The 64,459-nt window shown below is 32.6% G+C and overlaps 1 protein-coding gene and 1 long non-coding RNA gene across 3 annotated transcripts; both read right to left on the reverse strand.

The window, feature by feature from the left end:
* Positions 1 to 1,580: 1,580 nt before the first annotated feature.
* LOC127709990 (uncharacterized) lies at positions 1,581 to 28,012 on the reverse strand. The gene is made up of 4 exons (XR_007985888.1): positions 27,932 to 28,012; positions 19,281 to 19,425; positions 3,523 to 3,689; positions 1,581 to 1,714 (listed from the first exon to the last, which is right to left on the reverse strand). It is a non-coding gene; the product is annotated as an uncharacterized LOC127709990 (long non-coding RNA).
* Positions 28,013 to 30,429: 2,417 nt separating this feature from the next.
* Positions 30,430 to 44,163, reverse strand: LOC127709986 (uncharacterized). Of its 2 annotated transcripts, XM_052215689.1 has the most exons (9): positions 43,984 to 44,163; positions 39,956 to 40,065; positions 38,440 to 38,575; positions 38,181 to 38,306; positions 37,207 to 37,359; positions 36,580 to 36,687; positions 35,048 to 35,119; positions 33,998 to 34,073; positions 30,430 to 31,928 (listed from the first exon to the last, which is right to left on the reverse strand). In XM_052215689.1, exons 1-9 carry the CDS (start codon positions 44,111 to 44,113, stop codon positions 31,634 to 31,636), a joined length of 1,206 nt encoding a protein of 401 aa, XP_052071649.1. In that variant the 5' UTR covers positions 44,114 to 44,163; the 3' UTR covers positions 30,430 to 31,633. The 2 variants fall into 2 exon arrangements, with proteins under 2 accessions (XP_052071649.1, XP_052071650.1); XM_052215690.1 differs by lacking the exon at positions 43,984 to 44,163 and having other exon boundaries at positions 39,956 to 40,095.
* Between the last annotated feature and the right edge of the window lie 20,296 nt (positions 44,164 to 64,459).

The following is a 64,459-nucleotide window of genomic DNA, read 5'->3' on the forward strand; positions in this document are numbered from 1 at the left end:
ATGATCAAAAATAAATTGATGACGCCATGGCAAACATAGAATGTCATCGCCACGGAAACCACATATCGTTATTTTTATCAAATGAAATTCTGAATAAATGATAAAAATGGTATAACATAAATACCGAATTCCAAGGCAAATTCAAAAAGGGGAAGTCCATAAAAAATTACGAAATCAAATACTATCAAGCAACGGAATAAGTGAAAACAACTAACATCAGGCTAATTGAACTTGCAAGATGTAGTAATGCAGCGACACGTCCGGTCTTGTGGGGATTATTGATTATAATATACATGTAGAATGTTTTGGGCTCTTAGTACGTTACTAAACCCGCATAACAATTACTTCCTAAGTGTGTTCTTTTGTTAATTAGGAAGTATAAAAATTCGGTCACAAAGCCCGAACAGCAAAATGTCCCAAAGGGTTCATTCCAATTAAATTTGACTTTTTTGTCGGTACACTAAATATCATTTAAAATGGTTTTGGTTAGGCCTAAAATACATAGAAAAGTAACAAAAAAGGGGGTTCGGCACACTATTTATAACCAACAATAGTAAAGAAGGAATATGTTGTACTTATTCCATATACAAAAACTCTACACATACTTGTTTTAAACCAAGGAAAAGGAAAAGCGCCCTCATGGTTATTTTTTTTTTAAATCTTAAAGTCACAATGATGCCTAATAGTAGCATAATTTGTTTTGGCGAATATCGTGTCCGATTCATAGGAATAAGAGGTCTTGAAATTGCAAGATACTCATGGGCTAATTCCACTTTGTTGATTTTGAATGCGCTTCTGAATACACGACAAAAAGTTTGATCAATTCAGAAAAGGTTTGGTTCTGATGGCTAGCGCTTTACCCATTTTCTGACAAGGTCCTTAGCTTCATCAAACAGTAACCAGAAGCTTTTCCAGTTTATTGGTTTAGAGAATTCGATATTGCCTAACAACTCTCTCAGTAGTTTGTTGTTTATGCCAGGTCTCCAGCTATAAAGATGACTAGCGTGACTTTATATGGGGAATTTGCACAATAACAATCTTGAGGTTTAGATTTGACATCACTGAGGGTATGTGTTTCTTATTCAATCTTGTGGTTAAAAGTCTTAACGCAATAGGTTTCGATGTAGGAATGGGAAATGATATAGTAGGTATGTTTTGTTTTGTTTTATAGAAATCAATAAATACGAAGCTCATGATCCAGCCTGAGGTATCCTTTATTTACATGGAATGAAAAAAAATCCCATTTCTTTGGATGCATCAGATTATCATTAAAGGATTCATTAAAAAGATTTCCAGTCAAAACAAGTATACTCCCATTGAAGAGCTAACCAGAAGACAACTTTGCAGTTTATACAATGGAAATGATAACAAGTAAATTCATCAGGCAAAACTGAATTTTCTTGGAACAAACATCCTAAAAGTGCATATCTATTTATCACAGTAAACCAAAATATAGCTAGCGTCGCAAACAATTTGACACTTGTATTTACAAAACTTGGTATCTCGAAACAACAAAATCAAATTTTTACAAATAGATATTGTTAGAGAAATCATTGGTTAAAAAAGTGAACTCACGATAGAAATCCAAGCTGTCTACAAACTACCATGGCAGCATTTACATCAAACTTATCAGCACAAACTGTTCTCCATCGTCTATTTATCAAAATTTCTAAACGACCATGATAATAGTAAGACAGTCGAATCTGTATACCTCCTGTAGAAATAGTCAAATCAATATCCAAACAATGTTAATATTATATGTCAACACTAATGCGCCGATATAAACAACGTTTTAAAAATATGCAACGATTTAGTTAATAAAAAAAGTTTGAATTTCGAAAGTAAAGGTTTTACCATCAAAAACTTTAAAATTCAAACTTTCAAAATATTTCTTTGTTTCGAATTATTTACACTATTTGGGTTTCTTGAATAACCTATATTACGTAGGTTATATTTGATAATGTTTTTACGTCAAATACAGCTAATGTTTTGAGTCATAGATTTAAAGATTAAGAATGAGCCTAGGCAAAACACCCTAAATCATGCAGAGTACTGAGGCGACTGTGTAAAATATTGAAAACAACACGTTTAATAATTACATGCGTTCGAAGCGCTTTTCTGGATTTACCTTCATCAGTAACGCACAAAGCCAAACATAACAGGGGACACGTAAAACCGGGACAGCTTATGAGGCTCAAAATTACAAAGAACTATTCTCATTTACTAGCACAGGGACGATCCCGCAGCAGATGGACTTCGAGAGTAGCCTGATGAAACCTCCGGGAATGTCAACTCCAACAGCAGTGGCATCGACCTTATGCTTGTAAATAAATAGATACCAGGATTAAAATTTTGTATGCTAAACACCAGTTTCGTCTACAAAAGACTTATCAGTGACGCTCGAAAGAATGAAGTTAAAAAGGCCAAATGAAGTAAGAAGTTGAAAAGCATTGAGGACCTTAAATTTCCAAAAGGTTTTACTAACTACAGCTAAAGTAATCATTCCTGGAGTAAAAATCCTCAGTATTTTCTAAAATTTAGTTTTGTAAACAGTTACTTTATAATTTTGACCATATCAATGACAATTCATGTCATCACAGAAGCAAGTCATGTTATCTTGATCATGTTTTGCTCCTGGTTGTTATATTTTTAATAATATGACAATGTTTTCGGAAATTTTTGCTGTTTATTTTGTGTGTTACGTTTACTGTCTAATATTTTTGGTCATTGCTGTAATCTTTTCTAAGTATTCTTTGAAATAACAACAATGAAAAACAACAATTTTGTATCATGTATCCAGCAATATCGTTATCTAATTCGTTAAAATTAAAACCGTAAAACAGTTTACTGATGATATAGCGAGATGTTTGTGTCGTCTGATCTATAATTTTGCCAATTGTGTCCTATTCCGGATTATGACACTTTGACTGAGTGTGGATTCGAATTACGGCTGATGCTTGTATAGCAGAAGAATCTTATCCTGTCGACAAACCCAATCTCGCTCCTTTTGGAGTTTATGCCATTCGCTTAGTTTTTGTTAGGTTCCCTGATTTGTCTCTTCTTTATTGATTTACGTGATAGGAAAATTGGTAAACTATTGTTGCCTCAATACATGTCAGTTTAGAAGATACCTCAAAATATTTGTTTAGGTTTTTTTATTATTATTTTATCGTTATATAGTATTGCTCTTCTCTTTGTTTTTGTTATTTTTTTTTTTTCGATAGTTTATTATTGTTAAGCATGGGTGACATTAATGAAGACAACAATAAATTGCCTTATTGTTGTACTATATATATCATGTGCGAGTGTGTCAACAACACTTTAGATAATTGTGCATGAGATAAACACGTCTGATATAATACTGGTAACCAGGAAATGCAATTTTGTGTTATGTTCATTCATGTCACCGATGCGTAACAATAAACTTTTAATAGAATGAATTAATTAATATTATCACATGATGTTGGAAATGCCTATGGTGTAAATACAATGAATATAAATATTCCTATATAGAATACATACTATCATCACAAATAACTCCTGCTCCGTTGTGATTTGCAAAACCTCGAACGGTGCTGTATTTACAATCATCAATCGATTTTTCGTGACCTGTACACTGCAATTTATCGATGTATATTTGACTCTTTCTGGGACCAAAAACGTATTTGTTTACTGGAAGGGCTATATTGCTAAAAGAATGAAAAATAGTTCCGTTCTGATTTAGCACTACATTGGAAAGCTGAAGACTTTTATGTTACTGTGGATTCATTATTATTCGTTGGATACCAATTTTCGTGGATTTCGTGGTTATAGGTTAACCACGAAATTAAATGCTCAACGAATGGCAAATTTACTATAGGCTTGTATGCAAACATTGTCAAAAACCACGAAATTAGATATCCACGAACATGTAAGTTTTCCTTAATCCACGAAAATTGGTACCCACGAAAATAAATGAATCCACAGTATTTAATAAATATTAAGAGGTTCATGTGTTCAAACTATTAAAGGTGTCTGTAAAGTCAATACTTTTTTATGGTATTACTGTGGACCATAGTTGTGCAGACATACGTTCATAAACTCTTAAAAATACCAGGATTGAAATTGTGAACGCCAGACGCGTTTTTCGTCTACAAAAGACTCACCAGCGACGCTCCAATCAAAAAAGTTTAAAAGGCCAAATGAAGTACGAAGTTGAAGAGCATTGAGGGTCCAAAATTCCAAAAGGTTTTGCCAAATACAGCTATGGTAATCTATTCCTGGGGTAGAAAACTCTTGGTATTTCGAAAACATCAAGGTTTTGTAAACAGTTAAAAAATGCTGACTATTTGACTGGTGATATCCTCGGGGAGAAAAACTCCACCAGCAGTGGCATCGACCAGTGGTTGTAAATAGACTAATTATTTTGTACGTCAGACACGCGTTTCGTCTACAAAAGACTCATCAGTGACGCTCGAATCAAAAAAAGTATTAAAAAGGCAAAATAAAGTATGAAGTTCAAGAGTAATGATGACACCAAAGTTTTGCCAAATAAAGTCATACGAGAACTGCATGAGTTGTTACATAGTTGCATAAAACTAAGTTTAGATTATTGAATCGTGATTTATAAAGTACCATAACCAAGTTGATGGTAGCTGAAATTCAAACTTGAATATGAAATCAAATAGGAGCATATCATGGTGGTGATAATGGTAGAATGGCATTGATCGGATAGATAGTCTAGGTTGTTTGTCGGTAAAAAGTTCTCAAATTACATAAGCATGCAATCGCTCGAGTAAGGCTAAACAATGAAACTTCCGTTTCATGACTCACTTCCAACTCTAAATCGTGTAATGTGCATATTGGTGCATCAAGGGAACCACGGACCTCCTTCCTTAAACACAGAGGTTTTTTTAGGCAGTTCGTACCATTTCTTAGAATAATACGTGAAAACCTGAACTTATGACCCCCCTTATATTTTCAACTGTCAATATGCATTTATGACAAGACATTATAACCTGATGGTTATAGACCCACTATATAGAGTCCAAAGTTGCACCTGATTATACTTTTTTATGAATAATATTTAATAATTAGTGAACGAATTGAATTTTCAAAAAATACATATATGTTTTACTGATTGTGCCCATTTCCTGAGAGTAACTTTAGGCGAATTCTCATGGTGGGTGACGCATGCATAGCAGAAGACGCTTACCCTGTCAACGCATCCTGTCTCGCTTTTTTTTTTTTTGAAGTGCATCCGATACATTCAGTTTGACTTGTCTCTTTCTAATCGATTTACGAGATTTAACATCGGTAAACTACTGTCACCTTAATTTGCAGATTGAAACTTAACTTATTATCAAATGGTATTAAATCAACAAAAAGGAATTTACCACTTTGAAAAAAATGTATTTATAATTGTTAAAATCAGCTCAAAAAAGTTTACCACTGAGAAAAAAAGAAATAATTAATTTTACATAATTATGATATCCTTTTCAATCAAATTAAGATTTTTTTTTTAAATCTGTTTATCATTTTGTATCGAGCAATCTTTGTGTCATAAACAGTGCAGCGGCTAACGTAAAATAATCACAAACTTTTTCACTTAAAGATACAAGCATGATTTTAAACATGGAAACTTCATATATAACGAAATTTTAAACAACCGTTGGCTACTGTGATTTCAAACATTTTAAAGATGGCTGCAACAAAAAAGGACGGCTTTTTCGCCAATATATTCGTCTTGTTCTATCAATATAAACCCATAGGATGCCAAAAGTTGACTTAATTTTATAAAAAAATATGGTCACTGGAATATTTTCATTCCAACAGCAAAATCCACTATGACGAAGGGCGTCCGTGGTGCAATTTGTGTTGTATTACTCGATATTTGCTATTAGGATCAGTGTTAGCCTTGCTTTTTTGTTACACGGAGACTATTAAATACATATCAATCAACCCCTCATACGATTATTGTGATGTATTGCAATTGCCGGAGTGTATATATACGTCTTTCAAATGGCCGCACGTATCGTAATTAGGATAGAATTGAAGACTATCACTGTGTATCATCGCCACCGGAAATTGGGTACTAACGAAGCGGAGAGAAATGGAAAAAAAAGTAAACAAGGTAAGAATTCATTCAATTTAAAGCATTTCTACTGATTTGACGAGGGTGCCGCTTAAGAAATGATTTTCTGATATATAATTCTTTAAATTATTAGGCCGATAAGTACAAAATTAAGACAAGATTTTGTGCTATACTCCAAAGCTTGCCACTTAGTACCTGAAAATTTCGAGGTCGATTGTCCTCTGTCGCCCCATTGGCAAGATATTCAACTGTTTTTCATTATTTTTCCAGACACGTTTTTAGATTATGATAGTGTGACAACATATTGACTGAAATCTGTTGTCATAAAGAAGTTTTTAAAGAATATGGACCAAAACATTGTTTGTTTATTGTACGGCGAATTGCAGGACGTTGTACGGCGAATTGCAAAATAACAACTTTTGTCTGTACGGCGTCTTTCAATATATTGTAATTTAAAGATGAAATTAATCACTGTTTAGATAATATCAAGTGACGAAATTTTGGCTGTATCAAAGCTTTACCGGCTTACAAATATACAAAATAAACTACTTATCAAATATTATAAAATATATGCCGTTAATTTCGTTCAGAAGTCGTCGTTGCGTACCTCTATTTGACTTTTTGTTTTTAAAGACAAAAAGGTTTTTTTCAACCATATTATCCTAAATACATTCATATATCGTTATAATACTAACGACTGTTGTCTTATTTGTTATCAGGGTGAAATTTTGTAAGTTCAATAAAAAAAAACGACCATTCATCTTTTGTTGGCGCTGTTCTTTTTTTTAAATATAAACCGTGGAGATGTTGTATGATTGCAAATAAGATAACTATCCACCAGGGTCAAATAAAGTGTATGTAAGCAATTATATGCTATCGTTTGGCCTTCAACAACGAAAAATCGTACCTTACAGTCGGCTATAAAAAGCCCCGAGATGAAAATTGTGGAAGGATTCAACAAGAAAACTAACGGCCTAACTCATAACAAAACAATTAACGAAAAATAACAAATATGATAGAGATGAACCAACGACAACCACCAAACTACAGGCTCGTGGCTTCGGACAGACACATAAAGAATGTGCTGGGTTAAATAGATATAGGAAGATGTGGTATGAGTGCCAATGAGACAACTATCCATCCAAGTCACAATTTATAAAAGTAAACCATTATAGGTCAAGGTACGGTCTTCAACATTGTTTATTGTTTATTTTTTAAATTTCTGAAATGAATAATTTGTTAAAAGAAAAGTGAAGAAAATACTTTGTTTTCATTGAAAATTAGGAGAAATAAATCATGAATTGTGTTTCGAATTAATTTTCTTGTTTCTTATTGAAAATAAGATTGTTTTTTTTTTTTTTTTAGTTTAAGTAAATTCAATCAATCTTTTTATTTACAGGGAAAAAATAATAAAAGACTGTTGCTAAGGCTGTTTGGCCTAAACTTAAATGAGTAGATGGAGGGGTAGTGAAAAGGAGTGTATTCGTCCGAATTTTCATTGTTACAGTAGTACATTTTCATGATTACTATGTATAATATTTCTCAGTAAATTTTAATGTGATATTGTGCCAATTAAAATTATATAATAAATACAAGTAAGACTTGCATTTGCCTTAAAAGGTATAGCAGTACGTGATTATTTGTTTTCAAACACACCTTTTCTGTTTTGAAACTTATAAAGGTATGGATCTCGGCCTATCTGTTTGGTTGAATATAAATGTGAATTCATAGAGTTTCAAAATCAACAGTAAGCCCTATTTTTGTGTGTGTGTAAATAATCTAATCTTTAGATAGATGCTAAAATTATAATCATTTTTCTTAATAAGAAGAAAAAAGTGCAACTTAAGCACGCCTGAATGTAAAAAGGTGTACCCGACTTATTCGTTCACGATAAGAATTTACCGATTTCGGTATTTTAACAAAACTGTTTACGAGGGCAAATAAATAAATGAATGCTATCAAATCAACATTTAAATTTACATGGATTTTTCCAAAAGAATTTATGAGTATGCACCATCAGGATTCAAAAATATTTCAAACTGTCCTTATTAGATGTTATTTCATTATAATTCTTTAAACTTACAAGTCGAAGATGCTAGCTTTTGTGAATTGTATTAATAAGTATATAATACTAAGATGACAACCAAAAAAACTTCATACAAGGTCATCTTTATTCTCAAGTAGAAAGTTTATATAAATAGTTTATGCCGTAGCCATAGCCGGATTTGTATCCCTTGTATCGGATTCTTCTTTCATTCTTTCCAAAAATGATTAATCTAAGGTTAATATTTTTTTTAAATTTAAACAGTGTTAGCCACCGAGCTTGTTCATTTCTTACTATATAGTTTTTTTTTTAGAAAATTAATGTTCTTTATTCTAATATATTGGCTGTATCTGCCTTTTACAAATAAGACAATAACATTAATTGAAAAAAGGAGACGTGGAATGGTTTTCACTGAAAGGACTTTCAAACAAAGTCCAAATGAAATAGATTTGACCAACTATTGGTTACTATACACTTCACAATAAACAAAACCCATACCGTATCAAAATTGCCTGATTTATGACAAAATCATAAACAAATATGTCAGGCAGCAACTTACGACAGCCGCTATATTACATGTTCCTGACCAGGGACAGACAAATATATATTGAGGCGGGCTTAAACATGTTTGTGAGCACTCAAACCTCCCTTAACATGGTGCCGTGGTGTAGCAATACAACATTTTTTTTTTGCAGAGAATGATAATTCATTTATATTTCATTTTATCTGAAAGTTGAAAGAGAATTCATTCACTTAATGGTTCTAAATATTCAATGCGGAAAAATTCTCCTGCCATTACCTCCTTCCTTCCCTCCACCCACAACCCATCCCCGAAATGTTCATCACTTATATGCAAAGGCTGACTAATGTTGTATGGTAAAAACATTTGGTTGAGGCAATCTAAAGTTTGAGAACAGAAACGACAGCTTTAGCTTTTTTTCATTTATAAAAGGGCATAACTCAAGAACGGTAACAGTGACGCTACCCAATTTATAACTTGATCTGTGTTTTGTGGTGATAAGCATTTCGTGTAAGTTTTAAAACATTTGGTTAAGGCATACTAAAGTTAGAGAACGGAAACCAATTATTGGGACTTTCTGGACGGACGGGAGAGACGGGTCGGACGGACATGGGTAACATTTAACGCTACGTCAGGGCAGAACAACAGGTCAGTAAAACAGTGACATTCCTTTCCGAAAGTTACAACATTTGCCAGCTTTTGTATATTCCGTATTCATATTGTATACATCAGGTATGTAAAAGATGTAATAGGACTGTGTTCAAGCCTTATATTGTGTATACATCTTAAATGGTGTCAAGCGAATTGTATTTTTATCAAATGCATAATTAGATATTTGAACCTAATACTTTATTTTCTTTAAAAAGACGGCAAATAAATATTTTGAAATTAGCAAGTTGCCATACAGTTGAAAACAAGTTGCCATACAGTAAATTTGTCAACATGAGCAAGTTGCCGTACCCTAGATTTTATTTTTTATGGTCTATATTCTTTAAAAACGTTCATTTTGACAACAAATTTCAGTAAATATGATGCCAAACTATAAAAATTCTAAAAAAGTGTCTAGAAAAATAATGAAAAACAGTTGAATATCTGGCCAATGGGGCGACAGAGCACGATCGACATCAAAATTTTCAGGTACTAAGTTGCAAGTTCTTGAGTATAACACAAAATCTTGTCTTAATCTTGTACTTATCGGCCTAATAATTTAAAGAATTATATATCAGAAAATCATTTCTTAAGCGGTACCCTCGTCAAATCAGTAGAAATGCTTTAAATTGAATGAATTCTTACCTTTTTTTTCCATTTCTCTCCGCTTCGTTAGTACCCAATTTCCGGTGGCGATGATACACAGTGACTATATAATTAAAAAACATCAGTTCAATGACGATGGTATCCAGTATCACAGATCTTGTAGGTTGTAGGTTGGCGTTTAAAAACAATTTAAGAGAGCAAGATAAAGACGAGGCTCTACTGGGTAATCTACCTTTGACCTAGGTGGGTGATTCAAAATTCACCAAGGAGACTCCTATTGTGTTATCAGGCTGTTGCATCTACTAGAATGAGATGTTCGCGCAACTGCTCTTAATGTATACAACGTCATCGCTGTTGTGACGTTATCTATTTCAGAGTTCCAATACAAGTATCATTGCATTCAGACGTCTTTCTTACTTAGCCTTAATTTGTGTTTGATACAACCACTCTACGATATTGGTACTGAGACCAGGATGAATCTGAAGCTGCATTCAACACAAGCTTGATGAACATTTAGCCAGATTAGACGAGGTGTTCCAACGACTCATCAAAGCTTGTTTGAAATTGAAACAATCAAAATGTGACCTAGTGAAGAGCGAAATACTGTATCTTGGAGATATTGTGAAAAAAGATGGTATCAAACCAGATCCCAAGCTTGTTGAGAGTGTGAAGAACTGGAAAGTCCCTACGTCGCTAAAAGAAGAACAAAAGTTCCTGGCCCTTTGTAACTACTACAGACAATTTATAAAAGGTTTCAGCTAGATAGCTGTTCCATTAAGTCATTTGACTAGAAAGGATGTCACGTTTAAAAGAACAGAAGATGCTCAAAGAAGCTATGGGAGACAAAGAATCTAGAAGAAAAACATCAAAAGGAAATAGAAGAGATCAACAGAAAGCACAATTTTGAATGTGAAAGATTTTGACATTCTATAGAACACCAGGAAAAGACAAAACAGTGACTACAAAATCAAACAAACAAACCTAAACATTTGGATCAACAGGAAAGAGGTTATCAAGATATATACAATGATGTAACATTTAAGAAGATGCGAAGCAATCTGACTGTTCCAATCAAAAGAAAAATTCAATTCAAAAATTTTATTAGACTTAAACATTACAATTATATGAACAATTAATTGAGGAACAAGTAATCATTAGTATGAATATCAAGAACATTAATATGTCATTGAACTTATGTTAAAAAGGTGCTTTTGTGTATTATATGTAATTTGATAATTTATTTGTGCATACCGATTTTTTAAAAATATTAATCTGCGGACGGAACTCTTTATTTGACGGGAGGCAATGTTGAGGAAAGTTAGAATAGAATATTCGCATAATGAACAGTTATTCCGTTCAAATTTATTTTTTTAATTCCCGCAATATATTTCCCGCGAATATGACATTCATGTCCCATTGTCATCGTGTCGGCCTAGATGTTTTCCGTAGAAATTCACGTTATTATACGCGTCTGGCGTATTAAATTATAAGCCTGGTACCTTTGATAACTATTTACACCACTGGGTCGATGCCACTGCTGGTGGACGTTTCGTCCCTGAGGGTATCACCAGCCCAGTAGTCAGCACTTCGATGTTGACATGAATAACAATTATATGGTCATTTTTATAAATTTCCCGTTTACATAAGTATGAATTTTTCGAAATACTAAGGATTTTTTTATCCCAGGCATAGATTACCTTAGCCGTATTTGGCACAACCTTTTGGAATTTTGGGTTCTCAATGCTCTTCAACTTTGTACCTCTTTGGCTTTATATCTATTTTGATCTGAGCGTCACTGATGAGTCTTATGTAGACGAAACGCGCGTCTGGCGTATTAAATTATAATCCTAGTACCTTTGATAACTATTTACACCACTGGTTCGATTCCACTGCTGGTGGACGTTTCGTCCCCGATGGTATCACCAGCCCAGTAGTCAGCACTTCGGTGTTGACATGAATAACAATTATATGGTCATTTTTATAAATTCCCCGTTTACAAAAGTATGTATTTTTCGAAATACTAAGGATTTTCTTATCCCAGGCATATATTACCTTAGCCGTATTTGGCACAACCTTTTTGAATTTTGGTTCCTCAATGCTCTTCAACTTTGTACCTGTTTGGCTTTATATCTTTTTTGATCTGAGCGTCACTGATGATTCTTATGTAGACGTAACGCGCGTCTGGCGTATTAAATTATAAGCCGGGTACCTTTGATAACTATTAACATGCAATTAATTACCTTCCCAAATATTTATTATGTTTTTTCTTTTATACAAGAGTCGTTAATTTGTCCTTAAACGTCTTCGTTGTCCGTTTACGTGTTGACCGGAAATAGGGACTATGAAATCTTGTAATTATTTTTCGCTCAAGATGCCAAAAAGACAATTTTTCAGTTTGAAATCTGACGTTTTACAGTTCATAATATTACAGTCTAAAGATTTTGTTGTATTCAGGTATATTTTGCACATACATTGCATTATTTATTATTTTACACAACATTGAAACTCGAATATTGATATAATTAGATAAAACAGTCATTTACTTTAAAAGATTTCTGTTTTCATTGAACAGAAGTTCATAAAAATTCCGATCGGCGCTACAGCGCTTACTAATGCAAACTATGAAAAGGCAATTTCCCTTTTACAAGAAAGATATGACCAGGAACATAAAATTACGCAAAGGCATTACTAGATATTCCGTCGCCTAGATACACAATTTTCAGTCTCCGACATTTTTATGATAACATTGCAATATACATAAGAGGATTAGAATCACTAGGACAAACTGATCATTCATACGGAGCGCTGTAAGTACCAATTATATTGAACAAACGATTCCAAAGAAATACCAAAAAACCTTGCCAGAGAATTTGGATCTACTAACATACACTTGACCGACTTAAAAAAGGTACATTTAACGAATTAAATATCCTTGGAGCCGGTTACTCAATAGACAATCTTGAAAATTCCTCAGCTACTGCAGCATTTTTGACAAACACGAAACCACGAAACCGACAATCAAGTCACAGACACCTGGATAAGGATCACCAAAGCTTTAATACTAAAAATTGCGTTTACTGGTACCAACCACACGATTCGGTATAACTCGGTTGGTTGTAAGTCAAACAAAACATGCAAAAAATATCACAAGCGTCATCACATGTACACGAGTTTTTGCAAAGAGAATACACACATATATAACCAGGACCAAGTAACTGTAAGTATCATACAACACAACGCGAAGGGGTCGGACACAATTTTACATTCACAGACAACCACAACTGTTTTTTTTTTCTTTCTAAAAAAAACGCGTTTAATGCTGTAAGTTCGGGACGACAATGTTTCGATGCCAACATTTTTTTTTTACGAAGGCAGACAGGGGTCGTTTATCATAGAAGACCTATCCGCTAAATTATTGTTATCAATAACAGGTACAGAAGGTATAAATCTATCCGGATTTTGGGACAGTGCAAAAGTACAAAAATTTAACACTTGAAAACTGCTATTATGTATTAGCTTATAGAGGAAGTATAATTACCGATCAAAGTATTGATTGAATATGACAGTTGTTTTCCATTCGTTTGATGTGTTTGGGCTTTTGATTTTGCCATTTGATAAGGAACTTTCCGTTTTGAATTTATCTTGTCATTTTACTTTGTACCGGAAATTGCTGAACTGCTTAAAACTTGCGTCCATGAAGCAACAAAATTACCGTATTGATCAGGAATATAGCTCGCTCATCAGGTTACTACGAACAAAAATTTTCAAGACTCAATACCCGTAGGACCCGACTACTGTTGGTCAATTATAGAAAACGATACAATCAGAGGTGAGGGACCTACTGCGGTGAAATCTAAAATTGGTTATTTACTATCAGGACCACTTCACTGTACACCAAACTGCAAAAACCCGCAAACATATATGATGAATGCAATGCAATAAAACAAAAGGTAGAAAAATGCGACCAGGAGAAGGTTTGGAAGGTAGAATCACTTGGCATTGAACAAATTGACGAGAAGACTACGGGAAACAAAGAATTTCAAGATTTATATCAGAAGACATGAATGAGTTACGATGACAACAGATATTTCGCTACTTTACCCCAGAAAGAAGATCACCCACCTCTACTAGTGAACAAAGCGATTGCTTAGTGGAGAAAATGAAAATATAAATAAAGGACTGAAGAAGGAACCGCAACTATTATATCCTATAGAACTGACATCTAATAAAGACACAGGGCCGTGTGATGAAAAATTACCGCAAGACGAGCAAAGACCGAAGCAAAAGAAAAGATAAAAATATGGACCAAACGATACCAAACGATACAATCGGATGTGATTACTTTGAACTTTTTTGTAGAATTTTACGGGGGACTTAACTGTGTTTAATGTGTAAAATCATGCTTCATTATAGACTGAGAAATCATTTTTATTTTATTCGTGTGCGTTATGAAAGACAGATTAGATATTTAAAGTTTTCTATTTATCAGAGACAGTAATTCAAAGTGAAGTTTTATATTTATCAGAGACAGTTATTTAAAGTTAAACTTTCTGAATTTATTTTCATTATACATTTATTGTAACTCAATTCATTTGTGCGCCCCTAGAATTTTCCGGATTGCATCTACTAGTATGTTCGCGCAACCGCTCTACGACGTCACCACTGTTGTGACGTTACCTACTTCAGAGTTCCAACACAACTATCATTGCAAGCAAACGATTTTTTTTATTTAACCCTAGTTTGTGTCCGATATAACCACTATACGATACAGACAAAGACATAGAATATTTAAAATGTTTGCGAAAAGCAAATCATCTCGTTGAGAAATGAAGGAAATCATGACCTTTCAAAGCATCAGTGTGTACAAACATTGCAAGATAAAAACCTTTTAGCAAAATTGAGTGCAGGGGATGTTGTGCAAGAAGTGAAATGTCACGCAGAATCCCTGACTACAATATACAATAAAGAAAGACCTCAAAAACAAGATGAACAGGATCTAAACGACCATATCGTATTTGCTTAAAAAATGTTACACACATAAAGTTGAATTACAAAGGGGCAGTATAAGTGGGATAGTTTTCAAGCTTGCCTATCTCTGCGTTATACCAATCTAGATTAAAACAATTGTTCCTCTGTCCATTGTAATGAAACTAGATTAAAAAGAAGATACTGTAAAAATTCCCGACCTCAAAGTATTTCGTGAGTGAAGGGAAGTGATATTGTTATTTGAAAAGAATCAACTGACTTATATGCATTAGATAGAAACGATTTTATTGATTCCTAAGTCGTCGAAGAGATTACAAAAATTGCAGACCAGGAAAATTTATGGCTCTCTTGAATAATCGAGAGAAATGAGGTTTTTATGAACATGTAAAGAAAAAAAACAAGTATGCTCTATTTTGTCGTTTGAAAAAAATCTGATACCAGTGATGCCAAATTATGATTGGGTTCTTGTTGCTTAGTCTTTAGTTTCTATGTTGAGTTTTGTGTACTGCTTTTTGTCTGTTTGCCTTTTTCCTTTTTAGCCTTGGTTTTGTCAGTTTATTTTCGACTTATGAGTTTGAATGTTCCGTAGGTATCTTTCGTCTCTCTTTTGCAACATATGTTGTTAATTTCATGCCAAAGTAAACAGTGTATTTTCTTCAAACTTGAAAACCAGAACTTTCCTCCCTCATTTGAACAAAATGGTTCCCTTAATTATGGGAAAATCTCAGCTGATGCCAATAAAAGAAGATAGTATATGGGTTGCATTTTGTTAGAATTGTTGATTCACAAACTAGGCTTCTTTTGGGAGATACTTAATATCCATAGATATTTTGTTTTGTTAACATATAGCTACAGATACATAATAACATCTATAAAACTTATTATAGTATGTAATCTCCTACAAATACTTCGTTTCTCGTGTTCACAAAAATAGTAGAATTATTAAGCAAATTTAAGGCCTAAGGGGCAATAAATATAGAAAAATCCCTAGCCCCTGGCCTGGTCATAAACAGATAATTTAAACTGTATAGGCTGTGATTTTATCATTATAAAGGTCTGTCGTGCAAAAACAGATTTGAACAATTATTTCTATAACACTTTAAATGAATATATATTATCAAACTGGTCAATTCATAAATAGAATTTTTACAAAAAATATTTTTTGGAACATTTCTAGTTAATTTGTAGAACGGTTTGACGCTTGGTCACGCTGAAGTGGAATGGTGGCATTGTGACGCTATCTTGTTGTTACCTACATCGAAGTGAACTGGTGGTTACGCTGAATCGCGATGAACTGCATCAAGTATATTTTGTATGTTTTTCGTGCTCAAATGTCAATATGTTTGTTAAAAGCAGCATTTCAGATTTTTAATTAAATCGTCTAGAGTATGCAACACAATTAGATAGGACGATCCCTCATTTAGTATGAAACTGTAACTAAGGTCATACATATTATGAAATATATTCTTGCATTTCAAATGTTCAAAACAGCGTTTCAAGAGATTTCACTAAAGGTATAGATGGAACTATGATATTAGCGGTGTACTAATAGAGGATATTCATACACAGTATTCGATTATCACATAATCCTCATTTGTAAGGTGAAGAGGTTTATTGCAGAATGATAATTCTGTTATCGATTCCTTTATTCAACCATACACAAACATATCATCGATACCGAAAAGCCGACAATACTAAAATGAAAATGTATACACTAACTTATACAAAATCAACTTCTCATAATAATTGCACATCCATATAAGAGGGTCTGGATTGAGTTTACAGAATAGAAAATAATGGCCAAATAATATGATGAATAGAAAAAATTAGCAAAAATATAATAAAGAATAGAGCGAGAGTAATGGGATGCAACAATAAAACAAATAACTGTGGAAAATAAATGAATTAGGTGATGCAATACTAATTAAAGACATGAACGATATACACAATAAAGAAATAATATAACTACAAAAGATTTTGATAGTAAAATCAAATTCATGAAAATTTTACAGAATAAGCCTTCTTTCTAAAGATTTTAAGAATACAGAAATTATGGACCCCCTATCCAGACCCTCATATAAAACATCGCACATAAGCGAAAGTTCAATCTCACTCAGGCGAAGACCATCGCACTTTAGATGTGCTCTGGTGACAGTTGCAGGATTAGACATTTCATATAATTTTGAATGTTGGAATGATTAACTATTAAATTTTATATTTATAGCATTCCGAAATGCTTTCAATTTGTTATAAGTAGTTTCATTCAGGTTCTAGGAATTTCGTGTCAGAAAATATGCACATAAGTAAGGCTGAATTAAATTAAAGTTTTTTTTCAAACTCTTTGAAAATTTAAACACAGTTTCGGGGTATTTATTGTACTGTAAAAGCAAAGTTAGAGTATGTATTGCTTTTTTTAGCCTACGATTCTAAAAAAATAAGTATTGTTGTGATAAAAAGAGTTTTTCCAGATTTTTCTATTTGAATACATGTTAGCATATGCTGCACTTTGTAAATAACGTTGATTCACAAATCACGCCTCTCTTGTGGAGATACTTGATAATCATATTATTTTGATTTGTTTACTTACTGCCTCCCAAATAAGATCTCCATGCTTCATGTCAAGGAAAGACAACTTTTTAAAATTTCATCAGTATAAACACAGTTAGATAGCGGTTAAATTGAGTTCTTAAAGTAAAAGGAGGGTTAGAACAGAATTTTAGTATTAGTTTAAAGTGTTAGAAATTTAAAACATAAAAGTTGAAAATATGTACAGTTTTAGCCGTACACGAAGTTCTATGGGAAATTGCATGGCCTCTACTTTTAAAATTTCAACCTATAGATATGCTAGAAAGAGAACAAATTTTAGACTCACTGATAATAGACGTGTATCAGTGGTAAATTCAAAACCCCCAGGACAATCTAGAACTTTTGATGATCATAATAATGATGTTTTCTATCTCATATCAAATCTTTCGCGCAACGCTTTTCGCGAATAGATGTCATCTTTGATATGTATAACGGCAACAGTTTGAGATGTGAAACAAGAAAGACACGCGGAACAGGCCCAAGAAGAACAGTAACAGTGCACGGTAAACTTTCAAGGTCATCGAATACTTTTCTTCGAGGTGATGAAAACAAAACGGGACTGTTGGGTTTTTTGCAAACAAATTATTATTACAGTCAAGACAGACATCACAATCGTCACCTTTGAGGAGAATGTTCTCAGCAATAAAACAATCTATGTTGACCATATTCCATTATGTAATCCCATGAAGGCTGACATACATATTTCTGCACGTCAAACATGCACCAATAGATGGCAACAGGAAAACTACTAAATAAGCATTGATACTGATGTCGTTGTCATATGTGTATCTCTATTCACAAAGCTAAATGTAGACATGCTATGGATTGCTCTTGACAAAGGTAAGGACTTTCGATGGATTCCAGTTCATGATGTAACAAGATCGCCAGATTTAAAATCTAGGATGCATCCCTTTATCCATGCATTTACTGGTAGTGACACCTTTATCTGCTTTTGCAGGTGAAGGCAAAAACAAGTCAGCATGGTAGGCCTGAAATGTGTTCAAATATAAAATTGAGAATGGAAATGGGGAATGGGTCAAAGAGACAACAACCCAACCAAAGAGCAGAAAACAGCCGAAGGCCACCAATGGGTCTTCAATTCAGCGAGAAAATCCCGCATTCGGAGCTAATTGTTTTCCAGCATCTCAGTCTTCCAGTCGATAGTGTGACAAATGATCAAATGGCCATGGACTTGGGGTAAGTATGACCGATCAAACAGCAGTTATTAAATAAATGAAGCATGTGTGGACTTGTTTGCACAAAACCAATTTTAATATTATGTCATTCCACCATCTAGGGTAGCTCTTATTAGCCATATAAAGCTGGAAGAACTTTGGGCCAATTTTATCAGGAACTTCAAAGAAGTGGCTGTAAAATAAATTGTTCCAGACACTGCAATAGCTTTCATTCCAAATAGTCCTGCACTACAGTGTGCAGCTGTAGATGTGATGAAGGTATTATAAAAATTTCAAATTATAGAACCAACACATGGATAATGAACAAAATGGCCAATACGTATTTGTTTTAACAGATGTTGCACAGGCTTAAATGACAGAAAATCCTTAAGAGGCTGGGTGAGATAGATCTCTTGATTTTTTCGTGTTTTACAAACAAAGCGTCTGTTATAAAATCGTAAATGGAAATTGAAATATTTCAACTCGAAGAAAGCTCTTTAATCTTTCTTACTGTCACAATCATATTTTACTGTGTCTTCAAAATTATGTACCATTTTTTGTGATTCTCCTGACAACAAAGGAATCGCCTTCAATACTTTTTATACAAGCAATTCAAAACTTTGCCGGCAGTAAAATGCTTACCTAGTACTATAGCCCGCCATTCTGCATACAACTTTTGCATCTTGCAAAGTAAAATTGTCAGAAGATATTGTTCCAGACTGACCATTTTTCTGGACTAGTATTGTTCCAAAACCATTTCCAGATAAATGCACTTGAGTTGCAGAAACTGAAAATGAAATGACGTTGTTAAGATTGTTCAAGTTTCAATTATAAAGCAACTTTGATGACAACTCAGTTGATAAAAACCCAACTCACAATGGGAATCAAACAAATGCTTAATAAAACAAACAAAAAAAATGAATGGAAAATATGGGCCCTTATTAAATCATGAGGTGATATATCAGGTTCCAGAAATACGTCTTGGGCGTCATGTATTATCATACGAATCGGGTGTCTATAGTTTGGTGATTGCTTTACACCGCATCACCACAAAAAGGCTATATCGCGGCGATATATAGTTATGTAAAATGTCAATAACTCACATTAAAGTAATGATTCAATACAACATGAACAAAACGTAGTGGTATTTGTCTACACTCGTCTTGAGGCATCAAAATGTTTACAAATTATAATTCTGTACAACGCGGATGTTGAGACCTCGAATAGCGAATTAAGTGGTGATATGTTATTAATCACATGAGAAGTATGTAATTAACTCTTGTTCAAGAAATCGAATTTGAAATCATTTAATTTGTAGGCATTTATGTGTTAAGCAGTCCTCGACAATCCCTTAATTGAGGAATGTAACAGTATAAAAGAGACAGACGTTGCTGTTGTTTTGATATTACAGAACCACATGTTCAAATAATCAGCCCATAAAATCTTAACTCAGTACATGTATTTAATAATCCTGTTTTCTAAACTCAATAAAGTTTTTAGAGTAAGTAAAACTTACTGACTGTGGGTGAATACTGATTTTTTCGTTGAGGCGTAAGCGTTTGTTTAGAGATAAAATTGAGCCAGTATTTGAAGCATGAGAAGGAAAGGGTTAAACTGACCTCCGTGATAACTTATTTACTGTAGAATTTACATTGTATAATTTCATAGATATCCTTTAGTTTGGTTGAGAGATATTTTGAAAGTACCCAATTGATTACGTCGTCGTTGACCTACTGCAAAGAGGTACATTTCAAAAACTTTCAATGATATAAAAATTAGTTCGGATAGTTCCTATGTCATACCAAAATGATTAGAATCGTTTTTATTATAGTTTATTATAGTCTTCAAAGCGCTGTCTACATGACCTTTAGTAGGAGTGTGTCTACTGATATTAATTTAACCAAGTTCATTATTAAAAGTTAATGGAATCGGTGAAAAAGATCTTAATAATTCAAGATCGGGATTAAAGCCTATCACTGTGAACAATTTACATCAACTTCAATATTAGATTTATCATCTTGCAGACATTTTCAAACGTTGATAATTAACTATAGTGGAAACCTTCGGAAACTTAATAAACTGCACCGTTGGAATCATAAGACTGCTTGATATATCAGAAATAACACATTTCTAGGGATTTATATATGCGGGCATTTTAAGGACATTCAGGACAGTAATTATAAAAGAGAAGGTGAAATTGCACAAAAAAAAGCAAACTATTCAAACCATTAAAAATGTTGTTAATTGTATTGATGAAGGAACAGGTTGATATAATTTGAATAAAAAGTGCAGACAGGTCATTAGGAATGTCAATATGACGTCATAAGCTTGTTGAATTAAAGTATTTGTCCAAAAATTGACATTTCAGGCATACCTTTTGGTTAAAATATATATGAGCGACAGTTTTACCCTAAAATATATTTTTTCATACATTCGCATCTTTCTAAAATGCATTTTGTTTCGCCAAAATATCGTTTTGGGTAAAACTGTTGTAAATATCTGAATTGCAAAATGTAAGATGTTTGAAGCTGTAAAGCAAAACGTAAGATAAGGTTCAAAAATATAAATACTGATGTTTGACATACCAATGTCTTAAGGACATCTGAAGGATGTTATTTGGTAGATTTTTAATACTTTATGATTTTATAATTTAAGAGCCTTATCATACCTCCTTCTATGTAAATAGTTTTTGTTATTGTTTTTATAAAATATCTTAAAGTATCTCGCAGTTATTTTCGTAGCTGTATGCGTTCCTTTTGCATCTTTTATCACCTACAAAGAGATCGTAACAGTTAATTGTTGGAGGTACTCAGAAAAGGAAACAATTTTATTGAGAATAAATTAAGAATTCTACTCATTCTGAAAAATTTGATATTCTAAATTTTATAACTGTAGTCAAAATGTCTTTTGAAATACAAACGTTCTTCGAAAATCCATTTAAGGAGTCATTAGTGACATTGAAAAAGATGATTTACTGAAATTAGGGATTCACTTTGAATTGCCAGTTAGATCTACCATAAAAAATATAATATACTGTTTGGGCATTGTTTAGTAGGCAAAGAAAATTTCCCTGAAACTGTTTTAATAACTTTAGAAGAAACTGCTGTTGGGTAGAGCTTGAATTACAATTACAAACAAAAAAAGTAAAGAACTTAAACTGCAAAAAAAAATGAAGAATTTTAATTGCAGATAGAATGAGAAAAACATTTCGGTTACAAAAAGAAAATATTTACATGGAAAAAGAAAAAGAAAAAAAAATTATTTCACTAAAAAAAGAAAAAGAAGAGAGAACTTCTGGTTAGAGAATACAGAATCAAAACGAAATTAGATTACAGGAATTAAAAGCTATAGAAAAGGGGAGTACAATGCCACAGATGACTTTTTCAGCAAAAAACAAATTTTATTCTAGTAAATATATTCAGTTTGTTTCAACAAGACTATGAAAAATAATTTTAGCATTTTGAGAAAATTCATCAAAATTTAAAGTGACCAAATGCATATTATTGCGAGTGTTTTGATTGAAAAGCCGGTGATATCTATTGCACTGTGTTGAACAGAGCGGAGACTATGAAACGGTTAAAAGACAGTCTTGAAGGCCTACGAACTTGTTTTGATAATCAACAATTTTGAAATTTAAGGAAAAAATATAACCAAATATGTTCAATTTGCGAGTGAGAAGAAATTTTGTTTGAAGAATGGACTACTTTTGATAAATTAGAAATAAGCAATAAATTTGACAAAATTTAACAGCTCATTGTCTTGAAGACTTTAAATGGGCATACAGTGTATGATTTGTTCCAGGCAGTAACTATACCTGATGGTAATGCTCTTACACATAGAGTTAAATTTCAGTAGAAAAACCAACACGAATTTTCATAAAATGTACTGAAATCATATTATTTCATGAATGGATCAGATTGTTGGTATCTATGAAAATAGATTTACTACTACTTGAGGTTGTTCAATTTAGAACGCTAAAATGTCCTTACCTGTTGAAAACATTGTTGAGGGTACAATATCAAAGTCTGATTATGTAATGGAGGATTATTAATCTTTTTTTTTCAGAGGAAAATGTATAACTTCAAAGTGATAATTCTAATATACAGCCAATTAGAATTTTGCGTGATACCGGAGTTTCTTAATTTTTGTTGTAAGGAGGTGTATTTGCCTTTGTCATGAAAAGCTTTGTTGTGGCTTCTAAGGATCTGAATACTCATCGGCGGATGCTTTTACTAGAATTGAAAACGAATTTCTTCATTTGTCTGAACCCAATTTAAAAAGCGTCTTAATAGGGGATTTTAATGCTAAGACATCTACATTACCGGATTATGTTATCCCAGATCAACATTTACTTGAAATTCTCAATACTGATGAAACACACACGTTGAATTACTTTTCCGATTACAATGAGTTCTTAAACAATATTTCCTTGCGAAGATATAGCAAATGTACATGTAGACCAAATACGTATGGTCATCGACTCCTAGAATTGTGTAAAAAAATGAATACATATATTGCAAATTCAAGAACAGGTAATGACAAAACCGTAGGAAAAATTACTTGTAATGACGTTAGTGTCGTTGATTATCTAATACTTCTGATCTTTATCAAATGACAAAGAATTTCGAAGGAGAAGAATTTAATCCTATCCTATCAGATGTCCACTGTAAACTAAAGTTTACACTTGAATCAAAACCATATACTAATATCTACCATGTGAAAACCGTTGAAAGACAAGTTATTAAACGGAACAATAATAAGCAGGATAAATTTGCCAAATTTGTTAAAGAAAAAAAGACTGAAGAAATATTTTGGATCAATTAATCGATCGAAATGATATACAACAAACTGATATTGATGCGTCAATGAATAAAATTTGTGACATATTTAACAGCTCTTCAATCTCAGTGTTTGGAACAAAATGTAAAAACCAGAAATATACAAAGCACAATGACAAACCATGGTGTAAAAGAGGATACAAAGGAAAAAGAAATTTATTTCATCAGGCTAAACAAAGATACGGGAACTTAAAAAGGGAAGAAAATAAAAAGGCTCTGAAAGAAGCAAGTAAATCTGATAAAAAAGAACTAAATCGGAGTTATATTGACTTCCAAATGAATAACGCAAAAGATCTAAGAAAACTTGCCAAATCTGATCCAAAACGGCTTTTGAAAAAACTGAATAGTATAAATACTAACAAATCAAATAAAACTGATGCTGTTCAAACTGAAGATTTATATGAACATTTTAAACGTCTAACCCAAGATGATCTAATTGAAGACAACTCAGAGATAGACTTAACAAAGGTACCACCAGAGAGCATTGACAGAATTTTAAATTCTCCAATCACAGAAGAAGACATTTTGAATGTCGTCCAAAAACTTAATAAGGCTTCCGGATATGATGGCATTGTAAATGAACATATTTAACATACGGTTAAGGAAATGTTAACCATCTATCACAAGCTATTCAACATTGTTTTAAATACTGGGAAGGTCCCAGATTCATGGACAATGGGAATTATTCAGCTTATCTTCAAAAATAAAGGCAATATATATGATCCCAAGTCGTATAGACCAATTACTTTAGTGTTGTGTCTAGGGAAAACTTTCACATCGATCTTAAATAAACGGCTTGGGGAACTTTCAATTGAGAACAATCTGATTTCCGAAGCTCAAACAGGATTTAGAAAAGGTTGTAGCACATTGGATAATATCTTTGTATTACATTCATTAATATCAATTTATCAAGCGCTTGGAAAAAAAAACTCTTTTGCACTTTTGTTGACTTTTCGAGAGCCTTTGACACAATCTCTCATACATCTTTATGGATAAAGTTACAAAAGACGAATATCTCCGGGAAAATTTTTAAGGTAATATATAACATGTATAGTGATGTTAAATCGTGCATTAGGAATGGGAACGAAGTTTCAGCTGCTTTTATCTGTAACATTAGAGTGAGACAGGGAGAAAATTTATCCCCCTTTTTATTTGCTGTTTATCTCAACGATCTTGAATCATTCTTTGCTGAAAATGATGTTCAGAACTTGCAGGTTATGGAAAATATTTGCCGCAATTATTTGCATATCTATATACATTGTAAAACTGTTCGTTTTTTTGTATGCCGATGACACTATAATTATATCTGAAACGGCCGAATCGATGCAACAAGCCTTAAATGTTTTTCAAAGATACTGTGTGGAAGTTTAACGTTAATTTATCGAAGACAAAGGTTGTTGTGTTCTGCAAACGGAAATCACAAAAATTACCAAAGTTTCAACTATTTAACCAGTCTATTGAAGTTCAAGATTCTTATTCATATCTAGGACTAATTTTCAATTACAATGGTTCATTTGCTACAGCAACAAAACGTCTAAGCGAAAAAGCACAGAAAGCATTATTTAGCCTTTATACAAAGATACGTAACCTCTCAATACCTGTCGACTAGCAATTACAACTGTTTGATGTATTTATACTTCCCATTCTGACATATGGGAGTGAAAAATTGAAAACAACACGTTTAATAATTTCATGCGTCCGAAGCGCTTTTCTGGATTTACCTTCATCAGGAACGCTCAAAGCCAAACATTTGAAATCCGAGTGAAATATGGGGATTCGGAAACAATTACATGCTGGAAAAAATTCAACTACAATTTTGCCGAAATGTGTTAAAAATTAGTTCCTCGACACCAAATTTTATGACATATGGAGAACTTGGTCGTACACCAATAGATACCATGATAAAAGTTAGAATGGTGTGTTTATTTGAATAAACCTCTCGCCAATGAAAACAAACTAAGCAATATCCTGTATCAAATAATGTTCAACTTAAAAGATGATTATACGTTCAAGTGGCTTGACTATCTTAAATCAATTTTAGACAATTCTGGACTTTGGACTCAGTAATTGCCAGTAGATATAAATCAATTGAAAAACGTTCCGAAACAAAATCTTATAGATGCATACATTCACAAATGGTATAGTCAAATTGACAATTCTTCCAGAGGTGAATTTTACGGTCTGTTTAAACAATGTTTGGTCTAGAAAAATTTCTTGTACAATTATCACCAATCGAATGTGAATATATTTCTAAATTAAGATGCTGTAATGTGAAAATTCCAATAGAGCTGGGTAGATGGTACAATATTCTTAAAGAAGAGACGGTATGTAATATGTGTTCGAATGCTATTGGTAATGAATATCATTACTTATTCGAATGCAATTCCATCTTAGTAAAAAATATCAGAAATCAACACATTCCTCAGTACTATGTTAAATATCCCAGCGCAGCAAAAATGAAAGGATTACTATCATTGTGTAATATGAAGATACTAAAAAATGTATCTTTATTCGTTTCAAAGTTAATTAAAGTATTATAAAGTAAAGTAGTTATCAATATATTCCATTTTAGAGTTGTTTTATTTCTTTTTATGATTGTATGTGATTGTATTTTGTATATGTTTACCTCTTGTTTCACATGTGAATGTGACAGGGTGTTTTTATATTATGCATATTGTATTTATTGCTTATTTAATTTTTGTAGGGCGTGGATTGTTTATCCTCACTACCTCTGCAAATCATTGGGTACAATTGTACTGGGACCTATTATAATTTCTGAATCAGTAACTGTAGTTGTTATGGTTAGAAAAGCAGAACCGGATCCAGCGGTGTCACTTGGTGCACGTAACACCCCTGAGGTTGGCAAAAATGGTGCACCATATAGAATACCATTTAAATCTCAATTAATTTACCAGTTATTCCTTCACTAATAATATACTTGTCTTTCTATTTCCAATACAATTGATTTACCTTAAGGCAAAAAAACATGTACCTTGACATAAACTTTTTATCACTGACCGTTAATTGCTTATTCGGTTCTTTTTATGTTTAAGTGTGAAAATGAAGAGACAATTTCTTCCGAAGAAAAATGTGGTTGTATTTCAAGACAAATTACAAAAGTCAACAACTAAAAGCTGTACGAAATGCAACTTATTTGACCACCCAAACATCTTTGTCATTCTCAGTACTGTGTGCACTATAGTAATCAGTTGCGAATGTGAGCTTTCAGAGAGTGAGCTCATGTTCCTGAAACTGATTTACGTGCAACAATAGACGAGAAATGACTAAATGAATTAGCACTGATGCACATGCATTGTGATAGACCTTGATATGATATTTAACTTGTTTACTCCCAGACATAAAAAAAAATTAATGACGATGATGACGGATAAGTGTTTGACCTCCAGTGGTAAAATAAATGCATTCAGGACGAGATTAATAATAAGTTGATACGCATATAAACCCTGCTTTGAATACTATATAGACCGACACGCTGAGCCGCATTCTAAATGTGCTAGTTCACAAGGAACCTGTTACAGTCCACAAAACGACATGTCTTTTTTATGCACCTGTCCTAAGTCAGGAGCCTGTTGTTCAGTAGTTGTCGTTTGTTGGTGTGGTTCGTAGGTGTTTCTCGTTTCTCGTTTTTTATATAGATTAGACCGTTGGTTTTCCTGTTTGAATTGTTTTACACTAGTCATTTTGGGGCACTTTATAGCTTGCTGTTCGGTGTGAGCCAAGGCTCCGTGTTGAAGGCCGTACTTTGACCTATAATTGTTAACTTTTTATACATTGTTACTTGGATGGAGAGTTGTCTCATTGGCACTCATACCACATCTTCTTATTTATATATACATTATTCCGAGCCGACCAGTCCTTTTCCTCATTACTAAATGCAGCATGCTTAGTGGTGAAACAGCAAATACGTATTTTCAAGTCTTTTGTTTGACCCCGTCGTGGTTTAAGTCCATGACCTCCCACACCCGAGAGGAGCACACTACTAAAAGACCACCAAGGCGGTTAGAAAAAAATTAACTGGAATCAATTTTGTAAACCATTTGTTAGCATTTGTTTTGTTACTACCTCAATGACCTTACACAAAATGAATTGAAATATTTTGTTAGTTCGTTTTGGTTATACCACCTAAAAAATTTCTGGATCCGGCCCTGACAATACATTCCACAATTTACTATATATGATACATTATCACCTGATATAAATGATCATCGTCTCTTAACCGAAATAACATGTGAAGAAGTCAGGTGTCATTAGTCATAAAGGAACATCTGGCTTATTCGGAGCAACTGAGATCACCCCCGGTTTTACTGGGGTTAGTTCGGTTAAACTTTAGTTTTCTGTGTAGTGTGTTGTGGTCTTGTTGTATGTTTATGATAATTATCTTTTACTTAACTGCAGCTAACACCTATTGCAACTTTAATAAACAGCGGAACTTACCAGAAAAAGACACACAATGTATCAAAACACCCAGTTGTATAGCAAGGTTCATTTCTGGAGGAAAAATATTGTTGTTTGAAGTATTATACTATTTCAATTATTTATTCGGAAAAAATAATTTGTGAAATTTAGAACATTTATTTCCTTTTCTCCTTGATTCATTTGAAACGTTGTATTAATAATGCTATTTTATGCCTATATTTGGTAATTTTTGTATGACCTTAATGTTTTAATTACCTTGACCAAGGTAGGTGTTTCAAAGTGCGAAAAAGCTATGACAATTTTAAAATGATTGTTTCCAATACAAAGTTTAAGTGTATCAAAATTAGCTGTTATGATGTCCTTATTGTCATATTGTTTTTCGTTGTATTATAACTTCCGCGAGGTTTATCTGACACGTACATATAATGAATAGCTAGTAGTATTCATACATTTGTTTATAAACCATCTTGAACTAAACACATCTGTAGAAAATACTAATTAAAGTAATGAAATAAACAAAACGGACCAATTGTATTTGTTCATACCATACGTGGAATCAATATGTTTGGTGCCTATATATTTTAGAAATCCTCTAAGGTTGGGTGTAAATATATTGTTTTGTAGAATAACTTTGTAAAAAGGAAACCCAATTTGTTGGGAAAGGCACGAATAATTATGTGTGATTAATTATTTCAATACAAAAACACATCGAAAAATATTTCCTTATTTTATAATGCACATAGCTATTTTAATTCGACGCAAAATTTTTCCTTTCCATATTGGTACAAAGGCAATATTTATTAACACAAAAAATAAAGAAAAAAAAGTTCATTTACACAACATTACAACCATTACATTACCGATTGATTACACGCATATAGCTGAAAGGTGAGAAAAAGACCCAACAATTCGATCTAAAAAAGAAACACAATTTACAATGGACATTACAAAACCTCCAATATAACGAAAGGCAATCTAACAAGATGTCTATGCCACATTATGAGCAAAAACATTCAATACCGGCGGTAAATATATGTGCATCTTCAAATTCCAAACTATTGAACATTTTGACAGTAACATAATGAACCTTAAGTAATTTGTTTTTATATTATTTATTTGGTTCACGTGTAGACAAAGCAGTTTCATTTTTGTTTGATCAGACAGGGAGTCTGTTCCACTCAAACTATATTCAAAGATAGTACGATATTACGAGGCTACACAGTTGACTTGTAAAATGTTTTTTATTTACACACAACAAAAAATAGATTTGTGGAATGCCATTATCAAGAAAAACAGTTCAAACGTAAAGTCAAGCCTATTAAAACAGAAATATAGTATATCAGTTGAAGTACAAGAGGCGATAACCGCCAGTGTTTCAGCTACGGACGAAAAAAATCAAAAGTCAAAGCACTTATGTGCTGTTTATTAGGATGGTGGCAGCGTTAGTAGACTAAAAAGTTCTTAAAGGGTTCCGCGAAACCATGCGTTTTGTCTCTGATTGCTGATCCATTGCAGCTTATTAAGTTCATTTCTAAGTAAAATACAGAAAACTTTTGATTCTTGTTCTTCAGATGCTATTTCTTGATCACTAAGAAGCTTCCCTTCAAGTATTGTATCATTCCATGAAAGGTGTAACAAAATTATTGATGTCTAAACAAGTTACCCCAGACTTTATGTAAATATTAACTTTAAAAAACTTTGTCTTTTATAAATAAAATACAGAAAAACCAAAGAAATATATTCTAAAATTATAAAACTCATGCTTGGGCATAAAAAATGTGAAACAATTAAAAGAGAAAAGCAACGGCCTAATTTATGCTAAAACAATAAACAAAAAAACAAATAAAAGAGTACTTAACAGTTTCTGAAAGCTATTTCAAAGCTTATTTCAACTTATAGATTAAATAAACCATGATTTCCCAGACTAAAAAGTCTACTCGCAAGGCTGTTAAGATAACCTTATTTGAATGTGTTTATTGTAAACAAAATCACTACATGTACATCTTCATAGGTACTGTGTTAAATTGTGAACTTTCATTTAAATTTACCTAGCGATGTAAGAAGAGTGATGCATATAAATACATGTAAAGTCTATTGACAGATGGATGGACATATGGAAGGAAATAGTAAAGACAGACAACATAGCGACAAATATGAGTCCTACATTTTTACTCAAAACACACTCATATATATATTTTGCATCTGCTTTTCTAAATACCCTTGTTATTTCAATAATTACATTACATGTATGTTTCACGAGAATCCGTTAGTTTGATTGGCTAACAACAATCGCGCGTCATTCAAAAATTAACCTTCATATCAAAATAAAATGTTCCATTCGTGATGACACATGCTTCCATAAAAAAAGTGCACAGGTAAATAAAAGAAAATTTGATAAAACTTTTTTTTCTGGTTTTATTAGCATAAAAACGTAATTATAAGAAATGAATGCTTCTTTTTGTAATTTTATTGGGATCGTGCACACATTTTTAGAATTAAGCGCGGAAGCGCAAAATGTGCTTCGGTCAACACTTTTACACCCTAATAAAATAACAAAAAAAGAAGCTTTCAATTTTTAATTAAATCATTGAACTATGAACAAACTGGTTGACTTCTACTTGATAAAGAAAAGGAAGACGATACCAAGGGGATAATTTCAAACCATCAGTCGAAGAAACACATAACATTGATTGATTTTTGTTTACTTAACGTCCAGTGGCAAATATTTCATGCATATTCAGGACGAGAACAAGTTAACAATAAAGACAATAGGTAGGTCCTGTATTAATAGAGGTCACACAGGATCTACCATAAAACTGTTCCATAGTAGAACAGTTCTCCTGAAAGATCCTTGTAGATTTTAAGAGAGGTTAAAATTTATCCAAACTATACTGAAGGATGAGGAAAAATACCAGTGGAAATTAATGATGCTGGGTTAGGGCATTTTGAATTGCTATAAGTCTTCTTAGCACCCCGAAGTTGTCCCAATAACTTTTTTTTCTTTTTTTAACATTCATAAATTCTTTATTGCACTCCTTGCTGTTTTAACAAAATATTTACTGTACAGCATTCCATCAAGTATCCCTGTAACATTTATACTGAATATCCAGGGAGAATATTCAGTAAAACTTATTTTATTTTATAAAACTTAAACATAACGAGACCTTCCAACCTTGATACCTGAGGATTCTTGTGTTTTTCATGATTTCACAAAATAAATCTCTGAAAAGGGCTCCATCCCAAGAAACTGCAACCTTGTCCCCTACTAGCAAATTAGAAGTACATGTATAAGAATAACTTCACTAAACTTAAATGTTCAATACAGCTGTTAATATGTAATAGGCAAACAGATTAATTGTGTATTGTGAGGCCTGACTCCTAAATGGAGTAGTCACGAGTCACTTTAAAAAACAAATGTGTAATTATAGATTGTAAATTCACCATGTCTAAATTGGTTTGAGACCTATGTTAATAATATACCTATGTTATCCAGATTATAAGAGAATGCAAAAAAGGAATACAATCATATGCAGCCAATACTAAAACAGGTGCAGAAATACTAACAGCTCAGATGATACATTATGAGGTAGGTTAACAGGTAAGTGAATATGTGTGTGTCTTTCTTTTTTATTCGACAGTTGGGGTTTTCAGTCTTTATTTCTCTCGCTTCTATGTATCCTTACAAAAACGCACAAAACCATCCAGATGACCATCATATAACTAGTTTACTGGAACCATTGATGTATTTTCTGTTATACCAGTCTCAGCGTAATGCAAGTTTTCTTGGATGGTTTGGTAATGTTGTTCAGGTACCAAGTAACCTTGGTGATCGAGCTGATCTCTTGGTGTATGCGCATGACGTTCTGTTGAAAGCTGTTGCATATTAGGAGACAGTTCTCTATAACCAGATTCGTTTCCTTCTACATTGACTTCTTCTAAACCAGTATATTCTGAAAACTCTGTTCCTTGTAACCTTTCATTTACTTTTTGTAACTTTTCTTTATAGAATCTCAATCTATAAAATATGTAAAGATATATTTGTTTATACATGTTCCCCTATCAATTTAGATTTTTCATCGTATTACTGTGTTAATTAATTTATATGAATTAAACCAAGAATCGCGTCTTTAAACATGATATATTAAATACGACGTGAACCTTAGGTTTTCTTAAATGGGAAATCATAGCAAAAGTTTCTTAGTTCAGCAAAATAAATCTACGGTCATATATGTCTGGGATATTTTATAGTTTTAATTAACCAACATATAGAAAGCTTTAAATGCACCATAGCAAGCATGTTACTGATAATGGTGCTTGTTTGTTTTATGCATCATCTTACTTTTCGGCAATTAGATATTCAAATTTGCTGTAAATTGTGATGTAAGCTCTTCATTTACAAATATGTGTGAAATCGTATGCTGAGCCTACTTTTTGTGTTATTACAAAAAATTCCGGAAATACTTTTATCGCTCTCTATGTTGTCGGTGTCATGTAATTGGCGGTCTTCCAATACAATAGTGACATAGACGCAAATCAACCCTTTCTACCATTTGTGCTCCCTGTGGCAGCAAATAAATATGAGGCAGGTGCTACCTGAAGAGTTCCCGAAGGGTATTGGTTCATATTTGATTTATTTATCGTCATACTGATATACAAATTTGCGGAAAATCGTAACTTCATTGTGCTCCTTTACGATAATTTTTGAAAACTTTCCTAAAGGAACGAAAAACGGATATATACAATATTAGGTCAATGTCAGAAAAATATAAACTTTTTTGTACGAGGCTGAGAAACTGGGGAAGGGCGAAGTTTTGTGCCGAATACAAAAAAGTTGATATTTTTCTGACATTGACCAGAATGCATAAATTAATACATTGACAGCTATCTAAATTGTAACACAAATTTCAAACTTATTTTCATCCCTTAATGAACCCCTGGTTGTGGTAAAAGTGATCCATGATGAAATTGACATTGCACAAAATATAGCTGTGTTACTAAATTTAGGAAATAAACACAAATAGTTGCAGTATAAAAAGTTTTATCGAGCGCCGTGTTGTTGAAGGTCTTTCAGTTCATAGATGGTATGAGAAATAATGACCCATTTATGGTTCCTTCCATAGGTTATTAGAAATGCTTATCCCTCCGAAGTCTGTCCACAAGGTTACAAGTCTAGGATAATAGGCGTTTCTAGAGGATGAGGTCCGTATTATTTTTTATTGATACTCATTAGTAATCAGATGATATAAGAATTTGTTGGAAATCGTATACCTTACAACATTGCACCCTCAGTCAACAGCTTGAATGCGCAAGTGCAACTGTTAAAAAAAGTTAACAATTTTGGATCCACTAGTATATTGTTTTTTTTATTGATTCTTCTTAATATATGAATAAATTGATTTTCTTACTGTTATAAGGACTACGTCACTTGAGAAATTCAGTTGCTTACTTTTTAAATTCAGTCAGATTGGACGAATAAAACGAAGAAGTTCTATGTTTGATTACAAACAATGTTAATATAATTGACAATCATCGTAATATGTTTACTCTCAATTTTGAATAATTACATTGATTACATGTATGTTTCACGAGAATCCGTTAGTTTGATTGGCTAACAACAATCGCGCGTCATTAAAAAAATGACCTTCATATCAAAATGAAGTGCTACAGCCGTGATGACACGTGCTTCTACAAAAAAAGTGCACAGGTTAATAAAAGAAAAACCTGATAAAACTTTTTTTCGTTGTCTTATTAGCATAAAAATGTTATTATAAAAAATGAATGTACTTTTGAGTAGAGGAGGGCAAGAAATTTGAAATTTCACCTCAGAAATACCCCATGAGAAGTAATTTGCAATTGATATCTTAATTTCGATGTTCAATATTTCATGGCTGCTCATGTTGATGTTTTCGTGTCCTCTATTTCAGTAAGGTCTCTAGACAATATTAGTCACCGGCAGATTATGTACAAACATATAATATACAATGTACAATAAACATTGACCTGGCTTTCACAAAAATTTTGAACGGAAGCCAATCAAACAAGTTTTAAACTGACATGTTTTTCATTGAAACCCACTGAACTTACCTTCCTAATGTTTTGGAGCTGATCATTATCATCAGAAATATCAATAAAATGATTAGCAAAGCAGCTGCTATAATAACTTAAATAGACAAATAAATAAATAAACATCTACAAGTATACTTATTACACTTTATTAATTAAGTTTGTTTTAAAGGAAAACATTATAACCCGTGTTTCGGGTCTTATACATCCTCGACTTTCAAATATTTGGCTTTGAATATTCGTGATGAAGGTAAATCCAGAAAAGCGTTTCGGACGCAATCAAATTTTAAAGAGTTATTTTCATTCTTTAAAAAGATACTAAAAAAAAATTAGATTCTTTTAAAAAAAATAGAGAGAATTTATCTTTTCAGTAAAAAGTATTCTATGTTATATGCTAGTGTGAAGCGAGTTTGATGATTTTAATGCATTTTGGTAGGACAATTTAAATACATGAAAAAAAAATAAAATATAATTTGTCAATAACTAAGAAGGTTAAATGAAAATAATCAGTCTATTCGAAATCAGCTCTATAATTTTAGCAAGAGTTAAGCTGGGACGTAATATTATAATTATATATATAGTCCCAGAGTTAAGCAATTAAGGATTAACAATATTATCAATATGACTCATCAGAAAAAGTAATTTCAGATTTTATTAGAAATGTTTTGTCATATAATAGCTGTATTTTGGAATCGTATGAAGGTGCTGTATGCATGGCAGGACTGATTCTTACATTGTCGATTCACAATAGTTTAATACATTATGAGAGGCAGTTGATAACGACTGTTTTCAATCGCATTGTATTCTGTTTTATATTTTGACTAATTAGTTATTAACTGAACATCGTTTGTTATTACTTTTTTTGTTTAAAAGTCATTGGAAACAGTGGGTGTGTTTTGTAGTTTTTTGTGCGTTTTTTTTTTCCTTAACCCTTTTCATTCTCTCTTCAGATTTACAGTTCTAAATTTCCATTCTTATTTTCAAGCCAATGTCACGCCGTGCAAGCTATAAATGAAGCAAAGCATGTTATGTACTGATGGTACACATGCATTCATGTAGCTGGGAAATTACCTGATGTAAGAAGTGCTATTAAAGGATGGTGCGTTATGTCCGATTCACTGCCATTCTTTGAACTTTCCCTTTCTAAATATAAAAGTACTTTAAGTTATGACTCCATATGCATATGCAGTACAGTGTCTCCTACAGACTATAACGTTTACATTGGATGAGTTTATACTTATACTGGACAGACATTAATTTGCTAATTCTTTCACAGAACTGTACCTTATCAATTTGTTCAGGCATTGCAGTAAAATGGGTGGAAAACTGATATTTCGAAGCAAATTTCTGTTTTCATAGGTCAAATCTCCAACGAAATTTCTTCAACCAGAATGACACTTTGTCTTCATCTGTAAGTTTTTGTCATGTAACTGAATACCGAATACCTAATATATTGCTTCATCAAATACAGAAAAAGCAAAAAAAACTTACCGGACGGACAAACTGACGTACGGAGTGCAAACCTATAATTCACTTCGATTTCGCCGGTACACTTCTCATGTTGACGTATGCAATTTATTCATAAATTGATTTGCCTAGCCGTGCACTGCTTGTTTTCAAAAATTATTAACTCCCCTTAAGAACAAACTAAAAAAGATGAATTCATGTAGAGAAAGGCAGTTCATGTTTCATATGTGGCCCCCGTTGTGTTGCATATGACAAGAACAAGTCTAGTAAAAAAAAGTCGCATTACGTGATTTTTAACGAGTAGGGAACGGATTGTGGCTATGTTTCTGTTTCTATTAATATCTTCTGCCAATCAAGGCACACCTCCTGGAACCTGGAGTACGGTATAAACGTATAAATAAAAACACTGAATATCCTCCACCAAATATTTACACCGGATCCATAGGAATATATATACAAGGATAAGGGTTCTTTATCCACACATATAAAATAAGTATTGGTGACCTTCGGCTGTTTTCTGCTCTTTGGTCGGGTTGTTGTCTCTTTGACACATTCCCCAATTTCCATTCTCAATTTTATGTCTGATCTTAAAATCTAAAAAAATATGGTAAAAGCACACTTTGGGGATTTGAGTATTGCCACGAGGTGATCTGACCACAATGGAGCATTTACTTATGTTTAACACAACGTTTTCTACCCTTCTTTTTATGAATAATGGTCAACAATTCGTACCGTTTATTGTGTAATATATAGATAAGATATCTACTCAGAAGTTCTAAATGAGTATTAATGTCATTAGTAAGTTATTTATGCATGTTATGTGCTGAGGTGATACAGTAAGCATATGGATTCACTATAACAGTTAGAAGATCTATTTCTACATGACGTATCGAACATATCCGTGCTCATATCTGACATGGATATTTCATAACGATCAATTAAAACACGATGGCGTCCGTTCGTAAAACTTTCAAAGAGATTACTTCAACTTTAACATTAGAAACCCACATCTCATTAGCTATCTTATCTTTTGTCTATAGTAGGAAGCGCAAGCCCTGACTTACTTGCAACTGGGAGATATATGTGTATGACTTGCGCACATCTTTATTTAACATAAATAAAATATCCTTACTTACTTGTTTTGGAACACAGAAAAGGCAAAAGAGTTGAACAGCTTTCTATTGTAAAATATCTGTTCTCAGCATTTGACAATGCAATACAAAAATCTCTCTCTACAGCAGTTCCTACAAATATAGTAATTTAAATCCATTATTGAAAATTCAATTTCTTTGTCACTCATTTGTTAAAACATTTAAAGTAATGAAATATAATTAAAGATCGAGGTCTTTCTTAGTAGAAAGAACTGACGGGACATCAGTTCTAGATGTGCATGACGATGTGCTTGAAGGGAAAAAACGTTGAGTACTGAATATGATAAATAAGTAAAAATCTTTATATCACTTAAAATGAAACAATTTTAAACATCTATAAACATGATAATCAAATAAACAACTAATACATTTACTTCATTTGATTTCTGGTGGATAGTTGTATCATTGGCAATCATATCATATCTTCGTATGATTATAAGCAAAATAATTAAACAAAAAAAAACCCGATCGATAGAATCATTTGTATGTAAATAAAAAAAACTGTTACCTAAAAGAGGAAAAAATCTAGCCTAGTTAACAGCGTTATGGAAATCAGATCAGGAATAACCTGAGAAATCTGTGAATTGAAAAAATTGCGAATATAACAATTACCAGACGACACGGTATGGGACCTAAAAATCGGAGTCCAGTATATTTCATTTGAATGAGCGTGACTTCCGAGAGTGTTTCTGTCATATAGTACAAATACTCCTTCCTTCAAACATTCCTCCTGGTAATCATACCACGATTTCATTGATAACACTGCTGCAAATATAAGGACAATCACTATTTTATCAATTTATCACAATATAAAAATAAGGAAAGGTGGTATGGATGACCATGAAGGACAAAAATGTAAGCACCTACAGGTCACAGCCTTTTGATAATGAAGAGGATTTTTTCCAAAGATTTTGAAAAAAAAAGGCGAAAGATACAAAAGGGAAAATTAAACTCATAAGTCGAAAACGAACAGACGATGTCAGGGTAAAAATCCGAAAAACGACCAAGAGACAAACAACAGTATACAAAACACAACATAGAAAAACTAAAGACTGAGAGCAACACGAACCCCATGCACCAAAAACCGTGGTTGAAGTTTGATTGTATTTAATTGCTTTCACAATCCAAACCCAGATCTTATTCGATCCGATCGCGACCATTTGTCTCGATATACCTAATGACAGCCGTGATTACAAATGCTTGGTTTAGTAGTTTTTTTGTCAACATTCTATATCAAGGAAAATTAATCCTAATAAAGAAATGCAATACCTGAAATATCGTGTCAACTAAGAATGCTTCTTCAATGTTGCTACATGAAATGTTCACATTAAGATAGTCGTCTCGATTCTACAAAATGTAGGTGTAAGTCAAGGAGCTTTAGATATGTAGTCATTAATATTGAGATCCTGTGTTTTGTATCTTGGATTAGTAGGTATTATATATTTATGAATTATATGATTATAACAGTTTTGATCTTTGAATTCGAAATTCTAGATTTGACTGAGTGATTGAAGTAAGTAAGTAAAATAGCATATGTTTCGGGGGGGGGGGGGGGGGGGGGGGGGAATATACAAATTAAACCTTACATGATGTGTTTCTGCATCCATATAAATGTTTTTCGTTGCAGTTTCTTACAGTTAAGATTTGATTGTTTTTTTCTGTTGAAAGGCACTCATTTTCAATATACTTAGATGACAACTGTATATTGGAATCTGCAACAAAAATCAAAATATATTATGCACAAGAACAATATATCAATCTATTTATCTAGCACATAAACAGTTTTTAAAGATGAAAATTATTAAATTGAAGTATAATTCTACTTGTGTAGACATAAAATTTTACCTTCAACAAATGCAAATACTAAAGCTGACTGTCCATATTGACATGGTGTGTTGGAAGTGTGCGTACATGTCGCCCGACAGTCATTAATATCATCATAGGTTTCAGGTTTGTCAGACAAACAACTGCACGTAGAGCTCTTAAAATAGAACAGAACAGTATATACAGAATAATCATTTCACTTGACTTTATCAATCCTTTAAATAAACTTATTCTAAAAGGTTACCTATTCAACAATGTAATTAAATCTTTGAATATTGTTTTTATTGGCATTAATATTGATTTTGTTATCAGTAAATTTAAACCATACTAAATATTACACATATGTACTTTCACGGTACTACAATCTGTCGATACTTATAGTTTGGCATTGCACAAGGTCATGTTTTTCTCTGACTGTTAATGACGTCTTTACACTAAATCCATTGGATGTTGGATGTGTACTGATTGATATTTTAGTCTTAGATACATGATTTTTTTCATTAGTTGTTATTGGCTTTGAACTAGCTGTCAGTAACTGCGAGTACTCTCAGATCTGTACTTAGTGTCTTTTCGTTTTTGGGATGTACAAGTACCCGTCAACGTCCACTCTGTGTTTTTGTTAGATGTATTTCTATTTGATGAGTTTTCCTTTTTCAACTGATTTTTATAGTTTGTTCTTATGTTGTACTGTTACACCACTGTCCCAGGATATGGGGAGGGTTGAGCGCTCACAAACATGTTTAACCCTGCCACATTCTTTATGTGCCTGACCCAAGTCAGGAGCCTGTAGTTCAGTGGTTGTCGTTGGTTCATGTCTGTCATATTTGTTTTCGTAAATTGGTTTATTATAAATTAGGCCGTTAGTTTTCTCAATTGAATTCTTTCATATTTGTCGGGTCCTTTTATAGCCGACCATACGGTATAGGTTTTTCTCATTGTTGAGGGCCGTACGGTTGCCTATAATTGCTTACATCAACTTCATTTGAACTTTGGTGGATAGTTGTCTCATTGGCAATCATACCACATCTCCTTATTTTATTTTTTTTATTTTAGTTGCAATGATTGAATAAAGTAAAGTAGCAAATTCTTAATAAATAAAATTGAGAATGGAAATGGGGAATGTGTCAAAGAGACAACAACCCAACCATAGAGCAGACAACAGCCTACCAACAACGTTATTATGACGTGACGTTGAAAATATGTATTTTAAGTTCAAGATGATTGTTGCAGTTTGTCATGGGTGTTAAGATTTGTTTTTGTTCATGCATGCGACATTCAGTTTTGATGACTGCACATAGACCCACACCATTCGGTTTGTGAACTAGAATATCCGTTGATCTAAACTGGGAATAGTATACCGATAATATATTTTGTCCCAGATTTCATTTAAATTTAAACGTAGATTTGTCTGTTGAGAGTATTCTTCGAGGAAAATATTGCTTTTTGCAAGTTACTTACGCCCATTTTGATGATAAATAATTTGTCGTTATAATATTTCTCTAGTTTATCGTTTTGGTTTATATTTGATATAACTTACCTTCATGACAAAGTATGTAGAGGATGAATAACCAGAACAATGTCGTAAACAATCTTCAATTGTTTTAATGCTTCTCCCAGAATCAATGGATGAATATCTCCTTCCGCAACCTGTTATCAAGTATTTACATAAACAACTTGTTTGTGATAAATAAAGGGAGATATAAGAAGGTAGTAATGCCCTTTACCGTCAGGCGTCAAACGGTCATTTTCGGCTACCGTTAGCGTCAAATTGGTTAAAATTTTTCCGTGATTCGTCAAAATATCCTTATCGTGATTCGTCAGAGGTCTCAAATAATTATTATTAGCGTCATTTTTGGAAAAAAATTAACGTTATGCGTCAAAATCAGTCGATTTTTTTATCGTCTAAAAGAAAGTGTACATTTTATCGTCATGCACCAAAAATTACCGTTAACGTCATTTGGCAAGAATTTTTACCGTTATTCGTCATGAAGGTACCCCCATTACTACCTTCATGTAAGGTATACGTCAATGAGACAGCAAGCCAACCACAAAGAATCATTGTGTTATCATGAGACTAAATGTCAAGTTCTTATAAAAATATAAGTGATGAATGATCGTCGATTGGAACTTTTTGGTGGTGAATTTTGATCGAACCTGTCTACGTTTAATAATAAATGTATTTATCACGTACAGCAATCGCAACATATAAACGGCAAACAGGAATTAGGTATCTGACAGATCTGATATCTTTGCACACCAAACATGAAGTCATTCTGTTTTGTAATTTCTGAGAAAAATGTGACGAAAATAATTTGTCCGACGAACGGATGATTTATACCTTGTATACTGTGTATTAGTATTATAAAATAGCCGCCACTTTTAGAGTGGGGATAAAATTAGGAATAAAAATAACACAGTACGTTGTGGTTAATTCTATCCTTATGACTCTGTTTATTACTTTTGCTGAAGTTTTATTTTAAATGTTTGATTTTTTTTCAGCTTTTGACATGGGTATGTTTTCAATGAGACAACTATAAGACACCACATACCAAACGGCAAGAATGTAATTGCGTATAACAAGATAAAAATAGATTGCATTGAAGACCCATTGGTGGCCTTCGGCTGTTGTCTGCTCTGTGGTCGGGTTGTTGTCTCTTTGACACATTCCCCATTTCCATTCTCAATTTTATTCAAGTTGGTTGATTGTTAATGAGAAAACTATCAATCAAAGTATAGACGAATAACGAGTATAACTGCAGGTCGACTTATGGCATTAAACAATGAGCTAAACCATGCCCTATAGTTGACTTTAAAAGCCTCTGTGTGATAAAATGTAAAACAATTCAAATTAGAAAACAAACGGGCTGATTTATGCTGCAACAATAAACAAAAATGATTATGACAGAATGCAACAAATGACAACCACTGGCCTACATACTATGGGGTTAATATAATCGTGAGCCTGCAACCCTCTCCTGACTAGGACAGTGGCGTAACAGCAAAACATTAGAAAAAAAACAGCAAAATCAGGGTTTGTCTTATCAGATTTGCATTAAGCACCAAAAAAAAACGAACATAAAGACAAATGACAAAAATTGGATGAACCGATTGGGATTCAGAGGAGGGGAGAGTAGAGTAGATATTTTCATGTGCTTGCATCAAGTCATGGACGTTGGCAATAATTGTCTTACCTTAATTTTTTTTTTGTTAATTGGAGAATTGGCTGTTAATAGCAGATCTTTTATTGTTAAATTCATTCACAGCTTTTATAGGCTGGACGATCTAGAGATTGACATATTGTATGGACACCTTGATTGTTTTGTCGCTGTATCGTTGACGTATATCACACATCTCAATTCTCCTTTTTATAGAAGAAAATAAAACATATTGAAGAATATTTCTTATACTCATTTAATTTGTAAATAATAAAGCCACACTTTTAATCAAATTCCTGCGAGTGAATAATTAATCAATATCTCCTCAGTAAATCCGTACAACTCTCTATTGTCGAAGATCGTATATTGAACTCTAGATTCCGCTTAGATTTTGTGTTTTTTTTTTTTTTCTTTTGGTTGCTATCTCGTTAAAGGGGCACTAGCTGTCAAATTCATGTTCACCGATTTGACTCAAATTCTCATATTTGATTTATAACAATGTAAAACATTTATCCAAACTATTAAAAGTCTAAAATAAACAGTTAACAGGACATGGGCATGATAACACGTAGCTTCGTTTCGTGTGTATTTTAGTCTAGACGCCATCTAATTAACTATCGAGTTGACCTCCAAAGTCATCCGATGACCATATAAGCGATGTAAACATAAATAAAGATATAAATAGATTAAGCGAACTCGTGCTATTGGATTTTTCTAGGTCTGTTTAATTTCATATTATGGATTAAAAATATATGTTTATCATCGTTTTTACCTGTATAAGAATGATTTTTTGTGGATCGGATCAGTCAATCAAATGATTTACCTTTGTTTCACTTTCAATGTTGACATTCTTTTCCTTTAAATAACTTTACACATACAATTCACGTGTTATCCATCTCTAGCGTAGGGGTTAAATTGAAGTTCACATGAATACGGATTCAATGAGGTCGAATTATTCACTTGCAAGTGAATAATTCATCATCAATGTTTCTTAGCTTATTTTGACAAAATTGAACCATACTGGCGGCTAAAAGCGAATAATTATTTCACTATTTCACTTTCATTAATGATTGAACAAAAAAAATCATATATTATATTTTTTATATATCTCGTAGCTAGTGCCCCTTTAACTTTGACCCAAAATGCCCTATACTTAATACCACAAATGAACTCTCCACAAGAAGAAGACACTGTAACAAAGGATAATAGCTATATGAAATTAAAACTTGTCTGGTTTGTCATTAATTTTGGTATGAAGATTTCAATCAGAAAATTATAATATCAAGGTCATAAGAAGGACGACAATCTCAATTAACGATGTTTCTATCAACATTCAGGTTGAACTTTAGAGGGGCACTAGCTGTCAAATTCATGTTCACCGATTTGACTCAAATTCTCATATTTGATTTATAACAATGTAAAACATTTATCCAAACTATTTAACGTCTAAAATAAACAATTAACAGGACATGCGCATGATAACACGTAGCTTCGTTTCGTGTGTATTTTAGTCTAGACGCCATCTAATTAACTATCGAGTTGACCTCCAAAGTCATCCGATGACCATATAAGCGATGTAAACATAAATAAAGATATAAATAGATTAAGCGAACTCGTGCTATTGGATTTTTCTAGGTCTGTTTAATTTCATATTATAGATTAAAAATATATGGTTATCATCGTTTTTACCTGTATAAGAATGATTTTTTGTGGATCGGATCAGTCAATCAAATGATTTACCTTTGTTTCACTTTCAATGTTGACATTCTTTTCCTTTAAATAACTTTACACATACAATTCACGTGTTATCCATCTCTAGCTAAGGGGTTAAATTGAAGTTCACATGAATACGGATTCAATGAGGTCGAATTATTCACTTGCATGTGAATAATTCATCATCAATGTTTCTTAGCTTATTTTGACAAAATTGAACCATACTGGCGGCTTAAAGCGAATAATTATTTCACTATTTCACTTTCATTAATGATTGAACAAAAAAAAATCATATATTAGATTTTTTATATATCTCGTAGCTTGTGCCCCTTTGAAGAAAATAAGCATCACTTTTCCGTTTGTATTTTGAATCGTCTATTTTCTCTATGAAAATTTTGGTAATTGTGGAAACTATACAGCTTCCATGAGATTAATCTATAAATAGTTTTGTAACTTGTGATGTACAAAATAATTTGTTTAAATATATCTACCCGTAATTTGTTTTTATTATTTCCTTCATCTTCAAAAGGATATGTCGTGCATTTGAATTTTCAATCCCAAAAATGTTAAATAAGTAAAATTAATAATGCAACAAAGTAAGTTAAATAAAGTAAGGCAAAAAGAAAGCAGTCCAAAACTAAAACGAATTTATCATTTGAAATGCTTAGACTTTTGGGATTTGAGATATAAGTCAAACCTATAAACGCTGCCCATTTTGTGTATTTCACAGTTGTTCCTGTCCAAGCTTTCTCCACTTTATTTATCACCGATGATTCATTGAATATATCAATGTTGTTGATGTTGTCTATCCCTGCAAGTGAGCACATCTTGGAACTTGTTGTCCAGTTACTTTCTGGAAGTCCAATGAAGAAAGACCCTGCTTAAAAGTGCAGATTGTCTAATTAAATTAGAATTAGTACAATAGACATTATATACATGTATTCATTATTGTGTAAGTAAGATGAATCAGAATTGTTCAACTTCTTCTTTTAGATTGGAATATTTTTCTGAGAGTTGTGTCCCTCTTATCATAGAAAGCTGATTAGAAAAGTCAAATTGGTTGATTAATCGTTGGTGTATTATGCCACTTTCAGCACTTTTATATATTTCATGGCTTCCAGATTTTAATGCTGGAAGAGGTCGGGGTACCCGGTGAGAACTACCGACCTTCGACAGAATAACTGGGATTCCTAATGAATCATGTACGTAAAATAAAATTTTGGAGTTAATTCAGTAAGAATAGTTAAACGTCGAGGAAATTAATATCATGAATAGAGTTAATTTCCTCGACGTTTAACTATTCTTACTGAATTAACTCCAAAATTTTATTTTACGTACATGATTCATTAGTCATGATATTATTAGTTCGAAAACTTATCTATAAGGAAATATTTCTACTTATATCTGACCTACATATGATTTTATCTTTTCTTTTATTATAGCTTGTCCTTGAATCTAAGCCTATAAAGGTTTTAAGCTATAAAATAGACCCTTTTCTAATGATAATGTGCAAGACTTAGTATACTTATAATTGAAGTGTAATTGGTGTCAAATGCAATAGTTTCCTGTAAAAACATAATTATAGTGCATTATTTCTTTTAATAAACAATTTGCCAGACTTGGGACCAAAAAATATGTACAAGTCCAGGCCAGACATAGCATTTTCTGGCCAAAGTCTGTATATTATAATGTAAAGGCCATTTATCTGCAATGATATTTGTGATCTAAAAGCATCGACTCTCATTTTAGTAACAATCAGTTTCACTCGTTTCGTAAGTGGAGGCATCTTCCCTTGGCATTTTTTTCCCAAATATTTCTTGGAGAATTCGTTTGACATTTGTCCTTTTTAATTCATTATTTTTGTACATGGTGATCTTATATAGCTTTACAACATTTTAAATATATCTGCTATCTTTTCGTTTCTTTTCATTTCTTGTCTTTTCGATTTTTAAAAATGTTCACGAAAAGCATAACATACCAAACAGATTTCACTTAAAAAAGAGAACAACTTACCAGAAAAAGACACAAAAAGGCTCAAAACAACAAGATGCATGGCAATGTTCATCTGTTCCGTAGAGAACTATTGTTGGTTATGGTATTACTAATTTCAATTATTTCCTTGGTTGAATTTATTGGACTATATTTAAACCAATTAATGACTATATATAGTTTTGATAAATTATTCTTGAATATTTTTATAATATAAACTTCAAATTAGAAATTCCTCACGGAAATCTTCATACCAATTGCAAATATATTATGACAAACGGGATAACTTTTCCTATGGATTATATTTCGTTCCTTAATGGTAATTATATGTTGGCTTCTTCTTATTCTATATTCACGTGTACGCAGTGTTGTTTCATGTTTCGGTGAATCTAATATTTTCATTTTTTAAGAGTTTTAGCAACAAAGATTAATCTAGATATTTTAAAGATTAGTCTAGTAAACTGGGATTTATTTTATCCTTTTTTATTATAGAAAGTTGATTTAAGATCTTTGTTTGGTTCATCTTACTTAACACACCAATGTTATTGTTTCATGATATCACCTTGCATTTTCTTGCTGCAGTCCTTTTGCCCAAATTGTTATTGTGAAGATATTTCATTTTCGCAAAATTTTATTTTTCAAAAGTATCAATTGCGCCGGAATAAGGAATTTATTTTTTTGGCGAAACGGATATCTCTCTATGTTGTTAGGATTGATGTGAAATTCATTTTGTCAGTTTAGAACACGGCAAAACATTTTTATCTTTTCTGTATTGTAATTATTTTATGATGTTTTCGTTTCTTTATCTCTGCATTTGATTGCTACATAGTCTACGTGGTTTTACCGTGACCGATGTTTAAGGATGTTCGCTGATCTTGTTTTTGACTTTTTGTCAGATATTCGTAATCCTCTAGTTTTATCCATGTAGTGCCATTAAAAAATTTGCCCATTAAGACTTACTTTTCTTATCATAATTTCTTAACATATAGTTTTAAAAGCCGTTATTGAAAATCTTATGAAGATCTCTTGACTGTTTTTAAAGACAACACATTTGTGTGAAAAATTGATAACACAAACCGGTTTTCTTCGAGGGATATTTGTCATCAGATACTAGTATCCTCCAAGATACTGTTTTAACATGCAAGGGTAGAGAGCTTGAAATAAAAGTTGAGTATGCTACACACAGAATTTAGCTTGTACAAGTATTTTATCATGTGGAGGGTCCTCGGAATGTAGGAATCAACTTACTCAACGAGCAATTTTTGAAGAAGACGGCGATGAAAACGATGTCTGAACAAAATATGCAATGTCAGAAATATATGGAAAATTATTTCTTATAAATATATAACAGTAGAACTAATGGAGGGTGGATACAGCTTTGACTATGCCGAATGTTTAAACCCATGGATAAACCATGATTCAAGATTCAAGATTCAAGATTTTATTGTCCAATCATGGGCCCTCAAGGGGCATATACACAAAATACAACAGTTTTACAATGATTATCATGACAACAATTTATTATTTGGGTACATTGGTAGTGTACAAATGTTTGTACTAAAATGAAGCAAACAATATATTGTATAATACTTTCATGGAATATAAGATATTTAATTTTAGCATACATTTAAATTGGAAGGTTTTCTGAAATAAATTCACTTATTTTCAATGTAATTTTTGTATCTTCCATAGTCATTAACCATATAAATTTGTTAAGACAAGACAAGTTTGAAAAAGATGGACATTCTTTGGTAATATAGCAAAGTGCTGATTAAAAAAAGAACATTGTAGAGGAAAATGAATTTCATCCTCAACATCATCAGAAAAACACCTGTCATATATTCTTTCTTCATAAGGCAAATTTGGCTTAATATATCGTCCAGTTTCAACTTTAAGTTTGTGATTACTTATTCTGAACTTTGTATAGTTTTTTTCTATTTTTGAAGTCTTGAATAAAATCCAGATATTTCTCACGTTCAAATGAACATTTAAATTTTAAATATGTCCGTAGTTAACCATTTTCCATGATCAACTTGTGTTATAAGTTTCCATAGGGCCTTATTTGCCTTTTTATGAAGTTCATGTTGTAATCCAGTGAAGGAGCCAGAGCAGGAGAACATGATGCCCAGGTATTTAAATGATTTCACACATTCCTGGGTTGTCCAATTAAGGTGAATGTGTCACGTAATAACTTTCCAGATTTATTAAATATTACAATTTTGGTTTTGTTTATATTTACTTTTAGGCACCAGTCATCACAGAATTTTTGTAATCTACTGAGCTTGTTTTGGAGGCCTATAGCAGAATGTGATAGTATAATAACGTCATCTGCATACATTAGACAATCAATTCTAAGTTTATTTAAAATTATTACATTGGTTGCAATGAATTACATTGATTTCCCAGTGAAATAAAAACCGATAATTTCACATGTGAAATAAACGTGGTTATTTCACTCCTCTGACGTCATACAACAATAGGCGTTGTCAAGACGTCGATAACGTCGGATCAAAACAAATTGTGAATGCGTAAAAAAAGATATAGTTCCTTACATTTTCTACTTTAATTTCATAAAAAAGCCATTTGCCAATGTAATAAAAAGAATAAATAATCAAAGAATTCAAATATCGAAAAATATTCAACTCGTGACCGAACAACACTGATAATTAACTCATGCGCTACGCGCATTCGTGAATTAATGTGTTGTTCGGTCACTCGTTGAATATTTTTCTCTATTTGAATTCTTCGATTAGTTATTCTATAAATAATGGACTCGATGAATCAGATAAATAATCTGGAAAGTCATTTATAAAATTTTTAAATAGATTTGGGCTCAGGACATCCCCCTGCCTGACACCAACACTAGAGCCAAAAGGTTCAGTTAACTCACCAGATATTTTAACACATAATGTTGATTAAGTATACATATCTTTGAGCAAATTGTAAAATAACCCACCAACATTGGCTTTCATGAGTTTAACATTTATGGCAGTATGTATGACTGTGTCGAATGCGTTTTGAAAATAAGGGCTTTAAGAACAAACATATGATCTGATGTCCTAGATTCTTTAGAAAAACCAATTTGAACAGGATTGAAAAAAACTGTTTTTCTCCAGAAAGTGATCTAGTCTGTTATTAAGGACTGAATTAAGAAGTTTGCTTAAGGACCCTGTTACTGCAATACCCCTGTAGTTTTCTGGTTTTGAGAGATCTCCGGTTTTGGGGATTGGAGAAATATACCCTTTTATCCAATTAGTTGGGTATTTGCCAACTGTTAAAATTTTATTAAACAAAAAGCAAAGAGGGGATATTAAAATATTTTGACCTGCTTTAAGCATGTCATTAGTTATAAGTTGTATTCCTCCAGCATTATTGTTTTTCAATTTATTAATTGTTGATGTGATCTCTTTCTCTGATATTTTAAAATCCATCTCATTGAAAGGCATACATTTGTTTTCCAATTTTGTCAAAACTGATTTTAAAGTTTTTAGCCTACATTCATATTTTGGATTTAAAGAGTTTAAATTCTTAAAGTGTTCATAGAATTTATTAGTAGGGTGCCCAGTCAACGAATTTTATCGATTTGGGTTAACGGAATAACACACGGCTGTATTTGATATCATTGGAAAGAGGAGAACAAGCCTCATCGAAATATTGATGTCGTCGTTGTCTACAGTGGTCACGATTTTCTTGAACTTGGGTCAAAGGTCAAAGCTAAAATTTCAAGGAAAACGCAGCGTCACGTTTAGACAGCTGGTCGCCCCTACATATACTGCGTTAAAAGCAAAATGAATTCGAATAATTCAAAGGATTATAACTATAGTTTCTATATTTAGGACTAATTTGATATTTATGTTGCCAAATATGGTTTGAGATTGACATTTGTACTTATAGGGTGCACATTTACAATTTTCATTCAGCTGCTAAACAACAGTGACCTTGACCTATCAAAATTTCCAAATTCGAATTTTTTCATAACATTCGATACAAGTGATCTCTAGAAATGTTTTTAGATATTAACATTTATAAGTTGCCCTTCCAAAATGTTATTTTTTCCGTCTTTTGATAGGTGTTCGTAACGATTTTCTGGGAAAATATCCAGTTTTCTTTTGGAGAGTGTGGATACACATAGAATTGTACTTAGTTCCAAAACTGGTGTAATATTAACGTATAATGCATTGAATTAGCAGGTCTGAGTATATCTTTGCATTATAGAAATAAGAAAGACTGCAAACTGTAAAAAGGGGGAGGGTTGTCCGTCAAAGTTATGAAAACAAAATGACAATTAGGAACAGGTTAATCACTCCATCTTACACACTTATATGCCTTATTGAACATATTTAGGCCTACAATTGACATGAAGTTTATGTACAAAAAGAGAAATATAGATCTCTGATTTTGTTATCCTCATATGAGGTTATATCTACGAGCACGCGAGTTAATATAGATCAGAATTTTAATCAGATTGAAACAACATAGAAAAATTGCCTAAGCTAGCAGTAACTTTTACGTTTCATTGCCTTCTGTTAAGTTGAAAGCCCACCGAACATGCAGGTTTAGGTTAGAGAACTAATTTCAGATGGTGGAGGCGGCAACATTTTGATATCCTCATATGAGGTTATATCTACGAGCACGCGAGTTAATATAGATCAGAATTTTAATCAGATTGAAACAACATAGAAAAATTGCCTAAGCTAGCAGTAACTTTTACGTTTCATTGCCTTCTGTTAAGTTGAAAGCCCACCGAACATGCAGGTTTAGGTTAGAGAACTAATTTCAGATGGTGGAGGCGGCAACACCGTAAACTATTTGTATATATCAGAGGGTAGAGGAATCGGATTATCATACTTTGTATATATATCCATTGTGTTACGAAGTTCCCGTCTGTCATATAATTATTTTCCTTGACCTCATTTTCATGGTTTAGTGACTGCTAAAACTGTATAGCTTTTTTTCGTATTTAGTGACTGCTAAAACTGTATAGCTTTTTTTCGTAATGTGAATGTCTCACTTGTGAGTTTGAATGTCCCTTTGGTATCCTTCGCGTGTCTTTTGTCATGAGTTCTAGGATAACAAGGTTAAGTTTTAGTGGTCAAGTCCTTATCTCAGATACTATAATTAAGTAGTTGGTCAAATATATTTGGTGTATGGGATGGTAGCAAGTGTACATGTCTTTGTGGCCGAGTTTATCTGACCTTACCTCATTTGCATGGAACATTGATAATGTTAATTTTATGTAATACTTCTATAACATAAAAATAAGGAGATGCAGAAATAAGCAGTTATAGGCAACCGTACGGTCTTCAACAATTAGAAAAACCCATACCGTATGGTTGTCTATAAAAGACCCGGATATAAAAAAAATTGAAACAATTCATTTGAGAAAACTAACGGACTAGTTTATAACAAAACAATTTACCAATTTACCAAAAAAAATTGACAGACTTGAATTAACGACAACCACTCAAATACCGGTTTGATCCTGACATGGAACAGGCATATAAAGAATGTATTGATTGATTTATTGTTGATTGCTTTACGCTGCATCAGCACAAAATAATCCTTTTCTCTAAGAATTTCGATTTATACAGTCAGTTAGTAAAACATGCTGTACCAGTATAATCCTAGTATTTACGGTAATGATGTTTATGATCATACTTTTCTCAGATTATAAATTGATAACGTCCTTTCATTAGCTTTCAGTAAGGGAACGACCAATTGATTTCGAAAGGAGGGAGGGTAGGAGGATTTTGAAAATCAATAACTTGGCCTGGTATGAACTGAAAATCAATGACTTTGAACAAGACCGGATGAAAATGAATATTCTGCAACATGTATGTAATGCAGGATATTTAAGGATATAAATGTGTACAAAAGTGGAAATAAATTTTCGCGCAGCACAGCCGCGGAAAAAAATAGAATGCGTAGCAACAGACGAAAAAAAAATGGTCAATCCGGAAAAAAATTTCCTACTGCCAGCTTGGCACATTAGGTCATTGGCTTCAGTAGTTTGCTCGAACACACCTATTGCCAATTCAGCTTTGAAATTATAGCAGTTGTTTCTGCTGGTGTATAATTTATAGCTGGAACGGTGATACAGTTTTGTTGTCTTTCACACCGAGAGGGATTTAGGTCGAAAACATCATGCAAGACTTGATGTACCATATTCCGGGTGTGAAACGAAACCGACTGATTTGATTCTTATACTACTCTTAAAACAAAAATATCGATTCAATGAAAAGTTTAAAGTATTGATAAACAGACAAAAACATATTCCTCCGAAGAAAATAATAATTTACAAAGTTAGCTGGCTATTCAACACAAATAAATCACCACACAACAAGCAAAAACAAGTTGCTTTCTTTCAAAAAAGAAAAGCAATACGTGAACCTAAGACCGCTGACTGGTCACCAAAAGATTGTTGCTGAATTTTTGTTTCCATTTGAATTGAAAAAATTGACTGTGAAAAGAAGAAGATAATGATGAAGTTAAACAACCTTTATTAAAACTATGTAATAGTGTGTACATTCTTGCATATCTCAGTTGAAAGTAATGTTGGATAGTTGTGAATAGAAATGTGTATATATACAGCTACTATTTGAATATACATTTTAAAGATCAACTATTTCATTTGTTACTTGGGATTGTACATCATTTTTTTCATAAACCTATTGCAAATCCCAGTTTGTACAAACCGGATGTATAATGCAATTGCAAAAACCAATTACAATATAAATTTAAGCACTCAGTTAGCTTTATAATCTGGATAAAATTGAGAATGGAAATGGGGAATGTGTCAAAGAGACAACAACCCGACCATAGAGCAGACAACAGTCGAAGCATTTATTTCATCTATCATATCTTATTATTGAGTTTCCTTCATATTATCAACTCGTTATTGAATTTGTCTGTACTCATGGTAGATATTGAATAGATAAATTTTCCATGTGAAGTGAAACCCTGTGGCATGCAACTTTTAAGAATGTTTCGTATATATTTCTTGAGAGTAACACACCAGCTTCATTTGAACCTCTTATATAGAGACTTATTTTGGTCTCATAAAACATCTTAAATTTCAAGGATTATATCCTGATTTTCTTAAATCAATCCAAATATTCTACAGAGAAACTTGGTTTTGAAGAATATCTTATTTTCAGAAGTTTTATAAATACATAAACATACTCTCAAAAGAACCAATTTATATAAAAAGACATGTAGATATGAAAAGATACCAGGATTAACATGTTGCACGCCAGACGCGAGTTAAGTCTTCAAAGAATCATCAGTGACGCTCGAATGAAAAATGTGTAAAAAACAAAGCCAAACATAGTACGAAGTTAAGTAATCTATTCCTTATGTAGAAAATCCTTGGCATTTCGAAAATGTCAAAATTTATAAAAGGACAATTACTCAAAAAAGAAAGCAAAAGAGAAACACCTAGAGGTCAGAATACCGTTTTTTAGCAATGATGATCGTGCTTGAAAATCACATGTCAAGCTCTTACTACCGCGTCCTGAATTTAGATCAGAAAAGCGAAAATTCGCATTCGCGAGTGAAATTAACATTTATGCCTGAACGTGGTATTTTTTGCGCAAGAAATAGTAAACAGAAAGCATATGCACTGATACTTTGGATAAGAATACGCATTTGCGTCATCACATATATTAATCTAATAGTTGAATTCGGATGTCAAACTACCTACCTCAAGTGTTTTGACTCCGGATTCATTGACATTTTATCCGGAATTTTTGTGAACGGAAACCGATAGTGTGCGTATGAAGAGGGTGTATAATGTGATGAATCAAGACGTGTAGTATAGCTGTTCAGCACACTTGATGAATACAATTTTCAAAACCGTATCATAGTACAAATATTAAGATGCTATAAGGTTGAACTAATAAAAGAAAGAAAAAGAAAAAAAATGAAATTTTATAATAAACATACATTCCTGTTTGTGAACTTTTTTCCCGAAAATGGCTTGAATATAATATCAATAAACACAAATGTCAATTATTTACGGATGGACATTTTATTTATCAAATGAATCTTTTTTTGAAGATTATGAATATATTGCTATACATAATATAAGCTGTGACTTATAAATCCCTACTAAAACAGTATAAAAGAATTGACATTATGATAGTAATTAATTTTGTTATGATTATTGTAAACATTTATTACGTTTTTTGTGAGATGCAATGCTTTAAAATCCTTGTGAATTGAAACCACGCAAGTATTTTTTCATTCACGACCTTTTAAAATTTAGATATTTATAGCTAATTTTGAGTACGCATCCCTGTTCATTGGTGCTCATACGGTACAAATAATTTTCATAAATGTAATGACTGATCAAATATGTAAGTTGACTTGGATGGAGAGTTGTCTCATTGGCACTCATGCCACATCTTCTTATATCTAAGACATAATTCTCGTATACAATTACAATTTTGATTATATTCTATAATTATTAGGAATAAATTCAGTCTCAGTTTAACCTTAACAATGAATATTCTCTTAGTCTGGTAGTATTTTTTAATGAAATTAGATAATTTTTTTTACAGAAAAATCCTTTTGTTTGATTATCTTTCTGCTCTCCGATCACTGTGTATCCAACCTTAGAAACATATTTTTACAGAAATATCGTTTTCCTAATTTTCTTCATGCTTTCCCGACATTTTCGCATGCTGTGATTGAAATACTAAATCTCAAATGTTAAACGTTCAGTTTATTCTGGGTCATTTTATGTCAATAAACTATTCCCAGGTTTATTAATACTACACACACAACGGGAAGAGGGACCGTCTCAAAGCATGAATTATATAATTGCGTTATCATTATACTTGACATTTAATTATCATTTACATTATTAAAAACACATATTATGATATTTTGTGAAAAGGCAAATAGGTTCTAATAGTTAAATGATTTTTTGACTGCAACTTAGTCTTTATTGTTTTACTTTCCAATTTACTGTGATTGTTAATGTCACGTGGTAGCATAGCCATAGAGGAACCGTATCAAAGACGTAGATTACTACCTGTATAAATGATCGAAAACTTTCGAGAAGTTCCGAGAATTTTATCCCGACCAAGAGATAGCGAGTGGCCCATAGACACATCCAAAACTTACCCGAATAGTTCAGTCATTATATTCCACTGCTCTACGATGGCTACATTAACGCCTGAAGGCCTAGTCAATGAAAAATCGTCAAATAATCATTCGGAATTAGCTCGGCATTTACCTATCTTGATAACATTTAGCTATTAGCTGAAGGCCTAGTCAATGAAAAATCGTCAAATAATCATTCGGAATTAGCTCGGGATTTACCTATCTTGAAAACATTTAGCTATTAGCTGATTGGCTCTCTCTCACAGAGAGCACCAATCAAAATCCTGGATTCGTGACGCGTTTTTATCGTACATAAGGCCTCAGACCACAATTAATTTGCCTATACATTCTTTGTAAAAATAATGACATATAAAAAAAATTACACCGCTTCAAACAAAATGACATTTGCTCCACATGAAGATCATCCTTTTCTCAGGAAAATATTACAATGCCAGAAAAATCCATCAGTGCTTTCGTCCGTAACACCTCAATACACATCCATGGGGTTCACCTAACCAACGAAAAGAAAGTAAACACCAAAAATTTGACCTTTGAACTGAAGACAATTTACAACTTTCAATTTCAAATATTCAAGTTTTGGGTATCATAGCAATTCATTCAAACACTATTCTACCAAAATTAACCAAGAAACACTCACTTTTGCAAATAAAAAGCACAGAAAAAAATTATGGAAGAAATTACCTATTTTTACTATAGGAACTACATTCCTAGACCACGAGCAAAGGGAATTAATTGTGGTCTGAAGCCTATTAGACCAACTTTTTTTCATCTAGTCCTACAAAAATTCATACGAACAATGGAAAATGTATATCGAAGAACTTTACCAACTTATTTGCCATTTAAAGACGTATTAAAAAAGTTACATCATATTTTATGACACAACCCATGTTCACAAATATCTTATCAGTAGAAAGCAATAAAGACGAGTTAGCCCAGCAATGTTAATTTTGAAAAGTTGAATAACTTTCCCATTTGTTGGAATATCTTTATGAAATAAAATTTAGCATGCTGAAATAGGTTTCTAGATTTAGACATAATGTTCATTTTATGGTTTTAAAACAATTTTAAAGAGAAATAAATTATAAGAGAAATACCATAAGAAAACAATGTTTTTAATTTTAAAAATTTAATAAAAAATAGAAATCAATCTTTTTTCTCCATAATTCTTTCATAAAAAATTCAACAAACATATAACGAAGAAAAACATCTTTCAAAAAATTCTAAATTTATTTCAACTTTAGCAAAAATTATGGTTTTAGGAAAGCACCATTTCAAAGTAATTTCTTTCTTTTCGCATGTATTATAACAACCACTAGATGAGATTTTTTTTTCTGTAAAACATAAAAATTATACATTTTAAGTTGTATAGGAACATTTTCTAAGTAATATTCTAATTTTTAATTTAAAAAAGAAGAATTCTAGTCATGCAGGTCTATGATTTTTTTTCAATTAAAGTTAAAAATGTCCTTTTCAAATTTTGTTCTGAAAATAAAATTCAAAATTAAATTCCATTTCATTTACATTTAAGTAAATATATGTTTTGATAGACTGACTAATCCTAAATAAAACATATGTTATCAACCAATATGGAAATAATGTTTGTTTAATATGAAAAAAATGATTCTTAAAGGATGCCCCCTGCTCAGACTACAATAAGTGTACATACAACTGCGGTCACTTAATTCTTAATTAATCTAGATAAATGTATCAAACATCACTTGAAGGCATTTACATAATAGGAACAATAAATAGTTTGTAACTAACATTCAGCATCAAACTTCTTTAAGTGATTTTTAACTGCTGACTTAAAAAAATTTAATCGTCATCATGTTCAAAAATGGTAATTCTCCATGGAATAAAAAGAAATCTGGTTTATCGAATCACAAACAACCTAAAAAATCAGCTTTCACAAAAGGTCACACTCCATGGAATAAAGGTACTGAAGTTTCCTGGAACACTGCTAAAACTAACACTACCTATGAGCGCATGGAATCCAATGAGTATGATCTTGTCGTCAAACCAAGAATGGATGGGATGCTATTAACAACTCCAGACTGCGAAGGAAATTCTGGTCCGATGTGTATCTTGCGACCAAAGAAGACTCCAACTGTTGATCTGAAAACAGAAATAAAGAACAATTTATTTGACGGAATGAGTATTATTGACAATGAGAAACTAATGACAATGATTAACAATGCAGTACATCTACATTCAATAAAATCTGAACCTTGTGGTCCGCCGTCATTTGCATACTATAACATTCAGAAGTGGGGAGTATGTTGGAAGTTTCAAGTTTACTGTGTCCGTTGCCAATTTATTACACCAATGTACAAACTGTACAAAACTATACCATCTCAGAAGCCAGGTCCAGATCCAGCAGCTGCAAATGTTGGTTTTGCTCTAGGCATCCAAGAGACAGCAATTGGAAATACTAGAGCACAACAACTACTTTCAAATATGAATTGTTCACCACCATCAAAAAGTAGTATGCAAAGAACATCAAACAAAGTGTCTGATACATTAGTTGAACTTAACCAAGATGACATGGCTGAGAAGTTGGAGATAGTTAAAGCTGTCAATAGAAAGAGAGGAGCCCCTGAAAATGAAATAAACCTAACTGTCGATGTGCGTTACTCAAGTAATACTATAACAAGCAAAAAGAAACCTGGTCAGAATGCAAATCAAGCATGTGCAGTCGGCATTGAGACAGTGACAGATAGAAAGTACATTGTTGCAACCGCATCATTAAATCAGATGTGTTGGACCGGAGCATGGTTACGCGGCAAGGGATTTACAATTGAATGTCCAAATGGACATCAAGAGTGCACGGCTGATCTACATCGTGCAGCTCCATTGTCAGAGTATGAACTTGGGAAAAAGATTGGTAACCAGCTAGCTGTACAAGGAATTCTTGTAAAGTATGCAACAACAGATGGTGATGGTAGATCTGCAAATGGAATAAATGATGCCATTCAAGCTCTGCATCCAATGTGGAAGGTAGAGCGGCTAGCAGATCCTATCCATCTGGGAAACGGGCAATTTCGTGCAGCTATGCGTGCTAATTTCAGTGACAATATGTTCGGTTGCAGGACAAAAGAGCAAAAGAAAATAATTCAAAAGCTTTTCAGCCAGGACATAAAAGCTAGGTCTTCATTGATTACCAGTCATCTCATGGAAGTGTATGGCCGTGACATTCAGAAGATATCAGAAGACTTACCAAAAGCTTTCGAAGCTACCATGAGGTGTTATGATGGCGACTGTTCTATGTGCAGTACCAATTCCATAGTCTGTGCTGGTGCCGAGACCAAAAACTGGTGGAATCGTTCAATATTTCTGTCCTCATATCAGATCACACGCCTGCAAATGAATGAAAATGATAAACATTTGTTATTTGAAATTTTAAAAATGAAACTAAGTATCAACGCTCTAGACAGTATGAAGCTGTATGACAATACGAACAAAAATGAAGCTACGCATAGGGCCATAAGTGCAAATTTGCCTAAAAATGTGTACTTTAGCAGAAACATGAAAGGTCGACTTGCGGCTACTGTCCACCGTAGTAACAATTCCCCTGGCACATCAACAAAAATGAAGTGTGTCAGACTGGGTATTGAACTTAGTAACCGGACAAATGCCTTCCTGGACAGTACCGATCGAGAATGTGCATACCAGAAAGAATATCAAAAAAGAGAAGAGGTACAGCACCGTAAACTTTCACAAAAGGCAGAAAACTTAGTTGTGCATAAAACATTCAAGGACTTAAATAAAGCAAACATTTGTGATGTATATAAAAAAGGTCAACTTGATCCTGTGCTGGATGACCATGCCAGTTGTGTAAAGAAAAGACTTTAATGATGTAAAGTCACATATGATTTTCAATTTCACTTAACTGAATATGACTGTGATTATAATTTGGTTTTAAACATGTCAGTGAACTATTAAAAAGACTGATATTATTTCACAATTATTCTAAATTCATTGAATGATAAAATGTGTCAGCAAAGTCATGTATACTTATCATGTTTAATTATCAAATAAGTAAAAATTAAATTATTTATTTACTCAAATTATTATTTGCCATCTTCAGTTCAATTTTACAAGGATGAAGAGGAAATGGGTGTCCTAAACATTTCCCAACAGACACACAAGTCATTCTGCTATTGTTGAATCCATGTGGTTCAAGTGATAAATGGTCAGTATTTATGCACTTTGAATTATGACACAGATGTGACACATCTAGCCCTTGGAAGTTAAATTTTTTGTGCTTTATCATGTAGGCAAGTCTGTGAACATGAATTTTTGTCCATCCAATGGCATTTGGGAATTTGCAATTTAAAACTCCATATTTGCCATTGGATGTACAAGCCCCAGTCCAAATATTACATTCTCCATTTTGGCCAAGCATGGCATTTTCATACAATTTAGTCAGATATTTTTCAAAAAATGCCTCCATTTTAACTTTGTAAAGTTTAAGGGTCATGTCAGTGCACATAAGAGTATGAATTTGCACACTAAAAATAATTTTGTGACCTTATTTTTTACAAATTAATCCTACAATTAAAATTTCTTGTTTTTAAAATCATATTTTTGAAATAAATTAAATTTCAAATTTAAATTTCTCCTTCAAACTTATATCAAAGGAAAGCCCTTTTCATTACGATTCTAAAACAGTGATTGTTATTCAAATACTGTAAAAAATAAGGTCAGAAAGTCATTTTTTGTGTGCAATCAACACCCGTCTCCTAGTCCTCAGACCACAATTAATTTGCCTATACATTCTTTGTAAAAATAATGACATATAAAAAAAATTACACCGCTTCAAACAAAATGACATTTGCTCCACATGAAGATCATCCTTTTCTCAGGAAAATATTACAATGCCAGAAAAATCCATCAGTGCTTTCGTCCGTAACACCTAAATACACATCCATGGGGTTCACCTAACCAACGAAAAGAAAGTAAACACCAAAAATTTGACCTTTGAACTGAAGACAATTTACAACTTTCAATTTCAAATATTCAAGTTTTGGGTATCATAGCAATTCATTCAAACACTATTCTACCAAAATTAACCAAGAAACACTCACTTTTGCAAATAAAAAGCACAGAAAAAAATTATGGAAGAAATTACCTATTTTTACTATAGGAACTACATTCCTAGACCACGAGCAAAGGGAATTAATTGTGGTCTGAAGCCATAAAGAGTTCAGGCCCTCGCGAGTGGGAGAGTCGATCACGGGGAGGGACTGAATTATTCGGGTTAATCCAAAACTCGCCAATATATAAGCGTGAACCCCTCAGGGGGTTCACGAAATGAGAAATGTAATGAGTGACCACATTCCTTGTTAATGACCTAATAGTGTAAGCAACAAAATGATTATGTCACGGGATAATCCGTGTTTAATCAATGCCAAAACGTTGACGTAATTTGTGTTTTTAATTGCTAATTTCTTCAAAACTACTTTTACTTTACACATGAAATTTGGCACACACATGCATCGTGTCTTATTGCTTTAATCAGAGTAAAAATTATCGTGATGATACACGTAATAATCTTGCTTTCGATGAAAATGTGGTAAATTTAAATTTTAGTCTTACTAAAATGCTGAAATAATTATACTAAAATCACTTAAATACTTTCCGCTTTTGTTATAGGATATATTTAATATATAAATATAGATTCTACCACCGCATCGAGTGTGATACGATATTTATCCACTCGAGACAGTTAAATTTTCAAATTTAAAACGCGAGGCTCGCCGAGCGTTTTAAATATTTAAAATTTAACTGTCGAGAGTGGATAAATATCGTATTACACGAGATTTGGTGGTGGAATCTGTTTCTCTAATGATTTTCAAACAATACGCAGGCAAATTTATTCCGTCTTTTCGAATGATCTGCAAAAAGATGTGTTCTTTTTATGTGACGTCATCAGGCATGGTCGCCTTTTTTCATGCCGTCACAATAGGAAATTCAGAGGAAAGCAAGAAAATTCGACGTCATAATCGGATTTTAACCAATGAATAACTGAGATCAAATGAACCACACGTTGATTAAATTTTTTTTATACAATGGATGCAGAAAGGGATAAATTGACGAAGAGTTAGAGAAACTATATTATAAGTACTATTTTAACCACCAACAAAGAGCGTAATAATTTTATTTTTCATGTTAAAGATTTCCCGTACAATACGGTATTTGGGGTTACCCTGTAAAAACACGAAATTTAGAAAATCGTGACCATTGGAACTTACGACGACAATCATGATTGTAAAATATAATGATTTTCCAATAATTTGCAAGAAAAATTAGCCGTGTGATATCCGTAAACTTAAACTCGTTAACTAGAGGACTTTTTGGACACTGGGCACCCTGCTATATCTGGATCCACTGAGGGAGTAGATTTTTCGGTTTCTTTTAATGAGTTCACAAGATCCCAATATTGTTTTGGATTATTATTATGTAAGCTTTCTAATATCTTGATAATATGATTTCATTTTATATTTCTTTGTTTTATTATAAATAAAATTGAGAATGGAAATGGGGAATGTGTCAAAGAGGCAACAACCCGACCATAGAGCAGACAACAGCCGAAGGCCACCAATGGGTCTTCAATGCAGCGAGAAACTACCGCACCCGGAGGCGTCCTTCAGCTGGCCCCTAAACAAATATGTATACTAGTTCAGTGATAATGGACGTCATACTAAACTCCAAATTATACACAAGAAACTAAAATTAAAAATGATACAAGACTAACAAAGGCCAGAGGCTCCTGACTAATTTTTCAGTAATACATAAATTTGTCTCGCTAAAATCTAATACGTTGTTACATACACGAGCGTATCGTACAAGTTGAGATATATAAACACCATAAGATGGTGACTGGGGAACGTCACCATCTAAAAATGGATAATTAACGATATGAAATGAAAAATCATCTCTTTTATCATAAATTTTTGTATTAAGCTTCCCGTTAATGATATAGATATCAAGATCGAGGAAAGGACAGTGGTCATTGTTAGTATTAGCTTTATTTAAAGTAAGTTCAACAGGATAAATTTCTTTAGTATACATACTGAAGTCATCATTATTGAGAGCCAATATATCATCCAAATATCTAAAAGTATTGTTAAATTTTTGTATCAGATGTTGTTTCGATGGGTCTTTGCTGATTTTAGTCATAAATTGTAACTCATAACAATACAAAAAAAGGTCCGCAATAAGTGGTGCACAGTTAGTCCCCATTGGAATTCCGATAACTTGACGATATACGGAATCTCCAAAGCGAACAAAAATGTTATCAAGTAAAAATTCAAGGGCAGATATAGTATCAGAGCATGTCCAATTGACATAGCTAATAAGTGGTGCACAGTTAGTCCCCATTGGAATTCCGATAACTTGACGATATACGGAATCTCCAAAGCGAACAAAAATGTTATCAAGTAAAAATTCAAGGGCAGATATAGTATCAGAGCATGTCCAATTGACATAGCTCTTTTGTTTGTTGCTACTAAAAATGACCTACAAGAGTTTGAACATATGTATTCGCATTCCGACTTTTTAAATGCCCATTTAATTAGGTGTGTGAATTTTTTCTTAATAAGAATATGAGGCAAAGTGGTATATAGGGTAGAAAAATCAAAACTTTGAACAGATTCAAAATCACCAATATATGCATGCAATTTATCAAGTACTTCCAACGAGTTTTTGACACTCCAAAAGTAGTTAATTCCACTATTTTCAATAGCCTTATTTGAACAATTTATTATCAGGTTTTTGATTGTACCAAGTGTACTAGTAAGTAGAATAGACAATTTAGTAGTGGAACAATGACTTGAAGACGAAATAAATCTATATTTGTAAGGTGATTTGTGTAGCTTCGGAAGCCAGTACATAGTTGGGACTTTCATTGTATTTGGTTCTGCTTGTAAAGAAGTAGCTAATAGTTTATGTTTGTTACAGATATCCTTTTCTGAAAATGAAGTCTGTTGAAACGTTGGTGAATTCGTGATTTCCTTTTGCAGAACCTCAATGTAAAATTTACGTCAAACTATAATGATATTATTAGCAGCTTTATCAGCCGGGACAAAAACAAATTCCTTGGCTAGTTCTTTTAGTTTCTGTTTGATAAAATAGAATTTTTATGGTTGTTGTTAAGAGTAAAATGTTCTTTAAAATGACTTTTTATTATGTTGTATACATATATCAACTATCTTCATTACTGAATTAAAAAAAGAGTCCAAAGATTTTTTGTCAGCTTTTTCCCGTTTTATCCATTTCAAACAGTAAGCACGAAGTGAGTCGTGGATGATATTACGACACTCATTCCAATTAATAATTGACGAGGGACGATATTTAGGTCCTTTACTGAGGAATGGTTTTAACTCTCGGTCGCGAACGATGTTAAGGTCTCCTGTTATAACATGGAAAATGGGGCCATAAGTGTATTCGGAATTACTATAAAGTCTATATTGCCGGAAAAACTGTTTCTAAGGGTAGTATTAAAAGGGTCATTTGAAAGTTGCCTCCCTTTTCTAAACAATTGATTCCTCATAGACCTGAGATCAGAATCATATACAATTATGGCCCGTAGAGAAGGTGAAAATCCAAAATTGTCAACACGAAAAGGTTATTTCGCTGAGGGCGCAGTCCGAAGTGAAATAATTCTATAGGGTTGACAATTTTGGATATTCATCGCTTCTAAGGGGTCACAATTGTTTTATTATACCGAACTAACAGTGGAAGGGCCTTTTAAAAAATTGAAAAAGCACGTAACCTACTGATCATAACAAACACAAGTAAACGTTCGAAAATAAATTTGTGTCTAAGAATTTCAACAAAAGTAGAATCTTTTTGTGAAATATTGATGGCCCTGAAAAGGACCGTTTATAAGAGATATCCCCGGCACTAGATGCATTTCCAAAGCCTTGTTTCCTCGTCACTTGATGGGCTTCCTGTAACTTGAAGTTGAACGTTGCCATTTTGTTTACTTACGTCTGTGACGTCATTTTCATGGGAGATAACTCGTGTACAAATCAAGAAACTCAAAAGGTTATTCATCAGTGAATAATAGGTTTAATCACCGCTGGTATAAATTTTTAGGGTTATTCGTCCCTCCTTGCAATTAAATGAAAATTAACTGAATTATTCCATGTCACGTGATAACGTGTTACCCAATAGAATTGTTTATTATATATGTAAGGTATAATAATACCAACTCTTGTGTTTTACCTTCTTTTTGCCCTGCTTTGGTAATCTTAAACATAATTTAGCAGCATCTAAAATAATAGACTCCAACTTATCACTTGCAGCATCTATTCTTTCTTGAGAGTTGACTATATCTGTCTAAATTCTGGTTTAGAAATGACGTCTAGAAATTTTATACTTGAAGTTTCATCCCATATAAACTGTTTGGGACATTTTTTATATGTTTGATTTTTAGTTTCAACACAAGGATTTGCAGAGCTAATAATGCACCATTGCAAAAGACAATGGGCATCAGATAAGGTAGGAATGAAGTCCTCAACCTTAAAACATAAAGTTTGATTCAATAATGAATCAGATATTAGAGTATAGTCCACTGTGCTCGACCCATTTGTAGTATGGCAAGTAAATTTACCGTAATCTACCATTTAATATGCGTAGATTTTGGCTGGAACAAAGATCTAATAGATTTTTACCACTTGAGTGTATTTGAATCAAAACTTTCCCTAGGCTTACAATTATCAATCTCATATGTTTCAAAAGTAGGATTATGATGATTTTCATCTCTCAAGATGAAATCCTGTGAGTTACCAACCCGGGCATTAAAATCGCCACAGATAAGAATGTCCCCTATATCGTTATACTTAGATACATCTTCTTGTATGAGGTCGACGATAAATTTTTCACCGTTTTTTTCAATACTTTTGGTAATCGGTGACTGCGAGGGAGGATCATTAACTACACAACAATAAACATCTTTGGGAAGATGAAAATCCTTTTTGGGAATAAACCAGTGGAAGTTGGTGTTTGTTATTTGAAGTATTTTAATTCCTTGTTTTAGATTAGTTTTA

This window comes from Mytilus californianus, unplaced genomic scaffold (assembly GCF_021869535.1).
Source record: "Mytilus californianus isolate M0D057914Y unplaced genomic scaffold, xbMytCali1.0.p SCAF_7, whole genome shotgun sequence".
Classification (NCBI taxonomy): domain Eukaryota; kingdom Metazoa; phylum Mollusca; class Bivalvia; order Mytilida; family Mytilidae; genus Mytilus; species Mytilus californianus.

Excerpts from the sequence above, each read along its gene's own strand:
- LOC127709986 (XM_052215689.1), bottom strand. The coding sequence starts at position 44,113 with ATGTGCTCACTTGCAGGGATAGACAACATCAACAACATTGATATATTC. Across the intron at positions 35,120-36,579 it reads TTTTCTGTGTTCCAAAACAA|AAAGGGAAAGTTCAAAGAAT; the intron begins GTAAGTAAGGAT and ends TTTTATATTTAG. Across the intron at positions 34,074-35,047 it reads AATAGCACTTCTTACATCAG|TTATTATAGCAGCTGCTTTG; the intron begins GTAATTTCCCAG and ends TGTCTATTTAAG.